The sequence below is a fragment of the Tachyglossus aculeatus genome, assembly GCF_015852505.1.
Source record: "Tachyglossus aculeatus isolate mTacAcu1 chromosome 12 unlocalized genomic scaffold, mTacAcu1.pri SUPER_6_unloc_2, whole genome shotgun sequence".
Classification (NCBI taxonomy): domain Eukaryota; kingdom Metazoa; phylum Chordata; class Mammalia; order Monotremata; family Tachyglossidae; genus Tachyglossus; species Tachyglossus aculeatus.
Genome location: NW_024044829.1, coordinates 13,052,357 through 13,123,947, shown reverse-complemented (window position 1 = coordinate 13,123,947; position 71,591 = coordinate 13,052,357). Strand labels below are relative to the sequence as shown.

The 71,591-nt window shown below is 46.9% G+C and overlaps 3 protein-coding genes across 3 annotated transcripts; all 3 read right to left on the bottom strand.

The window, feature by feature from the left end:
* Positions 1–30,657: 30,657 nt before the first annotated feature.
* On the bottom strand, positions 30,658–33,492 carry LOC119921380 (olfactory receptor 1Q1-like). Its single transcript, XM_038741634.1, has 4 exons — positions 33,465–33,492; positions 32,997–33,224; positions 31,235–31,521; positions 30,658–30,888 (listed from the first exon to the last, which is right to left on the bottom strand). The coding sequence occupies exons 1-4, from the start codon at positions 33,490–33,492 to the stop codon at positions 30,658–30,660; spliced, it is 774 nt and encodes a 257-aa protein (XP_038597562.1).
* Positions 33,493–48,589: 15,097 nt separating this feature from the next.
* LOC119921379 (olfactory receptor 1361-like) lies at positions 48,590–53,814 on the bottom strand. The gene is made up of 4 exons (XM_038741633.1): positions 53,788–53,814; positions 52,244–52,355; positions 49,521–49,575; positions 48,590–49,460 (listed from the first exon to the last, which is right to left on the bottom strand). Exons 1-4 carry the CDS (start codon positions 53,812–53,814, stop codon positions 48,590–48,592), a joined length of 1,065 nt encoding a protein of 354 aa, XP_038597561.1.
* Positions 53,815–54,273: 459 nt separating this feature from the next.
* Positions 54,274–58,270, bottom strand: LOC119921377 (olfactory receptor 1361-like). The gene is made up of 7 exons (XM_038741632.1): positions 58,262–58,270; positions 57,419–57,470; positions 57,247–57,280; positions 56,564–57,111; positions 56,285–56,433; positions 55,935–55,987; positions 54,274–54,364 (listed from the first exon to the last, which is right to left on the bottom strand). The coding sequence occupies exons 1-7, from the start codon at positions 58,268–58,270 to the stop codon at positions 54,274–54,276; spliced, it is 936 nt and encodes a 311-aa protein (XP_038597560.1).
* Positions 58,271–71,591: the final 13,321 nt, after the last annotated feature.

Below are 71,591 nucleotides of genomic sequence, written 5' to 3'. Positions count from 1 at the left end.
TTTGCAGATGAGGGAACTGAGGCCCAGGTAACAATATTGATAATGATTGTTAAACGGGAATAATATTAATAATGATGATAATGATGGTGTTTGTTAAGTGATTACTATGTGTCAGGCACTGTTCTAGGCGCTGGTATGGATCCAAGACAATCGGGTTAAACCCAGTTCCTGGCCCACGTGGGGCTCAAACTCTTCATCTCCATTTTGCAGATGAGGGAACTGAGGCCCAGGGAATAATAATAATAATAATGGTGTTAGGCGCTTACGATGTGTCAGGCACTATGCTAAGCGCTGGGGGGGGGGGATACAAGCCAATCGGCTTGAAGCCAGTCCCTGACCCACGTGGGGCTCACACTCTTCAATCTCAATTTTGCGGATGAGGGAAGTGAGGCCCAGGGAATAATAATGATAATGATTGTGTTTGTTAAACAGGAATAATAATAATAATAATGATAATGATGGTGTTTGTTAAGTGATTACTATGTGCAAGGCACTGTGCTGAGCGCTGGGTGGATCCAAGCCAATCGGGTTGGACCCAGTCCCTAACCCACGTGGGGCTCACAGTCTAAATCCATTTTGCAGATGAGGGAGCTGAGGCCCAAAGAATAATAATAATAATTATTATAAAAATGATTGTGTTTGTTAAGCGCTTACTATGTGCCGAGCATTGTTCATTCATTCAATCGTATTTATTGAATGCTTACTGTGTGCAGAGCACTGTACTAAGCGCTTACTAAGCGCTCACTGTTCTAAGCGCTTGGGGGATACAGGGTGATGAGGTTGTCCCACGTGGGGCTCACACTCTTAATCCCCATTTTGCAGATGAGGGAAGTGAGGCCCAGAGAATAATAATAATAATGATGATAATGAGTGTGTTTGTTAAATGCTTATTACTATGTGTCAGGCCCTGTGCTAAGCGCTGGGCGGGGAATCCAAGCTAATCGGGTTGGGCACAGTCTCTCACCCATGTGGGGCTCACACTCTTCCTCCCCATTTTGGAGATGAGGGAACTGAGGCTTAGAGAATAAAAATAATAATGATAATAATGATGGTTATTGTTAGGCACTTACTATGTGTCAGGCGTCGTGCTAAGCGCCGGGTGGATCCAAGCCAATCGGGTTGGTCCCAGTCCCTAACCCACGTGGGACTCACAGTCTAAACCCCCGTTCTACAGATAAGGGAGCTGAGGCCCAGAGAATAATAATAATGATATTGATTGTGTTTGTTAAGCGCTTACTATGTGCCAAGCAGTGTCCATTCATTCAATCGTATTTATTGAATGCTTACTGTGTGCAGAGCATTGTACTAAGCGCTTACTAAGCGCTCACTGTTCTAAGTGCTGGGGGGATACAAGGTGATGAGGTTGTCCCATGTGGGGCTCACAGTCTTCATACCCATTTGACAGAGGAGGGAAATGAGGGCCAGGGAATAATAATAATGATGATGATGTTAATGATTGTGCTTGTTAAGCGCTTATTATGTTCCAGGCACTGTGCTAAGCGCTAGGGCAGATACAAGCCAATCGAGTTGGACACAGTCCCTGGACCACGTGGGGCTCACGGTCTTAACCCCCGTTTTGCAGATGAGGGAACTGAGACAGAAAATAATAATAATAATGGTGTTTGTTAAGCACTTACTATGTTCTGAGCACTGTACTAAGCGCTGGGGTGGATCCAAGCCAGTCGGGTTGGACACAGTCCCTGTACCACATGGGACTACCAGTCTCAACCCCCGTTTTACAGATGAGGGAACTGAGGCATGGAGAAGGGAAGTGACTTGCCCAAAGTCACCCAGCAGACAAGTGGAGAAGGCAGGATTAGAACCCAGGTCCTTCTGGCTCCCAGGTCCGGACTCTAGACAGTACACCAAGCTGAGTCTAGCTGTGATTTATTTTACTTGTACATATTTATTCTATTTATTTTATTTGGTTTATGTTTTGTTTTGTTGTCTGTCTCCCCCTTCTACACTGTAAGCCCGCTGTTGGGTAGGGACCGTCTCTATATGTTGCCAACTTGGACTTCCCAAGCGCTTAGTACAGTGCTCTACACACAGTAAGTGCTCAATAAATACGATTGAATGAATGAATAAATATGCAAATGAACTGCTATCTCTCTGTCATTGAAATGTAAATCCTATTAATCAAATCACCTGTAAATAATGCACATAAAATAAGGAAACAGGTTGGCCTTATGAACGATATTATTATTATCATCGTCATTAATAATAAGAATAGTAATATTTACTGTTTACCAGTGCTTAGGGCAGTGGTTGACACATAGTAAGTGCTTAACAAGCACCATTAAAAATATTATCTGGCACTTACTATATGCTAAACTCTGGGGTAGATACAAGGTTATGAGATTGGACACAGTCCCTGGCTCACAAAGGATTCACAAAATCTGTTTTAACCCCATTTTGAAGATGAGGAAACTGTGGCCCAGTAAAGTAAATTGACTTGCCTAAGGTCACACAGTAGACCAGAGACTTGAACAAGGGTCTCCTGAATCTCATGGCCATTAGGCAACAGTATCAACCAAACAATGAATCAGTGGTATTTATTGAGCACTTTCTGTGTGCAAAGCACTGTAATAATTACTTGGGAAAGTCCACTGGAACAGAATTCCTATTATTCTCTGTCTTGTTTTTTTCTGCCCCTTTCACTGAGGGCCCTAGTGGGTATTTCCAGGATATTCACCTCAATAGCTACATTTTTACCAAATTATGGCATATCCGGGCATACTTACTGTAATCAATCAATGATCAGTGATATTTATTGAGCATTTACTGTGAGCCAAGCACTGTACTAAGCACTTAGGAAAGTACAACAGAGATGGTAAACATGTTCCTTGCCCACAGCGAGCTAAGAATCTTCAGAGGAAGACAGACATAAAAATAGTAGAGAATTAAGGGAAATAGTAGAGAATTAAGAATATTTACAGTAAGTACTGAGGGGCTGGGATCAGTATCAATCAGTCACATAATTGTATTTATTGAGCTTTTTCTGTGTGCAGATAACTGTACTGAACACTTGAGAGTGTACAATAAAACAGAACTGGCAGACATATTCGCTGCCCACAACGAGTTCACAGTCCAAAGGGGGAGACAGACATTAATTTATCCATCAATGTTATTTATTGAATGATTACTGCATACAAAGCAATGTACTAAGCACTTGGGAGAATACAATATAACGGACACATTTCCTGCCCACAGGGAACTTTCAGTCTAGATGGGGAATCAGGCATTAATCCTAGTGAAGGTGGGAAAGTTGATTAACACACATTCTGTAGCATAGAGTCTCTCATTAATGGATACACACATCTCTGAGTGTAATTCAGGGTACAAAGCTTAGGATTCCTTGGATGTGTGCCCCCGGGGATATTTTAGAGAAGCAGCTTGGCCTAGTGGACAGAGCATGGGCCTGTGAATCAGATGACCTGGGTTCTAATCCTGGCTCTGCCACTTACAGGCAGTGTGACCTTAGGCACCTCACTGAACTTCTCAGTGCCATATACACAAGTGCTGGAGGCGGAGAGGGGGGAAGCATGGAGATTCTTCACTTGGATCTTCTTGCAAGATCCAGAGAACAGCTGGACCACCATCTTTCTGAATTGTCCCCACCCCTTTCTCCCACCTGATCCCAATTCTTATGGTTGCAGTTTCCCTTTCCTTCCTTTGCTCTTGTCTCACCTGGAATTGGAAGAACTGTCCTGTATGTGTGGCGTTCAAGTCTCTCATTTTCCATTTATGACATTAATTTTTGTTAAGACAAAGGCCATTCTGTTCACAGACACACACTTGAGTGCTTCTGATTCTTTCTCCTGCTTCTTGTTGTTGCTCTAGGTGAAATGCGGAGAGTTCAGAGTCTCTCATTTTCTTTCATAACTTTAGTTTCTGCTGAGACTAAGGCCAGTTTATTTACAGAAAAACACTTGACTGCTTCTGATTCTTTCTCCTGCTTGTTATTATTGTTATCAAGTACTGTGTGCTCTGCACACAGTAAGCACTCAATAAATACGATTGATGATGATTGATGAAGTACTTCCTATGGGACAGATACTGTATTAAGGGCTGGGGCCAATGCAAAATAATCAGGTTGGACATAGCCCCTATCCCTCATTGGGTTCACAGTCTTAATACCCATTTTTCAGATGAGGTACCTGAGGCACAAGGAAGTGAAGTGACTTGCCCAAGGTCACACAGCAGGCAAGTGGTGGAGCCGGGATTAGAACGCAGGGCCTTCTGACACCATGCCCTGTGCACTTTCCACTCTTCACACTGCTACTCAGGCTTGTATGTTTTGCTCTAGAATTACAGGTCTGGGCTTGTCTTCCCTCCTACGTAAACTGTGAACACTATGTGGGACCGGTACTGTGTCCAAACAGATTAACTTTTATCTACCCTAGTGCTTAGAACAGTGTTTGACACATGGGGAGCGCTTAATAAATAATTAACACATAAAAATGAATTGACGAGCAGACAGTCTAGAGATGCATGGAGACTGTCTGGATCTTTTCAGGAAAAAATGTATTTTTTATGGTACGTGGTTTATTGTATATGTGCCAGGCACTATACTAAACACAGGTGTAGATTCAAGCTAATCAAGTTGGACACAGTCCCTGTCCCACCTGGGGCTTAATCTTAATTTCCATTTTACAGTTGAGGCACAGAGAAGCCAATTGACCTGTCCAAGGCACACAGCAGACAAGCATTAGAGCCGAGATTAGAACCCAGATCCTTCTGACTCCCAGGCCCGGGCTCTTTCCACTAAGCCACACTGCTTCTCGACTGTGGCCACTAAACCCCCCATTCAACACTTATCCTGACAACCTGACAACTGATAAAATAGTACATAGCATTCTCACATACCGGTCACCAACTGAGATGGTAGGGATTGAGTCGACCAATCTCGCCCATCTCCTTTTCTCCAAACTTTGGAACCCCAAGAACAAATCTCTGATTTTCACCTCCTCTGTGTATGATGAGAGGCTGGAACAAGCTTAGCCATTGAGAGGGTGAGTTGTTTTATCCCTCTCCGGTTGGGAGGTGTTGTGGGGCATCATTGTATCACTGCGTCCCCACCACCACCACTTTTCCTAGTTGGGATACTAGCCCAGGGAGAGCCAAGGAACTCAGAGACAGAGTGAAACCACCTGAGACACTGCACTTCCTGCCAGGCCCTTGCTAATCTCCTGGCGCACCTGGAGTTTTTTCGTTTGTTTGTGTTCATGACATTTATTAAGTGCTTACTATGTATCAAACGCTATTCTAAGCACTGTTTGGACAATCCACTTAACCAGTGGTCCAAGAATTCAGTGGTTCAGGTACATAGTAGAAGTCGTAATTCATTCATTCAATCGTATTTGTTGAGCGCTTACCGTGTGCAGAGCACTGTACTAAGTGCTTGGGAAGTACAAGTTGGCAAAATATAGAGACGGGCCCTACCCAAAAATAAGATCACAGTCTAGAAGGTGGAGATTGTATTGTAATTGTATTCATTAAATGCTTACTCGTGTGCACAGCACTGAACTAAGCAATTGGTGCAGTGCTCTGCACATAGTAAGAGCTCAATTAATACGACTGAATGTATAACAAATGATAGGAGAAAGTATACAGGTGGAGGATTAAACACAGTCCCGGTCCCTCATGCATATTACAATCTGGAAGTCTGCAGGAATCACATCTACCAACTCTGTTGTATCGAATGCTCCCAAGTACTTAGTACAGTGCTCTGCATCATCATCATCATCATCAATGGTATTTATTAAGTGCCTACAATGTGCAGAGCACTGTGCTAAGCACTTAGTTCCTTAGTAGATACCATTGATTGATTGATAGTTGTCCTTCATCCTCGAAGAAGATTCCACATCAATAATGAGTATAGTAAATGCTTAACAAATGTCATAATAATGATTTAGTGAGTGCTTAACAAATATCATCATAATAATATAATAATTGCTTAAGAAATGCCTTAATAATATAGTGAGTGCTTAACAAATGCCATAATAATAACATAGTGAGTGCTTAACAAGTACCATAATAATAGTATAGTAACTGCTTAACAAATGGCATAATAGTGTAGTGAGTGCTTAACAAGTACCATAATAATAATATAGTGAGTGCGTAACAAATTCCATAATAATAACATAGTAAGTACCTAACAAATCCGATAATAATAACATAATGAGTGCTTAAAAAGTGCTATAATAATAATGTAGTGAATGAATAGTGCTCCAGCACTTAGAACAGTGCCTAGTGACACGTAGTAAGCACTTAACATATACTACTATTATCATTGTTATATTAAATCCCATAATAAGAAGATAGTACTTAACAAATACCACAATAATAATAATATGGTAAGTCCTTAACAAATGCCATAATAATGATATAGTGAGTGCTTAACAAATACCATAATAATACAGTAAGTGCTTAACAAATGTTGTAGTAATGATATAGTGAGTACCTAACAAATACCATAATAAGAATTTTGTAAATGCTAACAAATGCCATAAAAATAATATAGGTATTGCTTAACACATACCATAATAAGAATATAGTAAGTGCTTAACAAATGTGATAATAATGATGTAGTGAGTGCTTAACAAATGCCATAATAATAATATAATGAGTGCTTAACAAATGTCATAATAATAATTTAGTGAGTGCATAATAAATGACATAATAACAATATAGTGAGTTGCTTAACAAATGCCATAATAGTATAGTGAGTGCTTAACAAATGCAATAGCAGTGATGATAAATTAACAATTATTATAAATCTAGGTGAACCAATCCCTCCCATGGGTTCTGCGATTTTTCTGCTTCTAGAGGTTAAACATAACGTCCCACTGGGAATCCTAGCCTCTTGGAGCAGGCAGGATCCCCAGGGGATGGGAGAAGTTGAGAGTCGTACATTTTTCAGGAGTTCGCAAACCCGGCTCCTCTGTTTTTGTGGTAGATTGTTCTGAGAGTATTCGTGACCAGTTCTGGGCTCAGATGGGAAGACTAAGCGCTTAGTACCGTGCTCTGCACACAGTAAGCGCTCAATAAAGACGATTGAATGAAAGACCATCAGAGATCTAGAGCACTTTCAGGCGATCATGTATGCAGTGGCTGAGACCCGGGTAATTGTGAGAGTTAAGGAGAGAATCCATCAATCATTGTGTGCTTACTGGGTGCAGAGCATTGCACTAAGTACTTGGGAGAGTACACTATCACGGAGTGGGTAGACAAGTTCACTGCACACTGCCTGTCTACATGTTTTGTTTTTGCCTGTCTACTTGTTTTATTTTGTTGTCTGTCTCCCCCTTCTAGACTGTGAGCCCATTGTTGGATATGGATTGTCCAATTGCCGAATTGTACTTTCCAAGCAATTAGTACAGTGCTTTGGGCACTGTAAGTGCTTAATAAATATGAATGAATGAATGAATGAATGAGCCTGCAGTCTAGAATTAGAGGCAGACGTTAGTCAAACAATCAGTGGTATTATCCAGTGCTCACTGTGTGCAGAGCACTGAATGAGCAATTGGAAGAGTACAATATAACAGAGTTGGTGGACATGATTCCTGCCCCAGTGAGCTTACACTGTACATGGGGAGGCAGAAGTTAGTCAATCAATCAGTGGTATTTATTGAGCACTTTAGTGAAGAACACTGAATTAAGCAACTGGAAGAGTACTCCATAACAGAGTCGGTAGACACGTTCCCTGTCCTCAACGAGCTGACTGTCTAGACAAAGTAAGGTAAGGTCTCTCACCAGCGCTTAGAACAGTGCTTTGCACATAGTAAGCGCTTAATAAATGCTATTATTATTATTATTATTGTTATTTCATTCCAGACCTAATTCTAAGACCAGTGAGGAAGGTGAGCCTGATTTTACTGATTTTAATAATTGGGGTATTACGGTTAAGGAAATTGAGATGCAGAGAAGAAACGTGGTTTGCCCAAGGTCAGGGCAAGTGGCAGAGAAAGGATTATGCTCTTTCTATTAGACCAAGATCAGGGTACTGTTTACAGGACAGGGGATGACGAGTCTGGGGAGAGATGTTCTGGTCTGAAGCAAGAACCGAGAATGGAGAGGCTTTTTTTAATGATGATGATGGTATTTGTTAAGCGCTTGCTATGTGCCCAGCACTATTCTAGGCCCTTGGGTAGATACAAGGTAATCAGGTTGTCCCATGTTGGGCTCACAGTCTTCATCTCCATTTTACAAGTGAGGGAACTGAGGTACAGAGAAGTGAAGTGACTTGCCCAAAGTCACACAGATGACATGTGGCAGAGCCGGGATTAGAACCCATGACTTTTGACTCCCAAGCCCGGCCTATATCCACTAAGCCATGCTTAGGACAGTGCTTGGCACGTAGTAAACCCTTAACAAATACCATCATTATTATTATAATTATTGTATGTGGTGGTATTGAAAATGAAGGAGCTTGGAATCAGCTGTAGTTGCAGCTTTCCTCGTTTTGGAGAAAAATTAAAGTTGCTGGGATTTTTCTCAAATATTTCCCTGACAGGACAGCATAGTCAATCAATCAATCAATCAATCAATCAATCAATAGAATTGACCTAATGTCTTTCATTTCTAGATACCATGCCCTGGGTAGAGGGAAGCAGAGGAGAAAATACAAATAATAATAATAATAATAGCATTTATTAAGCACTTACTATATGCAAAGCACTGTTCTAAGCGCTGGGGACGTTATAAGGTGATCTGGTTGTCCCACGCGGACCTCACAGTCTTAATCCCCATTTTACCGATGAGGTAACTGAGGCGCAGAGAAGTTAAGTGACTTGCCCGAAGTCACACAGCTGAGAAGTGACGGAGCTGGGATTTGAACCCATGACCTCTGCCTCCAAAGCCCGTGCTCTTTCCACTGAGCCACGCTGCTTCTCCAAAGGAGGAAAGAGTAGGATTTAATCCTCATTTCACAGTTGAGGTAACTGGGGACCTGATAAGTGAAGTGGCTTGCCCAAGTTCACACAGCAGACACATGGAAGAACCGGGATTAAAGCCCAGATCTTCTGACTTCCAGGCCCATGCTCCAACCAATAAGCCACACTGTTCGGATAACTAAATATTTTCACCTCCAACCATCCCACAGGACCCTATTTCCCCACAAGGAAGAAATGGCCAATCCCACAGCGGTGACAGAATTCCTCCTGCTGGATTTCTCGGAGATCTGGGAGCTGCAGCTGGTCCAGGCCACGCTGCTCCCCCTGGTCTACCTGGCAGCCCTGACGGGGAATCTCCTCATTGTCACCATCACTGCCTCGATCAGTGCCTCCACACCCCCATTTACTTCTTCCTCAGGAACGTGTCTGTCCTCGACCTGTGCTACATCTCTGTCACTGTCCTGAAATCCATCCACAACTCCCTGACTGAACACAGTGAAATCTCTGTCCCGGGTTGCGGAGGGAGGGCATTCCAGGCCAGGAGGATGACGTGGGCAGGGGGATGACAGGTGAGAACGAGGCACAGTGTGGAGGTTAGCGGCAGAGGAGCGGAGGGTGCGGGCTGTAGAAGGAAAGAAGGGAGGTGAGGTAGGAGGGGAAGAGGTGATGGAGAGCCTTGAAGCCGAGGGTGAGGAGTTTCTGCCTGATGCGTAGGTTGATTGGTAGACACTGGAGAATTTTGAGGAGGGGAGTAACATGCCCCCTGCATGTTTGTCCAGAGCGTTTCTGGACAAAGACAATCCGGGCAGCGGCGTGAAGTATGGATTGAAGAGCGAAGAGACAGGAGGATAGGAGATCGGAGAGGAGGCTGATACAGTAATCCAGGCGGGATAGGATGAGAGCTTGAACGAGCAGGGTAGCGGTTTGGATGGAGAGGAAAGGGTGGATATTGGCAATGTTGCGGAGGTGAGACTGGCAGGTTTTAGTGACAGCTTGGATGTGAGGGGTGAACGAGAGAGCGGAGTCGAGCATGACACCGAGTTTGTGGGCTTGTGAGAAGGGAAGGTTGTTTCATCTCCATCGTCATCTCGTGTGCACGCATCTTCTGGGACGTGCTGAGGATGCCGGCTGCTGAGGGCCGGGCCAAAGTCTTTTCCATCTGCCTGCCCCATCTCGTCGTCGTCATCACCGTTTTTATCTCCACTGGCGTGTTTGGCTATCTCAAGCTGCCCTCACACTCTTCCTCGGTGCTCGACCTTCTGATATCCGTGTTATACGTCCCCAGCCTTGAACCTTCTCACCTACCAGACTGAAGAACCGGAACATAAAGGCCGCCATGGGTAGGGTCCTGAGTTCGAAATTTTTCACAAGAATGGAATGTCTCTGGTCCATTCAAAAGTGGAAGATCAACATTGACTGTATCCACCAATCAGCTATATTTCCTGAATGCTTACTATATGTAGAGCACTCTACTAAGTGTAGATTCATTCATTCAATCGTATTTATTGAGCACGTACTGTGTGTAGAGCACTGTACTAAGAGCTTGAGAAGTACAAGTTGGCAACATAGATCCATTGGAGGACAGAGATATGTGCTATCTGAATATTTTGGCACCTAGATATTCAATTAATCGTATTTATTGAGGGCTTTCATTTTTTAAATTATAATTGTTAAGCATTTACTATATGCCAGGCTCTGCTCTAAGCACTAGGGTAAATTCAAGCTACTCGGGTTGGATACACTTCAGTGTCCCACATAGGGCTCATAGTCTTCATCCCCATTTGACCGATGAGGTATCTGAGGCATGGAGAAGATAAGTGGCTTGCCCAAAATCTCACAGCAGAAAAACTGCAGAGCTGGAATTAGAACCCTTGTCCTCTGCTATATTTACTGAATGCTTGCTATGTGCCAAGCACTGTACTGAAAAAAATACCCTCCTGCTAAATTAGAATAAGTAGGGGTAGACAGGGAGCATATCTATCACCTCTATTGTAATGTCTTCTACTAAGCGCCTAGTACAGTGCTCTGCACACAATAAGCACTTAATAAATGCCATTGATTGACTGATTCAAGTAGTAAAATTTGTGCCTCGATCTTGTCTATCTCACCACTAACCCCTCGTCCATATCCTGCCTCTGGCCTAGAACACCTTCCCCCTTCATATCTGACAGACCACCACCCTCTCCACCTTCAAAGCCTTATTAAAATCCCATCTCCTCATAGAGGGCTTCACCAATTAAACTCTCATTTCTCCTGCTACTTTTCTCCCTTCTTTGTCATCTATGCTCTTGGATCTGTGAACTTTGGACATTTGATATTCCTTTATTCTGAGTTGAGCACTGGACCAAAACCCAGCCTACACACTTCACTCCTCTAACACCAACCTCCTCACTGTTCCTCAATCTCGTCTATCGTGCTGACGACCTCTTGCCTACATCCTGCCTCTTACCCACATCCTGCATCTGGCCTGGAACACCCTCCCTCCTCAAATCCAACAGACAATGACCCTCCCCACTTTCAAAGCCTTATTGAAGGGACATTTCCTCCAAGAGGCCTTCCCTGACTAAAAACCTTGTTTTCCTTTTCTCCCTCTCCCTTTTGCCTTGCCCTGATTTGCTCCTTTAATTCACCTCTCCCTCAGCCCCACAGCTCTTTTGTCCATATCTGGAATATATTTATTTATATCAATGTCGGTCTCCTCCTCTAGGCTGTAAGTTCGTTGTGGACAGTGAATATGTGCATTATTCACAGAAGCAGCAGCATGGTGTAGTGGATAGAATACAGGCCTGGGAGTCAGAAGGTCATGGGTTCTAATCCCAGTGCTGCCACTTGTTTGCTGGGTGACCTTGGACAATTCTCTTATCTTCTCTGTGCCTCAGTTGCATCATCTGTAAAATGGGGATTGAGACTGTGAGTCCTATGTCAGACAAGGGACTGTGTCCAACACAATTTAGTTGTATCCACCACAGTGTCTGGAACATACTAAGCGCTTAACAAATGCCATAATTGTTACTATTATTATATTGAACTTTCCCAAGCTCTGTATATTGTAAGTTCTCCAAATACATTGACTGAATGTCAATGCTTGAGAGAGTACAGTTGAAAAAACTGAGGTACGAAGGACCTAATTAACTTGCCCAAGGTTATAGCGAGCAAGAAGCCAAACTAAGCTTCCCAATCCAGGGCCCTTTCCAGTAGACCGCCATGCCGAGATCCTCATTTCCCACCCCATAAGGTGCAGAGCCCAGAGGGGCTAATCTGAGCTGGTCACTTCCCCCTCCTCCCCTATACCAACTCTCCTCATGTATATGGAGCTCCAGGGACTCCCCACGGTAGTCACCTTGGGAAAGTCCCATCACTTTTCGGAGCCTCAGTTCCCTCATCTTTAAATGGAGATTAAAATGTGACTCCCATGTGGGACATGGACTGTGTCCAACCTGATTAGTTTGTGTCTACCCCAGCACTTAGTACAGTGACTGGCACATAGTGAGCACTTAACAAAGACCATAAAATGAAAAAGGAAAGCACAGTCACTGTCGCAACTGTTTCATCCTCCTCATGCATCTCAACCTCTGGAGAGTTTGGACCCGGGGGAGATCTGAGAGCTGATGTCACCCCTTCCCTTCCACAGTTTCCAAAGCGGCATACACTGAGGCTACATGAGTATGCATTCTGGGCTCATCCTGGGGATTCCAACCCCCTTGTCCCTGAAGGCTTCTGGGTAATAAAGCCCAAAGTTTCCCCCCTGTGCCTTGAGGCCCCCAAACCACCAGGCACATGTATGGGTTGTCCTTCTTTGACTAACTACTTATTCAAATGGAGGCTGGAGCCTTACAGAATTTACCCAGCAGAAACAGGTGAGTCCAACAAACTGCACCCACAGCCTACCATTGATCAATCGATTGATTTATGGAGCTTTGAATGTATGCAGAGCACTCTACTAAGCGTTTGGGAGAATAATAATAATAATTGTTATTACGGTATTACTACTACTACAAGTGCTATTCCAGCCACCTGTGCTTCCGACCCCATTCCCTCTTATCTTGTGAAATCTTGTGCTCCGTCCCTCCTCCCCTCCTTAACTTCCATCTTCAACCGCTCAGTCGCCACTGGTTCCTTCCCCTCTGCCTTCAAACACGCCCACGTCTCCCCATCCTAAAAAACCCTGTCTTGACCCCACTTCCCCTTCTAGTTATCACCCTATCTCACTCCTACCATTCATTTCCCAACTCCTTGAACGAGTCATCTACACCTGCTGCCTCGACTTCTTCAACGCCAGCTCTCCCCTCGACCTCCTCCAGTCTGGCTTCCGTCCCTTACATTCCACCGAAACTGCCCTCTTAAAAGTCACAAATGACCTCCTGCTTGTCAAATCCAACGGCTCCTACTCTATCCTAATCCTCCTCGACCTTTCAGCTGCCTTCGACACTGTGGACCACCCCCTTCTCCTCAACACGCTATCCAATCTTCGCTTCACAGACGCTGTCCACTCCTGGTTGTCCTCTTATCTCTCCGGCCGCTCATTCTCAGTCTCTTTTGCGGGCTCCTCCTCCCCCTCCCATCCCCTTACTTTAGGGGTTCCTCAAGGGTCAATTCTTGGTCCCCTTCTGTTCTCTATCTACACTCACTCCCTTAGTGACCTCATTCGGTCCCACGGCTTCAACTATCATCTCTACGCTGATGACACCCAAATCTACATATCTGCCCCTGCTCTCTCTCCCTCCCTTCGGGCTCGTTTCTCCTCCTGCCTTCAAGGCATCTCCATATGGATGTCTGCCCCCCATCTAAAACTCAATATGTCCAAGACTGAACTCCTTATCTTCCCTCCCAAAATCTGCCCTCTCCCTGACTTTCCCATCACTGTAGACGGCACTACCATCCTTCCCATCTCACAAACCCTCAACCTTGGTGTCATCCTCGACTCTGCTCTCTCGTTCACCCCTCACATCCAATATGTCACCAAAACCTGCCGGTCTCACCTCCGCAACATCGCCAAGATCCGCCCTTTCCTCTCCATCCAAACCACTACCTTGCTGGGTAAACCTCTCATCCTATCCCGACTGGATTACTGCATCAGCCTCCTCTTTGATCTCCCATCCTCCTGTCTCTCCCCACTTCAATCTATACTTCACGCTGCTGTGCGGATCATCTTTGTGCAGAAAAGCTCTGTGCATGATGCGCCCCTCCTCAAAAATCTCCAGTGGCTACCAATCAACCTACACATCAGGCAAAAACTCCTCACTCTCAGCTTCAAGGCTCTCCATCACCTCGTCCCCTCCTACCTCACCTACCTTCTCTCCTTCTACAGCCCAGCCCGCACCCTCCACTCCTCTGCAGCTAATCTCCTCACTGTGCCTCGTTCTCGCCTGTCCCGCCATCGACCCCCGGCCCACGTCCTCCCCCTGGCCTGGAATGTCCTCCCTCTGCACATCCGCCAAGCTAACTCTCTTCCTTCCTTCAAAGCCCTACTGAGAGCTCAATTCCTCCAGGAGGCCTTCCCAGACTGAGCCCCCTCCTTCCTCTTCCCCTTGCCCCCTCCTCATCCCCCCTGCCCTACCTCCTTCCCCTCCCCACAGCACCTGTATATATGTCTGTACAGATTTATTACTCTATTTATTTTACCCGTACATGTTTACTATTCTATTTATTTTGTTAATATGTGTTGTTTTCTAGTCTGTCTCCCCCTTGTAGACTGTGAGCCCACTATTGGGTAGGAACCGTCTCTATATGTTACCGACCTGTACGTCCCAAGCGCTTAGTACAGTGCTCTGCACGCAGTAAAAGCTCAATAAATACGATTGAATGAGTTAATGAATGAAGTAGTGTTCTACAGCATAAAAGAGTTGGCAGATGTGTTCCCTGCCCACAATGTGCTTATAGTCTAGAGCGGGGGAGACAGACATCATAAATAAATCAATTCTGGATGTAATTCATGAATTGTAATTTATTTTATAATATCACACAATATAGTGTACTACAACCTAATAAATATGTGTTATAATACACTTGGATATGCAACCTTCATTCACCCTTCCCTCAGCCCCACCTCATTTATCTACATAGATGTAATTTATATGTTTATACCAATGTCTATCTCCCCCTCTGGACTCTAACTAAACTCCTTGTGGGTAGGGAATGTGTCTACCAACTCTGTTACACTGTAGTCTCCTCAAGCGTTTAGTACAGTGCTCTGCATGCAGTAAACACTCAGTAAACATGATTGATTGATTGATTGGAATGTAAATAAGTGCCGACTCAATGGCCTTTAATAATAAATAATGATAATAATTCCACCACTAGACTGTAAGATTCTTTAGGGAAGGGATCATGTCAACCTGTTCTATTGGACTCTCCCACGGGCTTAGTACAGTTCTCTGCACACAGTAAGCACTCAAATACCATTAACTGATGTTGTTAAGCTATGCTAAGTGATTATTTACTACACTCCCAGACTGTAGCGGGGCAAGTGAGGAGATCCAGACCACCCTAATCTTAGAGTACTGTATTCCTCTATCATATCCTTGAAAATTTACCGGCCTAGATTTTTAACACTATTATTGAAATAAAAAATCTGAGACACATATCGGTAAAGCAGACCATCTGGTCTGAGACACCACTCTGGAGCATGTAGTGATACAAACAGCAACTAAATAGACCGAACGTTAACTCGTGTGTCCTCATGATACACTTATGTCACATCATATTACATAACAGGTGTTATCTAGTGAACACACAAAGACAGGGTGATCAATTAAGATGTCAGTCAAATGTGACAGTGGAAAAAGCATGAGCTTGGGAGTCAGAGGACATAGTTTCTAATCCCGGCTCGGCTACTTGTCAGCCGTGTGACTTTGGGCAAGCCACTTAACTTCTCTGTGCCTCAGTTACCTCATCTGGAAAATGGGGATTGAAACTGTGAGCCCCCCATGGCACAATCTGATTACCTTTTATCTACCCCAGCACTTAGAGCAGTACTCAGCACAAAGTAAGCACTTTAAAAATACCATTATTATTATTATTATTATTATTATTATTATTATTATTATTATATGCGTACATAATGTGTTATTATGTGTTTGGGAGAGTACAATACAACAGAGTTCGTAGACACAATCAAAGCAATCCATTGTTGTTGTTTTTTTGAGCACTTGCCATGGTTTCTTTGAACACTTGCCATATGCAGAGCACTGTACTACGTGCTTGGGAGAGTCCAGTACAAGCAAGTTGGTAGACACATTCCATGTCCAAGAGAAGCTCAAAGTCTAGAGTGATGATACAGTCATTAAAATAAATTATGTCTATGTACATAAGTGCTGTGGAGCTGAAGGTGTGGTGATGCAAATCCAAGTGCATAGGTGACACAGAAGGGGGAGAGAAAATCAGGAAAAGAGGGCTTATTTGGAGACGGCCTCTTGAAGGAGATGTGACTTTATTAATGCTTTGAAGGTGGGGAGAGTGGTAATATGGTGTATATGGAGGGGAGAGAGTTTCAGGCTAGGGAGAGGTTTTGGAAAAGGGGTCGGTGGAGAGACAAACGATATTGGGGCACAGTAAGTTGTTGCTAGAGGAGTGGAGTGGGAAGGTTGGCCTGTAATAATAATAATAATAATAATTGTTAAGCGGCTTCATTCATTCATTCAATCGTATTTATTGAGTGCTTACTGTGTGTAGAGCACTGTACTAAGCACTTGGAAAGTACAAGTTGACAACATATAGAGACGGTTCCTACCCAACAGCGGGCTCACAGTCTAGAAGGGGGAGACAGACAAAAAAAACATATTAACAAAATAAAATAAATAGAATAGTAAATATGTACAAGTAAAATAGAGTAATAAATATGTACAAACATATATACAGGTACTATGGGGAGGGGAAGGCGGTAAGGCTGGAAGGATGGAGAGGGGGAGGAGGGGGAGAGGAAGGAGGGGGCTCAGTCTGGGAAGAACACTGTTCTAAGCACTGGGAACGTTACAAGGTGATCGGGTTGTCCCACGTGGGGCTTACATTCTTAATCCCCATTTTACAGATGAGGTACCTGAGGCACAGAGAAGTTAAGTGACTTGTCCAAAGTCACACAGCTGACAATTGGCGGAGCTGGGATTTGAACCCGTGACCTCTGACTCCAAAGCCCGTGCTCTTTCCACTGAGCCATGCTGCTTCTACTATATGCCAAGCACTGTTCTAAACCCTGAGGTAGATAAAAGGTAAATGGGTTGTCCCACGTGAGGCTCACAATCTTAACCCCTATTTTACAGATGAGGGAACTGAGGCCCAGAGAAGTTAAGTAACTTGTCCAAAGTCGCACAGCTGATAGGTGGTGGGGCCGGGATTAGAACCCACTACCTCTGACTCCCAAGCCCAGGTGAGGTAATTGTCTACTACCTCAGAAGGCACTGTTACCTTCTGAAGTAAGAAGGGAAGAATAAGTAATGTGTTAGTGCCCACGAAGACCTGGATATTACTTGGAAAAGACTCCTAATTTACTTCTCATTTCCCACTGCCCCCTCATCCTACCAGGATGGATAAAACCATCTTCCAGAAGGAAATGGCCAATTTCATCAAGGTTTCAGAATTCTTCCTGCTGAGTTTCTCGGAGATCCAGGAACTGCAGCTGGTCCAGGCCATGCTATTCCTCCTGGTCTACCTGGCGGCCCTGATGGGGAATCTCCTTATCATCACCGTCACCGCCCTCGACCAGCACCTCCACACCCCCATGTACTTCTTCCTCATGAACCTGTCCGTCCTCGACCTCTGCCTCATCACCATCAACGTTCCCAAGTCCATCCACAACTCCCAGACAGACCATAGAGAAATCTCCTCCCGGGCTGTGCTTTCCAAGTGTTTGCTTTCATACCCTGTGCCTGCGCAGAGATTCCCCTTCTCACGGCAAAGTCCTTCGACTGTTAAATGGCTATCTGCCTCCCTCTGTGCTTCAGGGTCATCTTGGATGATAGGGTCTGTGGGAAAATGGCGGCTGCCTCGTGGCTCTTTGGCTCACTGAGCGTCATGATGCACACCATCGCCACCTTCTCAGTCCCTGTCTGGAGGTCCAACGTCCTCCCCCAATTCATTCATTCATTCAATCGTATTTATTGAGCGCTAACTGTGTGCAGAGCACTGTACTAAGCGCTTGGGAAATACACGTCAGCAACATATAGAGATGGTCTCTACCCAACAACAGGCTTATAGTATAGAAGGGGGAGACAGACAACAAAACAAAACATATAGACAGGTGTCGAAACCGTCAGAATCAATAGAATTATAGCTACATGCACATCATTAACAAACTAAATAGAATATCAGCTCATCAGTCTCGCAGGGCCCGGTAGAAATCTCCAGGAATTTGTGACAAAAGCCATCTCAGTCGGCCTCATCTTCGGTTATTTCTTCATCATTGATATCTCGTACACGCACATCTTCTGAACCATGCTGGGGATGCTGGCTGCCAAGGTCTAGGCCAAAGCCTCCTCCACCTGCCTGCCTCATCTCACCATCGTCACTGTCTTCCATTGCCTACCTCAAACCCGTGTCAGACCCCACCACGATCCTGGACCTGGTGGTGTCCGTGTTCTGCATTGTGATGCTCCCACACACACCGAACTGCCTCATCTACAGCCTGAGGAATCGGGACATGAAGGCAGCCCTGGGTAGGGTCCTGCGGCGGCACCCATTCCTCCAGAGTAAAGATCCCCTCTATTTGACCTGATATTTGCCCCGAGAATGTTTCCAAATCCCCTGGCTGTGAACTGCGTTAAGTACTGTTGCTTCTCCTTCCCTGGTGATCAATCAATTGGTGGTATTTATTGAATGCACTGCACAGAGTAAGCGTTTGGGAGAGTCCAGCACAACAGATTTGGCATAGACGTTCCCCTCCCACAAGGAGCTTACATTCTTGACCAATCTTGGCTACCCTATCTCCCTTCCCTTGACTTCCCAGATTCCAAATCCTTCCCTGACTAAATTGCTATTTATCCAGAATCATGAGACATTCTGTTTTCAGCAGATCTATCTCTTGTCCACTACATATCACTCTCCCCACCTTCACAGTCTTATTGACAGCAGATCTCCTCTCTGACCAAACCCTCATTTCCTCTTCTCCCACTCCGTTCTGTGTCACCCTTGCACTTGGATTTGCTCCCTTTATTTACCCCTCCCTCAGTCCCATAGCACTTATGCCCATATCCATAATTTATTTCTTTATATTCATTTCAGTATCTCCCACTAGTCCATAAGCTCACTGTGGGCAGGGAACGGGTCTACCTACTCCATTATATTGTACTCTCCAAAGCACCTGGTACAGTGTTCTGCCCACGTTAAGTATGCAATAAATACCACTGATTGATTGATTGGCTAATATGGTCCTGGATGACTTTCCATGTAATATTTTAAAGTTAAGTGGCTAGCCTCCTTCTCTCTAGAATCCAGCTGCTCTCCCAGAACCGATTCCCAATGCTTGGGAATATTGTAATGTAGTACTTGGGGTGGTTGGGGTATGTGGGTTTTCCCCACCTCCACCCACTCTATTTATTCACTGCCCCTTTTGGGTTTCCTGGACCCTTAGGCCTTTACCCCCAAGTACTTGGATACTTATCCTACCATATCCCCTTAGGGATTATGTCCAAATCCTTACACTTGGTTGCTTCCCTTCTGTAATTCACTACAATGTCTGCCTCCCCCATAAGATTGCGAGCCCCTTGAGATAGGGATCCTGTTTAATAAGCTTAGTGTTTTCTCCAAGGGCTTAGAACAGTGTTCTAGTAGTGCTCACCAAATGGAGAAGCAGAATAGCCTAGTGGAAAGACCCCGAGCCAGGGAGTCAGAGGACCTGAGTTCTAATCCCCTCTCCACCACTTACCTGCTCTGTGACCTTGGTCAAATCACTTCTCTGTGGTTCAGGTTCCTCATCTGTAAAATGGGGATGAAGGCTGTGTCCAACCTGATTAGCTTATATCTACCCCCAGTGCCTAAACAGTGCTTGGCACGTAGTAAATGCTTAACAAATGCCACAATTACTATTAATATTATTTTCAATGAATAAGAGGACAAAAACACAGAAAAACAGAGAGAAGAGGGAATCCCAGATCACAAAGAGGGAATCACACAGAGACATTTGATCAGAAAAATGATTCCAGATGACAAAAAAGTAGCCTCTGAGAAGACATCTTAGAATCTATGACGAGATGGTACTGGTAAATAGAAGTCATACCAGCCTCCTCCACTTGAGACCATCAATCATCAATCATCACCATCATTGGTGTTTATTGAGTGATTACTGTGTGCAGGGCACTGGACCAAGTTCTCGGGAGAGTACAATGTAACAGAGAAGCAGCATGGCATAGTGGATACAGCATAGGCCTGAGGTCATGGGTACTAATCCTAGCTCTGCCACCTGTCTGCTGTGTAATCTTGGGCAAGTCACTTCACTTCTCTATGCTTCAGTTACCTCCTCTGTAAAATGGAGATCGAGACTGTGAGTCACACTGGGACAGGGACTGTGTCCAATTCAATATGCTTGTACCCCCCAAAGGGCTTAGTACAGTACTTGGCACATAGTAAGTGCTTAACAAATGCCATTATTATTGTAATTATTATTGTTATTTTCTTTATTTTCATTGCAGTATAACAGAGTGGGTAGATAACTTCCTAACCCACAAGAAGCGAAAAGTCTAGAGAGGGAGACAGGCATTAATCTAAATAAATAATTTATGATATACAATTCATAATTTATAAATATGTAGTGCTGTGGGGTTGAGAGTAACTACATTATCCTTATGGGGAAGCCAGGATGATTCATTCATTCAATTGTATTTGACAGCACAGTATATTCTGGGGCCTTTCAGTCATGATATCCCTCAGAACAAAAGAGGAATCCTGCTTTCTCCAAAGGGAACAGAGGGGCCACGTGGGAAGGATTATAAATTGCTGCTTCAGGGGGATGCAGAATGTGAAAGACACCATCTTTCGGGAACTCCTCGACAACAGAATGATATCTCCTCCCAGGTGCAACCAGAGGCCAATCAATGGTATTTATTGAGCACTTACTGTGTACAGGGCATTGGACTAAGCACTGAAGAGAATACCATATAACAGAGTTGGGAGATATGTTCCCTGGCCACAATGAGCTTACAGTCCAGAGGGGGAGACAGAATTTAATTAATCCATCAGTGGTATTTATTGAATGCTTCCTGTTTGCAGAGCTCTGTACTAAGCGCTCCGGAGAGTGTAATATAGCAAAGTTGGGAGACAAGTTCCCTGACCACCACGAGCTTGACGTCTAGAGACAGAGGGGCTGAACAGCAAAAAGGGGGGACTTTAAAGTCTGGGAGAAATGTGATGAGAAATGCCCCGTTTCCACCCATTGGTAAGTGCCAATGTGCATCAGGAAATCCATTTCAGTGACCTTCAGCTGTTTCATTGTCCATGTGAGTTCCTGTCTGATCCTTGTCTTCCTCTAGCCTGATTAGTACTTACTATATTCCAAGCACTGGGCTAGGCTCTGGGGTAGATATAAGACTGGACAGAGTTCATGTCCCACAAGGAGCTCAGAGTCAAAATTGGAGGGAGAACAGGTATTTTTATAGGTGCTGTTAAGCACTTAGTGAGTGTCCTGTAATAATAACAAAATAATAAATGTGGTATTGGTTATGTGCTTACTATGTGCCAGGCACTGTACTAAGTGCTGGAACTGTTCTAAGTGATTAACTGATACAAGATTGGACATAGCCCATGTCCCACATGGAGCTCACAGTCTAAATAGAATGGAGAACTGCTTTTTTTTTAATTGATACTTGTTAAGTACTTAGTACATGCATAGGATTGTTCTAAACGTTGGGAGAGATACAAGATAATAGTAATAATAATGGTACTTTTTAAGCACTTACTATATGTCAATCACTGTTCTAAGCATTGAGGTAGATACAAGGTAATCAGGTTATCCCACGTCGGGCTCACAGTCTTAATCCCCATTTTACAGATAAGGTAAATGAGGCACAGAGAAGTTAAGTAATTTGCCCAAGGTCCCACAGCAGAAAAGTAGTGGAGGCAGGATTAAAACCCTCGCCTTCTGACTCCCAAGCCCGTGCTCTTCTCACTAAGCCATGCTGCTTCTCTAATAATCAGATTGGACATAGACCCTCTCCCACATGGGGCTTGCAGTTTACGTAGCAGGGAGAAAAGGTAATAAGTCACTATTTGCAAATGGAGGAACTGAGGCCAGAGAAGTTATGTGACTGGCCCAAAGCCTCACAGCAGCTCACATTGCAAGATAGTGGCAGAGCTAAAATTAAAACTCTGTTTCTTGATCTAGGTATCTCCTTGAATTTTGTTGGGTCTTTGTGCTTCTGTCTCCTTATCTTTGTTTCTCTGTACCTGCCTGTCTTTAAGTCACCCTGCCACTTTGTGTTTATCTTTGTGTTTATTTGGGAAAGGAGAGTGGTGGTCTGGGTGATATGAAGGGACAGGGTGTTCCAGAGCAGATAGGCTAGTGTGAATAGATAAATAAGAAGAGTTGCAGTATCTCAATCCTCACAAACATTTAAGAACAGGGAAAGTTCCCGGGAGAATAAATTGGTTTGAGTGCTTGCCTTCATTCCAGGCCAGAGGCAGAAGAAAGAAATCTGAGAGGTCCAATGCAAACTAACAATTTCACTTTTCCTATGTTTTTCTTGGAGTGATACTCAATTGTTTTCTTGGTACCCTCAGGCAGTCCTCAGACCACATGGCCAATCACACAGTTGTGACAGAATTCCTCCTGCTGTGTTTCTCGAAGGTGCGGAAGCTGTAGCTGGTCCATGCCATGCTGTTCTCCCTGGGTTACCTGGCAGCCCTTACGGGGAATCTCCTCATCGTCGCCATCACTGCCCTGGACCAGTGCCTCCACATCCCATTTACTTCTTCATCATGAACCTGTTCAGCCTCGACCTCTGCTACATCTCCGTCACCATCCCCAAGTCCACCCACAACTCCCTGACCAACAACAGATCCATCTATTTTGGAAGCTGTGTGACCCAGGTCTTTTCGGTGGTTCTATTTGCTGCTTCAGAGCTATTCACCTTCACTGCAATGTTCTACAGTTGCTATGCCACCATCTATTGCCCACTGTGCTACGATGTCATCCTGGACTGAGAGGCCTGTGTAAAGATAGCTGCCATCTCGTGGCTCAGCAGGTTTTTTTCTGGTGATCTACTCAGCCAGGACGTTCATATTAAGCTTCTGTGAGTCCAACGTGCTCCAGCAGTTCTTCTGCGATGTCCCCTCCTTACTGAAGATCTCCTGTTCATAAACGCACATTGTCATTGATGTCAGCGTGGCTATGGATATAGGCTTTGGTTTCATCTCCTTCATCTCCAACGTAGTCTCCTACATCATCAATTGGAAGCTTCGTCTACCTCGAACCCATGTCAGACTCCCCCTCGACGCTGGACCTGCTGGTGTCCTTGTTCTACACCTTGGGGGCCCCCACCCTGAACCCCCTCATCTACAGCCTGAGGAATAGGGACATGAAGGCAGCCTTGGGGAATGTTTATGGCTGAAACCCATTTCTTTTGTCTGCTCTCCCCTCTGCGTCGAATTTGAAACTCGCTGTGTACCCCTTAAGCACTTTGGTACTCACCCCGGCCCCACAATACTCATATAAATAGTCTGATGCTCTACTACTTCCCCCAACTCTAATCAACTTTAATGTCTGTCTCCCCCTGTAGACTTTAAGCTTCTTGAGGGCAAGTATCATGTCTACCAAGTATTTTGCGTTGTACTCTCTCAAGTGCTTAGCATAGTGTTCTGCAAACAGTAAGTGCTCGATAAAAATCTATTGTTTGTTTGATTGACTGCCGTCCCAATCCACAACATGGGGACAGGAAGCCACAAAACTCAGAGGGTAAGATGGGAGAGACAAAGAAGTCAGAGAAGGACGACGAGCAGAGAGAAATTGGGCAGATTCTGGAAACCAAGGCCGGAGTGGTCAGAAGATGGTGAGAGGCTGTTGTGGGGCTGGTGGTGGTCCCAGAAAGACAGAGCTTCCAGGACCAAAGGGGTAGGTTGTAGAGGAGGAGGATTATCCATAAATCACTACTACAGAAAAAAAGTAAAATGACTTACCCAAGGTCACACAGCAGACAATTGGCAGAGCCAGGATTAGAACCCAGGTCTTCTGACTCCCAGGCCTGTGCCCTTCCCACAAGACCACACTGCTTCTTTTTTGCCTCTCTTTCTGTCTCTCTACCTCTATCTCCCTTTCTTTACCCCCTGTCCCATTCCATTTGTTTTCTTTCTTCTGTCTCCCTATTCCTCTTTCTCCCTCTCCTATTCTACCTCTCTTTTAACTCTCCACCTATCTCTGTATTCGCCTTTCTGATGACCATCAACATATTTTAGTGTTTCTGCCTTTGGTTTGTCTCAAACTTCACTCTACTCCTCTATTTGTCTTAATGCCTCTAAACCTCAGTTCTTCTGGATTTCTATAGCTTTGAATTTATATTTCTTTGACTTTCTTTTCTTGTTTTGGGCCTTCTATTTTTATCTCTCTGAAGGTCCTTAGTCATAGTAGTAGTATAGTAGTAGTAGCAGCAGCAACAACAGCAGTAGTAGTAGTAACAGTCGTAGTAGTGATAGTGCTAGTACTTATATTAACATCTGCCTCCCTACTAGAATGTAAGCTGATTATGGGCAGGGAACATATCTGCTAATTTTCTTATAGTGTACTTTCCCAGGCACTAAGAACAGTGCTCTGCACATAATAAGTGTTCAGTAAGAACCACTGATTGATTGATTGATTGATAATAGTAGAAGTAGTAATAACAATTATGGCATTTGTTAAGCGCTTATTATGTGCCAAGCACTATTCTAAAACCTGGGGTGGATTCAGGGTAATCAGGTTGTCCCACTTGGAACTCACAGTTTTAATCCCCATTTTACAGATGAGGTAACTGAGGCACAGATAAGTTAAGTGGCTTGCCCAAGGTCACACAGCAGACAAGTGGCAGAGCCAGGATTAGTACCCATATCCTCTGACTTCCAAGCCCGTGTTTTTTCCACTCTTCTACTAAGCCAAAATGCTTCTCACTACTAGTTCCCACTATATTAGTACTATATAGTAATAGTGATAGTAGTAATATAGTACTCTTTATAGGCAGGAACCATGTGCTAATTCTGTTGTACTCTCTCAAGCACTTAGAATAGTGCTCTGTACATAGTAAACGCTCTATAAATACCACTAATTGATTTATTCATTGATAGTAATGTTAGTATAGTAATAGCAGTAGTAGTACTAAAAGAAGCAGTGTAGTAGTACTAGTACACTAGACTGTGTACTAAATTAGTACTTCAAGGCTGTGAGCCCGTTGTTGGGTAGGGATTGTCTCTGTCTGTTGCCAAATTGTACTTTCCAAGCACTTTTTACAGTGCTTTGCACACAGTAAGTGCTCAATAAATATGATTGAATGAATGATTGAATGAATTAGTAATGTGTTCCATGTCCACAAGGAGATTTCAGTCAGTCAGACAATCATATTTATTGAGTGCTTCCTGTGTGCAGAGCATTTTACTTAGCGCTTGGGAGAGTGCAATACAACAATAAACAGACACATTATCTGCCCACAGTGAGCTTGCAGTCTAGGCAGGGAGGCAAACATAAAAAATATTTACAACAGAAGTGGTCAAAATAAATCAAACAGACAACTACACTTACATGTGAAGGAGTGTATCAATCACTCCTAAATAATAGAATTGGAGGAAGTGATGATATGGCTCAAGGTGCTGGTAAATCAATCCGGGAAACCCTGTTGGAAGAGGATGGATTTTAGGAGAAATTTGAATGTAATAATAATAATAATAATAATAATAATAATAATAATAATAATAATAATAATAATAATAGTTAAGCACTAACTATATGCCAAATACTGTTCTAAGAGCTTAGGTAGATACAAGTTACATTGGAAACAGTCCTTGTCCCACATGGGGCCCACACTTTTAATCCCCATTTTACAAAATCCCTATTTTACAGTTTTCAATTTACATCAAATTGTCATTGATGTATCTGAGGTTCAGAGGTGAAGTGGGTTGCTGAAAGTCACAAAGAGGACAAGTGACAAAGCCAGGATTAGAACTCTGGTAAATCTGACTGCCAGGCCCAGGGTTTTTTCCACTAGGCCACACTGCTTCTTACATCTGTGCTTTTCTCTGGATTATCCTCCTTCCCTCAGACCAATCTCAAACAACATAACCAATGCTACCAAGGTGACGCGATTCCTCCTGCTGGATTCTCTGAGATCTGGGAGCTGCAGCTGGTCCATGCCGTGCTATTCCTCCTGGTCTACCTGGTGGCTCTGACGGGGAATCTCCTCATCGTCACCATCACCACCCTTGACGGCCACCTCCATAGCCCCGTGTACTTCTTCCTCAAGCATCTGTCCTTCTTTGATTTCTGCCTCATTTCTGTCACCGTCGCCAAGTCCATACTCAACTTCCTGACCGACGGTGGAGAAATCTGTTTTGGGGGCTGTATAGCCCAGGTCTTTTGGATGATTCTCTTCATTGCTTCAGAGCTGTCAATCCTCCTGGTGATGTCCTATGGCCGCTACACCACCACCTGCCGCCCCCTGAACTATGGGGACATCATGGACCGAGGGGCCTGTGGGAAGATGGTTGCCGCCTCCTTGTTCAACATGAGGCTGTTTGGGGCAATATACTCAGCAGGGTCGTTCACAGTAAGCTTCTGTGAGTCCACCCTGATCCAGCAGTTCTTCTGTGACGTCCCCTCCTTACTGAAAATGTCCTGCTCTGAAACGCATGTCCCTATCCCACATGGGGCTCACAGTCTTAGTTTCCATTTTAGAGATGAAGGAACTGAGGCCCAGAGAAGTGAAGTAATTTGCCCAAGGTCAAGCAGCAGAAAAGTGGCAGAGGCAGGATTAGAACCTAGGTCCTTCTGATTCCAAAACCCATTCTCTATCCATTAGGCCAGACTGCTTCTCCTCAGCTCCCTCCTGAAATAAAAATATTTTTGAGTGCGTATTGCATTATGTGTTCATGTATCCTCTTGAGTGTAAGCTCATTGTGGGTAGGGAGCATGTTTACTAAAGCAAATTTATTATCCGCTCCCAAGATTTTACTGTGTGTTGTGCACACAGTAAGAGCTCAATAAATACCTTTGATTGATTGACTCCTTTAAGCCATAAGTTCCTTGTGGCCAGGGAATGTTTCTACCAAGTCTGCCATATGGTAGTTTTCCAAGCAGTTCATACAGTGCTCCGCATACAGTAGGCACTCAATAAATACCATTGATTTACTAATCTAAATGAACTGATTGATTAAGAGAAGCAGCATAGGTTTCTGCCCCACAATCTTTAACTGTTTTAGGTTCTCTGCTCTTCTTGCTCAAAACTTACTCTCTCAGGGAGCTCATTCATTCAAGGCTTCAGGTACCACCTCTATGTGGATAATTCCCAAACCTGCCTTTCTGGTCATAATGAAAAAGCACTCCATCACCTTGCCCCCTCCTACCTAACCTTGTTTCTCTCCTTCTACAACCCTGCCTGCAGACTTCACTCCTCTGCTGCTAACCTCACTGTGCCTCGATCTCACCTGTCTCACCTCCGACTCCTGACCCACATCCTACCTCTGGCCTGAATCACCCTCCCCACTCCAATCTGCCAGACAATTACTCTTCTCACTTTCAAAGCCTTACTGAAGGCACATCACCTCCAAGGGGCCTTCTTAGACTTAGCCCCACTTTTCCTCATCTCCCACTCTCTTTTGCATCGCCCTGATTTGCTCCCTTTGCTCTTCCCCATCCCCCCACCCTTGTGTATATATCTGTAATTTTATTTATTCATATTGATGTCTGATTATTTGTATTGATGTTTGTCTCCACTCATCTAGACTGTGAACTCATTGCAGGCAGGGATTGTTGCTCTTTATTGCTCTATTGTACTTTCCCAAGCGCTTATTACGGTGGTCTGCACACAGTAAGAACTTAATAAATATGATTGAATGAATGAAAGAATGAACCATAGATCGATTATTGTATTAGCCTCCTCACTGGTCTCCCAGTCACCAGCCCCTCCCCACTCCAATATATTCTGCTGCTTAGATCCTCTTCCTTAGACTTTGAGTTCTGTGGGAGATAGGGAATTTGTCTGATTTGTTCAACTTGTATCTTCCCCAGGGCTTAGAATAGTGTTTGACACATAGCATGGGCTATGAAAAGTGGCAGGGCCTAGTGGATAGAGCACAAGCCTGAGAGTCAGAATGTTTATGGGTTCTAATCCCAGCTGCACCACCTATCTGTTGAGTGACCTTGGGTATGTCACTTCACTTCTCTGTGCCTCAGCTACCTCATTTGTAAAATGGGCATTACGACTGTGAACTCCATGCGAGATATGGACTGTGGACTATTTCCCTTCAGTGCTTTATACAGTGCCTGGCACATAGTAAGCACTTAACAAATACCTCAGTACCACATATTAAGTGTTTAACAAATATTATCACTATTATCTTCTTGAGATTTCACCCAGAGCTCACTTCTTCACTCTTCAAAACCTTCCTCTGTCTTCCTGTGACCCTCCACATCAAGCAAAAGTGATTCACAATTGTGTCCAAGGCTATGTGCCATCTCAGCCCATTCATCTGTTTGCTCTCTTTATCTTCCACTCCCTGGTCCACTCTATTCGTTTGTCTTAAACTTACCTTCTAATTCTACTTCACTCTCTATTCTCCCTGTTCTATCCTTTTGTTCACACCGTTCCCCTGACTTGGAACTCTCTCTCTGTGAATCCTACAGAACACAGCTCTCCCACATTCAAAGCGTCCTGAAATGCTTTCTCTTCCATAATGTTATCCCCAGTGAATTTCCAGTGTTGTAAGACATATGAACGTACCAACCATCAGTAGTACTTATGTAGCTATTTAAACCTAGCCTCAGCTCTTGTGTATACACGCTGATGCAACTGTACATTCAATGACCAGATTTGGTTACTGTTGTAAATAATTTTGTGTCTGCCTCCACAGTTAGAGTGTAAGGATCATCCCACTTGCTTGGTTTGTACTTTCTAAGAGCTTAGTTCAGTGCACTGCACCCAAAGGGCATTCTATAAATGCTAATACTACTACTAGATAGGGGCGGGGGACCATAAGGCATGTTGGAGGGCAGACACTGATGCCAACAGATAAGGATAGATGTTGAGGGGTAGGGTAGACACCAGGGGAAGAGGACTGTTGCTAGAAAATTAGGACGGATGCTGAGGGATGGGGATAGATGGTGAGAGATCAGGATGGATGTTGAGGGATGGGGACAGATGCAGGGGGATGGGAATGAATGCTGAGGTATGAGGATGGATGCAGAGAAATGGGGATGGATGCTGAGGCATGGGGATAGATGAAGGGTATGGTGGTGGCTGCTGAGGGATGGGACAGATTTTGGAGAATAGACGCTGGAGAATAAGGTCGGTGCCTGGGATGGGCCATAATGGAGAGGGTGATAGATATCCATACTATGCCACACCGTTCTGGTCTGGGAGACATTATTCTCAGTAGCTGAGGGCCACGTAGTCGGAATAAGAGTTGATTTTACTGAGCAGAAGGGATTCAGCAGCATCTTGGGGACAAGAACAGGTCAATGGTCTTTAGCACTTATTACATGTGAAGCACTGTGCTAGGTGCAGGGCAAATACGAGGTAAAAGAATTATCCAGGGTCCTAGCTCCATATGGGGCTCCCAATCCAGGCCCAGAACAATGCCTCTAGACTGTAAGTTCGTTGAGAGAAGAGAATGTGTTTTTTATTGTATTGTACTCTCCCAGGCACTTAGTACAGTGTTCTGTGCACAATAAGTGCTCAATAAATACAATTGAATGAATGAATGAAAGCAACATCAACTATGATGGCTAAGGTAACAATGCAAGATAGTAGGAATGTGACACAGAGTAGCTTAACAGACTGTGGAGGAGTGCTCAAACTCCCCTCTGCACAACTCATCGTCTTGAGTCCATGTTCAGGTGTGGCTTCAGTTGCTGCGGTGCTGGGAGACCACAGTCAGTGCCTTACAGGGCAGAGGAAGAGATGCTCCAGGGAGTGGATGTCGAAGATGGTCAGGATGAATACAGCCGGACTGTCTACAACAGTTATCCAGACCACTGAGAAATAGAGTGAAGGTCGACCCCTGGGGGCTGCCATAATTTGTGCTGGAGAGATACATCCTTCCCTCTTCCTGCAGGGTGGAGAGGGTGGGGAAGACCATATTCGTGGGCTGCAGGCTTCCAAACCCTGTGGCTATCAGCTGTAGCAACGCCACCCAACTTCCCATTCGGGACTACAATTCCTGTCCTGTGCCCACCGCTGTCCCACCATCCAGGATATTTCCTGGTCAGTGATGACCTGTCAGAATGTGGGCGCAAGGGCTGGGAGGAGCATGTTTGTCAATACAAATGTCAGAGACAAATCAGGTAGCTTTCCTGGGGGGGATCATGATCCAAGCTCCTGGTCTTCGATTGGGGCTCCCTGATCAATGACCCGGCAGCCAAGATCAGGGACTACAGGGTCCAGGGATGCAGAGTTGGGGCACAAGGTTTGGTGTGCAAAGCAGGGGACACAGAGCTAGAGTCACAGGGTCTGAGGGCACAAGGTTGAGGGCGCAGGATTGGATATGTAGGGTCGAGGGCACAGACTGGGGGTGAAGGACTGGGTTTGGAGGCACTGGGCCCATGTCGCCTGGTCCGGTAACATAGGGCTGGGGTCTCAGGATGCTGGGGACCAAGGCCAGGGATTCAGGATCTGAAGGCACAGGGCCAAGACCTCAAGGCCTGGTGTAGGTCTCTGTTACGCAGGCTGTAGATTAAGGGGTTCAGGAGCGGGGTGATCATTGTGTAAATGACTGTGGCAATGGTGTCCGGCTCAGAGGAGAAGCTGGATGACGGCTGGAAGTAGACCCAAATGACGGTGCCACAGAAGATCCAGACTGCAGCCAGGTGAGAACTGCAGGTGGAGAAGGCCTTGCACTTCCCATGGGCCGAGGGCAGCCGCAGAACAGCGGGGATAATGTGGGCGTAGGAGGTCAGGACGATCAGAGGGGCACTGTTGACTATTCATTCATTCATTCATTCATTCAATCGTATTTATTGAGCGCTTACTGTGTGCAGAACACTGTACTAAGCGCTTGGGAAGGACAGGTTGGCAACAATTAGAGACAGTCCCTACCCAAGAGTGGGCTCAAAGTCTAGAAGGGGTAGACAGACAACAAAACAAAACATATTAACAAATAAAATAAATAGACTAAATATGTACAAATAAAATAAATAAATAAATAAATAGAGTAATAAATACGTACAAACATATATACAGGACTATGGCGGCCGCTTCTGTGTACACCACAAGGAGGTTGATGTGGGAATCGGAGCAGGAGATCTTCAGAAGGGGGAAGACTTCAAAGAAGAAGAGAGGAATTTCAGAGAAGGGACAGAAGGTCATCTGGGTCATCAGGAGGGAGTGAAGCAGGGAGTGGAGGTGAGAGACCAGCCAGCAGACAACCACCAGCAAGACACAACGGTGAGGGCTCATGACCACCGAATAACGCAGCAAACTGTAGATGGCCAAGTAGTGATCATAGGCCATCACTGCCAGGAGGAAGTTCTCTGTGACCCCAAAGGCAATGGAGAAATACAGCTGGGCCAGGCAGCCACTGTAAGAAACATCCTGGTGTCCAGTGAAAAGCATTCCCAGCAGTCTGGGCACAGTGGTAGAGGAGAAGACGATGTCCATCAGGGACAGGTTGGCGAGGAAGAAGTACGTGGGGGAGTCTCTTTTGCAGGTTCCTCCTCCCCATGCCATCCCCTTACTGTGGGGGTTCCCCAAGGTTCAGTGTTTTGTCCCCTTCTGTTCACGATCTACACGCACTCCCTTGGTGACCTCATTCGCTCCCACGGCTTCAACTATCATCTCTATGCTGATGACACCCAGATCTACATCTCTGCCCCTGCTCTCTCCCCCTCTCTCCAGGCTCGCATCTCCTCCTGACTTCAGGACATCTCCATCTGGATGTCTGCCCACCACCTAAAACTCAACATATCCAAGAATGAACTCCTTGTCTTCCCTCCCAAACCCTGCCCTCTCCCTGACATTCCCATCTCTGTTGACGGCACTACCATCCTTCCCGTCTCACAAGCCCGCAACCTTGGTGTCATCCTCGACTTCGCTCTCTCATTCACCCCTCAAATCCAAGCCGTCAACAAAACCTGCGGGTTTCAGCTCCACAACATTGCCAAGATCCGCCCTTTTCTCTCCATCCATACCGCTACCCTGCTCGTTCAAGCTCTTATCCTATCCCGTCTGGACTACTGCATCAGCCTTTTCTCTGATCTCCCATCCTCTTGTCTCTCCCCACTTCAATCCATACTTCATGCTGCTGCCCGGATTGTCTTTGTCCAGAAACGCTCTGGGCATGTTACTCCCCTCCTCAAAAATCTCCAGTGGCTACCAATCAATCTGCGCATCAGGCAGAAACTCCTCACCCTGGGCTTCAAGGCTCTCCATCACCTCGCCCCTTCCTACCTCACCTCCCTTCTCTCCTTCTACAGCCCACCCCGCACCCTCCGCTCCTCTGTCGCTAATCTCCTCACCGTACCTCGTTCCCTCCTGTCCCGCCATCGACCCTCGTCCCACGTCCTCCACCGCGCCCGGAATGCCCTCCCTCTGCCCATCTGCCAAGCTAGCTCTCTTCCTCCCTTCAAGGCCCTACTGAGAGCTCACCTCCTCCAGGAGGCCTTCCCAGACTGAGCCCTTTCCTTCCTCTCCCCCTCATCCCCCTCTCCATCCCCCTCATCTTACCTCCTTCTCTTCCCCACAGCACCTGTATATTTGTATATATGTTTGTACGTATTTATTACTCTATTTATTTATTTATTTTACTTGTACATATCTATTCTATTTATTTTATTTTGTTAGTATGTATGGTTTTGTTCTCTGTCTCCCCCTTTTAGACTGTGAGCCCACTGTTGGGTAGGGACTGTCTCTATATGTTGCCAACTTGTACTTCCCAAGCGCTTAGTACAGTGCTTTGCACACAGTAAACGCTCAATAAATACGATTGATTGGTTGATTGATTGGAGGCGGTAGTCTGTCCGGATGAACAGGACACTGAGCAGGTTCCCCACCACGGTGATCAGGTACAGACCCAGGAAGAGCACAAAGAGGAGCTGCTGCTGCCCAGCGTTGGCGATATTTTGGAACGTGAATGTAGAGCCACTGGTCTGGTTTCTTGTCCCTATGGGGAAATGATAGAGCTGGAGGGCAAGCAGCACGAGAAACAGATCTAGAGAGGCATGGTCACAGTAAACAGCTGGAGGGGCAGGGGCACCAGAAACAACTAAGGCTAATGGGCACTGGAAAAAACTAGAGGAAAGAGGTACAGGAAACAATTGGAGAGAAGGGGCATGGGAAACAGATTTTGCCCCAAGGGTGAAGAAATCCTGATGGTGGGCAGGCGGCAAAGAGGGGAAGTGCACCACGCCCCTCACCAACACACACACACACACACACACACACACACACACACACACACACACACACACACACACACCTTCATCCTTTAGGAACTTCACATCCATTTAGCTATACAAACTTCCTGGGACCACGTGGTCATTTCACTGCACAGGTAGTTGGGTGAGTCAGAAGTGCTGGATGGTCCTTACTGGGTCACTGGAGGAGTCTCAGAGGTGGAGTGAGAGAGATAAGGGGTTTGTATGGATTGTGTTGAATCACTGGAAGGAGAGTCAGGGATGGAGATGGGACGGAGAGGGTACTGGGGTGGTCCACCCCTAAGTTTGAAGGCTGGTGTCCAGGAAGACAGCAGCACATGGTACCTCCCAGCATCCTGGCAGTCCTGTCAGAGACAACATCCTGAGCTGGCTAAGCCGTGGTCTGGGGGACTCAGGTCATTCAAAGATCCCTTTAAAAGATTAGCTCCTCCAGAAAACGTTCCCTAATTGATTTCCACCTGCCCCATTCTGTCAACTCATCATGGGACTCTCTCTAAGGTCACCAATGACCTTCTTCTTGCCAAATCCTGAGGCGTCTATTCCTTCCGAATCTTCCACGACCTTTCTGCTACCTTCAACACTGTCCTTCACCCAGTATTCCAGAAACATCCAACCTTGGCTTCACTGACAAGGTCCTTTCCAGGTTCTCCTCCTATCTCTCTGGTAGCTCCTTCTTAGTCTCTTTCACAGGCTTCTCCTCTGCCTCCCACTCTTTAACTGTGAGGGTGCTTCAAGGATCAGTCTTGGATTCCCTTCTCTTCTTCAGCTACTCACATTCTCTTGGAGAACTCATTCACTCTCACAGCTTCAATTCCATCCCTATGTGGATGATTCCCAAATCTACATCTCCAGTCCTGATCTCTATCCTTCTTGGTATTCTCACATTTCCTCCTGTCTTCAGGATAACTCAGATTTAATGTGTGCAAAACAATGCTCCTTGTCTTCCAACTCCAACTGTAGACAGTACCACCACCCTCCCTGTCCCATACCTTTGGTATTACCCTTGACTTAACTGTCTGATTTTCTTTTACAACCCAATCCACACTCTCTGCTCCTCTAACACCAACAAACTTCCTGTACCTCGGTCTCAGGTATCCCACCACCGACCATTGTCCATATTCTCCTTCTTCTGACTGGGAACACCCTCTCACTTTATATTAGACAGTCCACCACTTTCTCCAATTTTCAAAACCCTCCTAAAATCACATCTCCTCCAGAAGGTCGTCCCTGACCAAGCCCTCATTTCTGCTATCTGCCCTCTCTTCTTTGTCATCTAGGCACTTTGCTGTGTACACCTTAATCAATCAATCAAAAAATCGTAGTTATTGAGTGCTTACTGTGTGCAGAGCACTGTACTAAGAGCTTGGGAAGTACAAGTTGGCAACATATGGAGACGGTCCCTACCCAACAGTGGGTTCACAGTCTAGAAGGGGGAGACAGAGAACAAAACAAAACATATTAACAAAATAAAATAAATAGAATAGACACGTACAAGTAAAATAAATAAATAAATAGAGTAATAAATACGTACAAACATATATACATATAGACAGGTGCTGTGGGGAAGGGAAAGCGGTAAGGTGGGGGGATGGAGGGGGGGAAGAGGGGGAGAGGAAGGAGGGGGCTCAGTATGGGAAGGCCTCCTGGAGGAGGTGAGCTCTCAGTAGGGCCTTGAAGGGAGGAAGAGAGCTAGATTGGCGGATGTGGGGAGGGAGGGCATTCCAGGCCAGGGGGATGATGTGGGCCGGGGGTTGACGGTGGGACAGGTGAGAACGAGGCGCGGTGAGGACGTTAGTGGCAGAGGAGTGGAGGGTGCGGGGTGGGCTGTAGAAGGAGAGAAGGGAGGTGAGGTAGGAGGGGGCGAGGTGATAGAGAGCCTTGAAGCCGAGGGTGAGGAGTTTCTGCCTGATAAGCACCTTAAGCACTGTGATACTCACCCTAGTCCCACAGCACGTATGTGAATATCATTATACTTTACTAGTAATTTCCCCTATCTTTAATTTATTATAATGTCTGCCTCCTTCTATAGATGGAAAGTTAATTGTGGCCAAGGAACAGGTCTACCAACTCAGTTTTAGTCTCCCAGGTCCTTAGTACACTGCTCTATATGGAGTAACTGCTCAATAAATAATATGGAATGATTGACTGATTGTTGATTGATTGGGAGTTAATGGAGCCTTCTCTGAGGAGTTGGGTTTCCTGAAGGGGAACCAGGGATTTGTAGGCCTCATGTCTCATCCCCTGCTCCTTCTGCTCCCCATGGACCCTCTTGATCAGATTTTCCCAGCAGCCAGCAGAGCATGGCAGCACATGGGCACAAGAATTCAGCCTTCAAACTAGGACTTGGGGCCAAGTGGATGGGAAGCTGCAAATGTTCTGTCCATTCATGGGGCAGCAATTCTTCCCTCCCAGCTGCCCCTGGAGCTTTTTAGAGGGTGGCTAGTCTAAGTGGTTCCAGACACTGGGCAGTGCCATCTGTCCTCAGCCCCGTGGTAGTGCCAGCCCAACCATGTCCAACGGGGATGGGGACTGAGCGCCCAGGGTAACCACATGACATGGACAACGGCGAACTTGGCTCCCCCCCAGTCCCTCTTCTGTCACGTTCTCTGCTCCACTCTGCTGGGACGATTTCCCCAGTCTCCCCAAATCTCCCTAGTATCTCCCGTTTTTCCCAATTTGCCCAGGTCTCCGTAGTCCCACAGTTTCCCAGGTATTCCTAATCTTCACGATTTTCCCAGATCTCCCATTTCTCTTCAGATCCCTCCAAGTCTTCCCAATCTCCTCGCTCACCCAAGCTGAGGTGAACTAGATACTTCCAGAATGAGTACTTTGAACTCCTTCTTTAGATACTTCCCTCCTCCCCTCCTTAGCTTCCATCTTCAACTACTCACTCTCCACTGGTTCCTTTCCCTCTGCCTTCAAACATGCCCATTCATCCCCCATCCTAGGAAAAGGCCTCTCTTGATGCCACCTCAAGTTATCGCCCTATCTCACTCCTACCCTTCCTTTCCAAACGAGTCGTCTACACTCGCTGCTTCACATTCCTCAACGCCAACTCTCTCCTTGACCCCCTACAGTCTGGCTTACATCCCATCCACTCTACCGAAGCTACCCTTTCAAAGGTCACCAATGACCTTCTTGCCAGCTCCAATGGCTTCTACTCTATCCTAATCCTCCTCGACCTCTCAGCTGCTTTCGACATTGTGGATCACCCCCTTCTCCTTAACACGCTATCCAACCTTGGCTTTACAGACTCCGTCCTCTCCTCGTTCTTCTCTTAACTCTCCGGCCGTTCATTCTCAGTCTCCTTTGCAGGCTCCTCTTCCCCCTCCCATCCCCTTACCGTAGGCATTCCTAGAGGGTCAGTTCTTGGTCCCCTTCTGTTATCTATCTACATTCACTCCCTTGGTGAACTCATTCGCCCCCACGGCTTCAACTATCATCTCTAAGCTGACGACACCCAAATCTACATCTCTGACCCTGCTCTCTCCCTCTCCCTTCAGGCTCGTGTCTCCTCCTGCGTTCAAAACATCTCCATCTGGATGTCTGCCCGCCATCTAAAACTCAATATGTCCAAGACTGAACTCCCAAACCCTGCTCTCTCCCTGACTTTCCCATCACTGTAGACGGCACTACCATCCTTCCCTTCTCACAAGCCCGCAACCTTGGTGTCATCCTCAACCCTGCTCGCTCCTTCACCCCACATATCCAGTCCATCACCAAAACCTGCCAGTCTCACTTCCACAACATCGCCAAGATCCGCCCTTTCCTCTCCATCCAAACCGCTACCTTGCTGATTCAATTTCTCATCTTATCTCGAAAGGATTACTGCATCAGCCTCCTCTCTGATCTCCCATCCTCCTGTCTCTCCTCGCTTCAGTCTATACTTCACTCTGCTGTCAGGATTATCTTTGTACAGAAATGCTCTGTGCATCTTACTCCCCTCCTTAAAAATATCCCACTCCCATCCATACTCCTCTCTGCAACCCAGATCATTTTTTCAAGAAAAACGTTCAGGACATGTCACCCCGCTCCTCAAAATACTCCAATGTTTGCTCTTCCACCTACACATCAAACAAAAACTCCTCACCATTGGCTTTAAAGAATTCAGTCACGTCGCCCCTTCTCCATCACCTCACTACTTTCCTACTACAACCCAATCTGTACACTTGGTTCCTCTAATGCTAGCCTTCTCACTCTATCATGATCTTTTTCTCACTGCTGACCTCTCACCACATCCTGCTCTGGCCTGGGGTCGGCCTCCCTCTTCAAATCAGATGGATAACTGCTCTTCCCCACTTCAAAATATAATTGAAGGAACATCTCCTCCAAGAAGATCTCCCTGACTAAGCCCTCCTCTCCCATTCCCTTCTGCATCACCCTGACTTGCTCTCTTCATTCATCTTACCTCGCAGTCCCAGAGCACATATGTATATATATAATTTATGTATGTATTCATTTCTTTATTTATGTATATTAATGTCTGTCTCACCCTGTAGGCTGTGAGCTCACTGTGGACAGAGAAAATGTCTATTCGTCGTTGTATTGTATTCTTCAAAGGGCTTAGTACAGTGCTTTTAAATATGATTGAATGAAAGCATTGAATCAATGAATGAAAGTTTATTCCTCCAACTCCAGATTCCGGGAGTCTAGAGTTTCTCAAGTGGGGAAACTGAGGCAGAGGGAAGGAAGAAGAAGAGACATAAGGCCCCTAAAACACCACTCTATGCTTCTAGGCTGTGCCAACTGCTGCTTATGAGAAACAGCATTCCCTAGAGAATGGAGCATGGGCCTGGGAATCAGAAGGAGCTGGATGCTAAACCCAATTCTGCTACCTATCTGTTGTGTGATCTTGGGCAAATCACTTAACTTCTCTGTGCCTCCCGTACCTCATTTGTAAAATGGGGATTAAGACTGTGAGCCTCATCTGGGCCAGGGACTATGTCCAATCTGATTAGCTTGTGTCTACCCCAGCATTTAGTACAGTGCCTGGAACATTCTTCTAGACTGTGAGCCCACTGTTCGGTAGGGACCGTCTCTATATGTTGCCAACTTGTACTTCCCAAGCGCTTAGTACAGTGCTCTGCACACAGTAAGCACTCAATAAATATGGTTGAATGAATAGCAATCGCTTAACAAATACCATTATTATTTTTAACTGAGCTGGATGGACCGAGGCTCACCAGGTCTCTGAACCAGCCCCACCACCTCTGGCAGGCTGGCTACGTTATGCCACCCACACCTGGTGTCCTGATGCTCCTGGGATCCTGTGTGGTTTTAGCACATTTGCTTGGAGTGGGCAAGAGCCAGAGTAGCAGCCCCTGCTAGGTTTGCTAAGCTCTTCACTGCAGTAACCTTCCTTGATTTTCAAATTTGCTCTTGCTGTTGTATCTCCTTGTTGTTCACATTTTCTCTTACTGTTCCATGGGGTTTTTGCTTCCCTTCATATGGGGTGAGTCCCGTTGGGGCAGAGGCCATGGCAACGCAGGCTAATTGTCACTCGCCACAGCACTTAACATAATGCCTGGCACCGAGTTAGAACTCACAAATACCACTACCGACCGACTCAAGTGACCCAGTGTGAGTATGCTGAGCTGCTGTTGGATAGTGTTCATAGGGGTAATGGAAAGATCCAGTCCACCCATTGCCCCCAAACTTCGGTTGGATACATGTGTGTGCATGCATATACAATGTGCAAATGTGTATGCATGTGTGTGTTTTGTCTATGTGTGGGTTTTGGGGAGGGGAGATGCGTGTGCCCAAGTGTCTGAGAGAGTCCCTTCCACCTGCCACCCCAGCATTACTAACCTGTCCAGTCGGATCAACAATCACCACCGCTGCCATTGCAGGCTAGAATCTACTGTCTTCCCCGGAGCGTCACCTTCCTGGATAGCGGGAAGATTTAGAGCGCGGTTCAATCCCTGGGATTATTTACCATGGTGCAGGGCCACTGGGATATGCAGCTAGGCGTGCCCTCCATCCTCCCCGGGGTACACCCTGAGTCATGGTCCTCCAAAGCCCGTCTCCTAGGGAGGGACAGAAGCAGCTCGGGATCTTCCTTCCAACAAAAAGCCCTCCTGGACTACCTGCCTCCCTGCCTCTCCAGCTTTCTGGCCTGGGACCTTAGCCGACAAGGAGCTGTGCTCCCGAGGGAAGCGTCCACACCAGTATGTATGGCACCGTACAAGTGCTGAGCTTAAAAGGAGGCAAGGATTCTAGTGGGGGACATGGAGGGACAGAATTAACCAACCGGAAATCCCTGCTTTGAGTGTTTTCAGTGCTGATTGATTCAGCTGATTCAGTGCTGATCTCTCTAAGACACATGGGGTGAGCGGGTCTAGGACTCCAGGTGACCCTGACTTGGGGTCTATTGGCCTTGGTCTCTTTTTCACATCCTCACCCTGGCCCTTGCCTTGCCTCCTTTAGGTATGGCCCAGCCTGGGGTATTTTGCCAGGGAGGACACCCTTTCTTTCTGAAGGATGCCTGCAAGGAGGAAGAGAGTGGGGAGGGCTCATCACATCCAGATCCACTACTCAGGAGCAAAGGTGCTCGGAGCATCAGAGAAAGGCCTGAGGTATAGGACACCTGTGCTGTACTGATAATAACTATTATTATGGTACTTGTTAAATGCTTATTATGTGCCAAGCACTGTTCTAAGCACTGGGGTAGCTATGAAGCAAACAGGTTGGACACAGTGTGATAGCAGGTTCCCCCTGCCCTCCTACAGCAACCAGCTACAGAACCAGGAGCAGCAAATAAAGGAGCCACTGCTGCCCTTTACCTGAGTAAGCTGGATTTGAGAGAAAACAGGAAAATTGATGCTGAACAGATTAGGCTGTCTGTTACATTACAGGAGACTGAACTCTGTAATGAGGCTCTATATCTACGTTTCTTGGACCTGGGGGATTTGGGAGACAACCCCAAATCCCTAGTTATACGGAACACCTGAAAACATAAACTACTTCTCAGTGATTGCCATTTTTCAGCGTTCAACCAGATGCACATATCGATGTCTGGGCAAGGGCTAGGGTGGAAGGTCAATATCTGTTCGCCTTATCCACCATTCACCATCACTCTTTCGCCCAAACTTGCCCATTTCCCTCGACCTCACCTCTGATCGAGGGACCTTCTTCTGGGGGCCAACTCTCAGCTGTGCTGTGATACTGGGGTCTCAGCTGTCCAAAGTGGTCAAGGGGCCCAGATAGTTCTCTCTGTCACCCTGTCTGGTCTAGTCCCCGTTAGGCTGGAAGCTTACAAAAGCAAGGATCTTGTCCTTCTCTAAATTTCACAGAGTAGGTATCTGACTCCCACCATTCTTCCTGTAGCTGGGCCTGGCCGTGGGCAGTCCTGTCCACGAACCCAGGACCTTTTCATTCTTTCTCCCTTGGAGGAAACAGCAGGGATGGGTCTGCATAGTGGAGGGACTCCATGATAAACAGAACCCCTAGAGGCTGTGCTGGTTGGGCAAATCTAGAATCCCTGGATTCTGCCCCTCTGGTCTCTGAGACCGTCACTGGCCTTGTCACTTCCAGGAGGGTTTGGGGCAGGTCTCTTGGGAGATGCTGTCCACATGGCCCCAGAGCTGATCTGGGAGAGTGTGTGAGTTTGCGTGTGTACATGTGTGTGTACATGTTCCTAGGTGTGTATCTGGATATATGTGTGTTCACTGTGTGAGCGAGACTTACCTGTCTGCCTCTCCAGAGTTACTGACCTATTCCGTCGGTACGGCACACAGTCACCGCATCCAATGGACCTTATATCGCTTATATCGCCCTTATATCGCCACTCTCTGCCTTTCTGAGTGGACTGGCAACACGAAGATGGCTGAGCCTCCAGGGTTCTGCCTCCCAGATGTGGAGCACGGCCACAGCCATGGGCCAGTATGCTCCAAATCCATTCGTGCACCTGAGACCAGGTTCTGAGTTGTGGGACCAGGCCAATCTGAGAGAATCTGAGCCCTCACAATGGAGATTTCAGCTTTCCATAGGTCCACTCCACCAAGGCCCCTCTTCTTTCCTTTCTGTGTGGCTTCCACTAGGTGTACCCACATTAAATCTCCATCGCCCCCTCTGTGTCTTTGCCTCACCAGTGCTCCTGTGTCTCTGGCCATGGTACCCACCAGTCAGTGAGTGGTCTGAGGGTGGTTTAGCAGGAGCTGCCCTTGGGGCCATTGGTCCTGCTTGTGGGAAGGGCCAGGGTCATTCTGGGGGAAACCAGTCCTATGTATAGGTGGCTGTCCACAGGCTGTAGTCTCTCAATCTCTGGTTCGACATTATGGGTGGGGTCAGAAGAGGAATAAATTCCGGAGAGGATGATAAAGAGGGTAGGTGAAATCCTGGAGGGCTTTTGGGGGTGATGGGCCTGGAGCCTGGGAGGTAGGGTTGGGGAAGGGCCTGGGGCCTGGGAGCAAGGGCACTGGGGGATTTGGAGTTGGTATGGGTCAGGTAAGATGCACTTTCTCTCTCATTCCATCCTGAAACTGAGGGAACAAAATAAAATCTACTGCTCAGAGTGCTGTACTTGGTGCCTTCTGTGTGTGGAGCACTGTATAAGGCACCTACTGTGAGCACAGTGCTGTATAGGTGTCTCCTGAATATAGACCATTGTACTGGAAGCCTGTTGGCACAGGGTCCTCAACGGATGCAGTGCACTGTCCTAGTGATTACAGTGTGCAAAGCGCTGTCTTGGATGTTTGTTGTGAGGAGCTTTTCATAAAAGTAATTTTATCATTATCAGTGGTATTTATCGAGCTCTTGCTATGTGCAGAGGACTTTACTAAATGCGTGGGAGAGTACAATACAACAAAGTTGGTAGACACGTTCCCTGTCCCCAAAGAGCTTACAGTCTGCCCTTACCTAGGTCCTGCCTGCTCCAGCCAGGCCCTCTCAGATGCTAGAGAGCCGAGAGGATCGTGGAAGACTGGCAGTTTGGCTTCTTGCCTTGTCCTGTCAGGCTACCTGTCTTTTCAGACAGGGTCTGTCTGCTTCCTGATAATTGAGCATCCACAAGGCTCTACGGTGGCAGCGATGCCATCGAGAGGCAAGAGGAAATGATACTGCAGGGGCTCTGGGAGATGGCCCCATGAAGTCCCAGGAAGATGGCATGCCAGAGGTTGGGAAGTTGGCATCCTGGAGGACTCAGGAAGATAGCATGCCAGAGGCTCAGAGAGATAGCACCCTCGGGGCTCATAAGGATGGTATTCTAGGGGCTCAGGAAAATGGCATCCTTTGGGGAGATGGCTTGACTGGGACACTGGGAGATGGTTCTCACATCATTGTTCATTCATCTCTACTGCTGTACTTATCCTACTGTTTCTTTCCCAGGGGGATTGCCCCGACTTAGATCTGGAACCCCTATGGGCCAGGAGCTAGGCCTCAGTGATCATCTTGGAGCCTTTACCCAGTGCCCAGGGCTTGGTCCACAGAAAGGCTCAATAAATGAAATAAGTAATAACAAACAGTCAATGCCTGACTAATCAGAGATATTCCAAGGCTGAATACTAGGAGGAGGGGCAAGGAGGAGAGGGAGTGAAATGGGACTAGGTCAAATGCTTGCACTGTTTACCTGGTCCACAGCCAAGGGTCACACAGTTTACCACTTAATGTCGTGGCGGTGGCAGTGGTGGTGGTGGTAATAGTGACGTTTCTTGAGCTGCCACTAGGTGCCATGCCATTCCCTTCATATCTATTCCAGCCTCCTGTCCATTTGCCCTTGACAATTCCCAGGGAATGTTCATTGCTCATCGTTGTCTTGGGTGGGCTCTTGGGAATTCGTCTTCTTTCACAGGGAAATGACTTCCTGCAGGAGCAAAAAGGACCTGAAATCCTTGCAATTTTCCTCAGGGGATAGGCTCCCTGCCCTGGTGGGTGAAAGTCACAGCTGGATATTATCAGGTCAATTGAAGGCCGAGACGTGGTTAGCATAGATCATGAATTCCTCATCCTTTCAGTAGTCTGAAATATTGTATTTCTGAAACTGGAGTGTATAAAATATTGTATTTCTGAAACTTGAGTGTATACACGTACACCCACGCACATGCACACACTCTTGTGATTGTGCAGTATTTCCCAGTCAGCAATGGATGTAGCAGGTTTCAGTGGGCCCTGAGAGAAGGTGAGTCTCCCTGTGGGCTCTTGCAATGCACCCACTAATTTGGGGAGCTCATCTGCTCCCATGGCTTCCATTGCCATCTCCACCCTACTGACTGCCAAATCTACCTTAGTAATAATAATAATGGTAACGATAATACTGGTGCTTGTTAAAGACTTACTATGTGCCAAGCACTGTTATAAGCACTGGAGTAAATACAAGTTAATCAGGTAGGATACAGTTCCATTCCCACAAGGGGCTCACACTCTTTATCTCCATTTTACAGGTGAGGTAACTGAGGCACAGAGAAGAGAAGTGACTTGTCCAAGGTCACACAACAGACAAGTGGCAGAGCAGGTATTAGATCCCAGGTCCTTCTGACTCCCAGGCCCAAGGTCTATCCACTAAGCCGTGCTGCTGGAAAAGAAGTGTGGCTTCTCTAGCTCTAACATCTCAACTATCCTGCAATCCCAAATCTCTGGCCTCCGGGTCATCTCCCCATGAATGTCCACCTTAATATGCTATAAACAGAATGACTTATTTTATCTCCTAAATCTCCTTATCTTTCATAACAACTCATCTTCCTTACTTTCCAATCTCAGACATTAAAATACGTGATGCTCTCTGTCCCAGAAATCCATAACCTTGGAACTCTCCTGGATTCCTTGCTGTCTTCCAACTCACACAATCAGTCTATAGCCCAAACCTGCCAGTCTTCCTCCCAGATTTGTCTCTTCCTCTCTACCCAAACGTTTGCCATCCTGGTGGAACTCTGGTTATGTCACCCCTAGACTATTGCATCAACCACCTTGCTGATTTTCCCGCCTCCAGCCTCTCCCCTCTTCAAAATATAGCTCAAGCTGCTGCAAAGACCTTCTTCCTAAGAGTCCCTTGGCACATCCCCCCTCTCCTCAAACCATCCATTGGCTTCATGAGCCCTACTGTATCAAACAATTCAATTTCAAAGCTCTCCATCAATCCATCCCATTTTACATAACTTCCTTCATCAACCCCTACTCCTCAACCCACTCTCTTCATTTTCCTAAGCTAACTTTCTAAGTGTTCCTCACACTTGATTCCCCTGCCCCCATCCTTGTGCTTATGCTTGTTTTCCCTACTCAACCCCAACCCCAAATCCAACAGACCACAGTTTTCCCCATATTCAAAGTCCTCCTCTTCCAACAAGGCTTCCCCAATTAATTTCCAGCATCCCAAGTCATATAAATTCATCAGACATGTCTAACATTTATATACTTACTTATGCCCTTCCTCAGGCATTCAATCATTTATTTTGATTACTTCATAAATGCTTATATAATAAATAATAATAATAATGGCATTTATTAAGCGCTTACTATGTGCAAAGCACTGTTCTAAGCGCTGGGGAGGTTACAAGGTGATCAGGTTGTGCCACGGGGGCCTCACAATATTAATCCCCATTTTACACATGAAGGAACTGAGGCACAGAGACGTTAAGTGACTTGCACAAAGTCACACAGCTGACAATTGTCAGATCCAAGATTTGAACCCATGAACTCTGACTCCAAAGCCCGTGCTCTTTCCACTGAGCCATGTTGCTTATACGTTTGCTTACCCAAAGAGAACGTACGTTCTATGTGGGCAAGGAGCGTGACACTTTGTTTTGAACTCCCCAAGCTTTTAATAAGATATATTGCACATAGTGGCTATTACTGCTATTACCACTCCATCAGTTGATGTTCTACCCATTTCTCTGAGCCCCTCCACATGGCACTAAGTATCAGCTGTGTCTGTCTGAGAGCACCAAGAGACTGTTTGGGTCTGGCTGAGGGGTGGTTTCTGTATTTGTGGATTTGATGCTGGTAGGGGTTAAGGAGACTCCATAAGCTGAGGGAGGCTACCGGCAATGGTGGGGCGACTTCCCTTTGGGGGATGGGGCAGGCCCAGCAATACTAATTGACCTGCTAGGGCCGCAGGAAACATGTTGAGGGAAGGGCCGGGTTAGGGGATGGCCCTGTCGGTTCAATAGAGGTTTCCAGGGTGGAGAGTCTTTTATCTTTGTCTTTTCCATAAAGGGTTGGTCTCCTCCTCCCGGCTGGTTTCCACGTCCTCGTTGCCTCTGAATAGAATGCCTGGGGTTGGTGTGCATCTTCACTGCATCATCAACTCTGAAAGATCCGCCATGAGTTCAGACTTTAGATGGGATGAAAGGAGTTTCAACAATTAAACTTTTAACAGTATCAGGTGAAGGAAGCTGAATTTGTGGAATGAGAAAGCCCATTTGTCCTTCTTTTGCCCAGAGTCAGGGAGGGAACAAGGCGAGGGAGGGAGCCAGACGACAGGGGGAGTATGGGCAGGGGAATGGGGGCTGCGCGGGACCGTGGGAAGGGAAAAAGCATGGCCAAAGACAGAGCATGACCAGGGAGAGAACAAGGTTAAGGAGGGAGCATGTGCAGGGAGGGACCCTGGGCAAGGAAGGAGCGTAGGCAGGAGAGAGCATGGGTGGTTTGAGAGCATGGGCAGGAATATGGGGAATAGCGATGGGAAACATGGCCAGAGTGGAAGCATGGCCAGTGACAGGCCTTGGCCTCTGATACTTCCCTACTGTAGTCTTGGAAAGTCTGTCCCTTCCATTTCCTGACCAGTGTGACAGAGACGTTTTATGAGGGTAGGTGGATGGTCAATTGGACAGGATAAATCTGACCGCAGCCCTTTGGCAATCCAGCATGATGAAGAAATCATATTCTCACTGCAGCGTAGTCTCACTGCAGCGTGGCCTCCTGAAAAGAGCACAAGCCTGCGAGTCAGAAGACCTGAGTTCTAACCCTGAGTCAGCCACTTCTCTGCTGGGTGATCTTGGGGAAATCACTTAACCTATCTGTGTCTCAGTTTCTTCAGCTGTAAAATGTGGTTTAAATCCCACTCCTTCATAAGGAGATTCCCTCCCACATAGTCCAATCGAATTATTTTGTATCTACCTTAGTGCTTAATTCAGTGCATGGCACATAGTAAGTGCTTACCAAATTCCATTACTATTATAAATTATTAGAGGGAACAACCTGATGAAAGCAGAATGCCTGCTGCCATTGCAATGACTGTTTGCTGGTCTCTGCTGCTGCATCAACCACATTGATTAGTTAGTTCGGTATTGGATGCATACTGAGGTAGCTACGGTTTACAGTAACCTAGGCTGTTACAATGTGTGAATGACTACCCAAGGTGGTTATGGTATCTGGACTGGTAACAACAGTGGCTAAGGTGTCTTGACACCATAGCCACAGTCCGAGGATTCTCTCCTTGTCATCTACCCCATTATTGGTGATCTCTGCGGGGCTGCCTTCCTCAATATCCAGCCTGGAATACTGCAGGACCTCTCTTCTCGATGTCCACCCTAGGTTGATGATCGCTGCAGAGCCTATATACTTGATGTCCACCCTGAGTTAATGATAAATGCAGATCCACTCTCCTCGACGTCCACCCTGGACTGGTGATGACTGCAGAGATGCTACTCTTAATGTCCACCCTGGGTTGGTGATTACTTCAAGGCCACTCTCCTGGTTGTCTGGTATGACTGCCTCCCCCGCCCCCTAAAGGCTGGGTGACTGGGTGAGTGCAAGGGCTGGCCGGTGGGGATTGAGCTTGTGTCGGGTCTGGTCACTAACTTGTCCAAGGAGCCGGGTGAGGGCATATTTTCAATGGCACTAAACCGGGCAGATGGAGAATAGTTATTTGTGGGCAGGGTTTTGCTTATAGTTTGGTTTCCTCAAGAGTGGTCTATCTGGACTGGAAATTGACCCTTACCAAACTAAGATGGAATCTAACAGGTACATCTTAAAGATTGTGCACCAGGGAAGAAATGTCCAGCCCACAAGCCTGCTGAGATGCTGAAACACAGTCTCAGAACTAAACAATCTGGGGTTTCAACTTGATGACAAGCTGAATTTTCTGGGTTGGTATGCCCAATCGAGTCTGGCACTACTTCAGGCTGGTGTGAAAGTTTTACAATGATGCACCCATGCTATTCTGGAAGGGGATGCAGGAGAGAGTGGTATGGACTGGTCTCTGAAGACCAGAGAACAAATTCTCTGCCAGGATTGGATAGCCTTTCACTGGTAAAGTACTAGTGCACTGGGAGTGTGTCACTTACTTTCTTTGAGCTTCCCAAACACATAGTACAGTGCACCACACTCAGTGGGTACTCAGTACAGTGCTTCCCCTCACACAGAGTAGGAGGGCACTACATGCTATTGTTTGGTGTGAGGGTGATTTTGGGACTTGTCCAGATGTGAACAGATGATTCTACTCTGAGGACTCTAGGTAGAAGCCCTGCAATCCAGTTAAAGAGCACTGGATCCTTCCCCTCCCCCACAACCACTCATTTCCTTCTGATTATCTCACTCCCTATCTTCTGAAGGACTAGAGTTGTGCCTTTTACTATTATCTAACTCCCTCATGTGCTCAGCAAAATGTTCTGAATGAAGTAGGCACTTACCACAGCACTCTGCACACAGCAGGGGTCCAATTCAGTGTTCTTCAGACAGAAGACAGACGGTACAGTGCTCTGCGAAGAATAGGTACCAGTTTAGACAGTGTCCAAACTGAGTAACTTATATCTACCCCAATGTTTACTTAGTATGGTGCTTGGCACATAATAAGCATTTGGCAAATACCACAATTATTATTATTAGTTTTTTAGGTGCACAGTGCAACACTCTAGTACTGTGAGTACCCAATGCAGTATTATGTCCACAGCAACAGCCTAGTGCAGTGTTCTGAAAACACTATGTGCCTAGTAAAATGGACTGGACACAGTAGATGCCCTGTACAGTACTCTACGCACAGTAAGAGATCAGTACAGCATTCAACACACATCATGAGCCTAATCCAACAGTCTACACACAGTGCTCAGAGTACCATGTCCCATACACAGCAAGAACCTATTACAGCATTCTATACATATTTGGTGGCCAGTACAATAATCTGCAGAGTAGACTCACAGCACAGGACTCTGCATGCAGTAGAACGCTAGAACAGCCCTCCACACCTTGTAGACATCCAATGTAATGCTCTCCACACGGTAAGCACACAGAATGGCTCTCAGCACACATAATTTCCCAAATAAAAATTATCAGTGATACTGTGTTCTCTGGTGGCTTCTCTGTCCGGGAAGCGGGTGAGGGAAACAAGCCTCTTGATGCTGGCAGCTGCCCTCTTGGAGGTCAGCCTCCTTAGGGCGCCCTGGAACTCGTGGTTCCTCAGGCTGTAGATGAGAGGGTTGAGCATGGGCGTGACCAGGGTGTAGAAGATGGCCACCTGGCGCTTCCGGCCCTCAGAGGCACTCCCTGCCGGGCGCATGTACATGTGCATGCCTGGGCCATAGAACAGTGTTACCACCAGCACATGAGAGCCGAAGGTGGACGTGGCCTTGCACAGCCCCGCGGCGGAGCACAGGCATAGCACAGCGGCCCCGATGCGGGCGCAGGACGCCAGGATGAAATGGAAAGGCCCCAGGATGATGTCCGTGCCCTCGGTGAAGATGAGCATCTCATTGAGGAAGGGGCGGCTGCAGGAGAGCTGGAGCATGGGCGTGATGTTGCAGAAGAATTGCAGGATGCGGCAGGAGCAGAAGGTGAGGTGCGCCATGAGCACAGTGTTGAGCAAGGCGCTCCAGAGCACCACGAGTCCCAACCCCACGATGATGCGCAGGCAGAGGCCGCGGATCACTAGGGTGACGTAGTGCAGTGGGTCGCGGACGGCCACGTAGCGGTCATAGGCCATGGCGGCCAGCAGGTAGCCCTCCATGGGGTCGACGAGCAGGATGAAGAAGAGCTGGGTCAGACAGTTGGTGAAGGATATGGCCGTGCTGGTGGAGAAGAGGTGAGCCAGCATCTGCAGAACCGTGATGGAGGCGAAGGCCATGTCCACGAAGGACAACTGGCCGAGCAGGAAGTACACGGGGGTCTGCAGGCTGGGGTCAATCAGGGTGACTACAATGATAAGGGTGTTGCTGGTGACCGTGAGCAGTTACATGGCCAGGATCAGCCCTAAGATGGCCAGCTGCCACTCCGGGCGCTCAGACAGACCTAGAAGGATGAATTCACTGACCGGGGTCTGGTTCCCAGGGACAATGGGGCTCAGTCCCAGACTCGTGTCGGCTTCAGCAGAGAGAGGGGGAGGGATGGGGATGGGGAATAAGGGGACCAGAAAGTGGAGGGGGGAAGGGAAGGGCACAGAAGGAAGGGAGGGGAAAGAAGGATAGAGAAAAGATAGGAGAGGGAAGAACAGAAAAAGCAGAGGTGAGAGAAGAGCAGAGAAAGAATAGGGGAAAAAATCCCGAAGAAATGGGGGAAGGGAGAGAAGGGAGAGAAAGGCTGGAGGAGCGATGGTCAAAGAAAGAAGAGGGGAGAAAGGATCGAAAAAGGGGGCGGTGAGAGAGAAGAACAGAAAAAGGGGAAAGGGAAGGAAAGGCAGAGAAAGACAGTATGGAGGAAGGAGAGGGAAGGGGAAAGAAGGGCAGAGGAGAGGAAAGGGGAAGAAGGGTGGAGAGAGTAAGAGAAAGGCATAGACAGAGGAAAGCAGAGGTGAGGATAAGTGAGTGGCCAGGCACCATCAAGGACACTGGCCGGCCAGCCATGAGCACCCCGTAACCCTCATATCTCCTGCTGTTCTGGGTGACATTGCCTCAGTTTCTTCTTATGACTTCCCTTGGCAGACTTGCCTAGCAACCTGAATAAATGGAAAGGCATTCCCATTGTCCTTTGCCTGAATAACTACCTGAACAGCTTCCAGGCAGGATGGATCCCATTCCCCCATGCCTGGACTCCTTTAGCACGGGAATGGAGCAGGGGGAAGCTTATCTGGGATTCCCATTCCAACGGAAAATGGAAGAAAACCCTGCTACCACCCATGGGTAACATGCCCAGGTTCGCATACCACCCCCCATCTCCAGCCCGTCTTGGCTATGGGGCCCAGTACAGCCCGGTAGTACAGATCTGGGGCTTGTGGCCAGCCAAGGACAGGGTCTGGGTTCTCTGAGGTCGTGGTCCAGCTGTGCTCCTTGATGCTGACCCTAGCCCTATAGCTACCCACCTTCCAGGCCTGGGCTGAGCTACGTCTCAACCGACACTGCCCACCCCTTCCCTGTTGGAGCTTCTTGTTTGGAGTGAATTTGCAATAGCCCTGGCTCTGAGCCACAGCCCAGTATGGGCAGAACCAGACTGAACCTGCTAGGGGCTGAAGTGAGTGTGTCGTACCCCCCACACTGGGGGTATTTCTTTTGTCCAGAGCCCCTAGACCCCAGCCCTATCTCACCCCCAACCCTCCCCCCCAACACACACTCTCTCATAGTATGCTGTATGAGCACAGCTCCTACAGACACTGTCCTGCCCGCTCCAGATCCACATTTATCCACCTGCACTGGGCCCTGCAGTTTGGAGCTCTCTCCCTGCATAGCATGCCCAATACTCTCTCCCCAAGACATGGCCCTTCCCTCTAGCCTTAAGCATTTCACCGCCCTGGGTGGGTACTGTCTGAACCCGACCCTGAGGAGTGAAGACCCTCTCTTCCGGGCCCTACTGCATCCACCCACAGTGTTAGCTAGAAAATGGGCAAGGGCCATGGCAAGCCCCACACAGCGAAATCCACTGGCTGCTAGCTTTGGGGGTCACAGAGGATTCTGGCTTGAGTTCTGGGAGTTCGGGTTTCCTTATGGGTGGGACAGAGGGAGCACCAGGGTCACCCAGCCTTATCTGGGCCAGGCTGTCCATACTTCTATCCTCCCTCCCTCTCTGCCTATGCCCATCATCTTGCTGCCCACTCCACTCCCCTCTCTGAGAGAAGATGCTCTTGCATTATTCCTTGGCTGCACTGGAGAGTAGATTCACAGCACTGTCACCTGCCACCCACAGCTAGGTGCCTAACCCTCCAGATATCCATGCCTGCCCAGGAGGTGGGTAATGGTTGTTCAACCTCCCCATTGGTGGCCATTATTGACCACACAGGACCGCAGGCCACGGCAGACATGCAGAAGTGTTCATGAGTTGGGTGTTTATGAGTGGTGTGTTCAAGAATGGCATGGAAGGGAGAATTGCCAGTACCTGGAAAAAAGGAAAATTGCTAAGCCCAGCCTTCTGTTTTCTTTCCCAAACTACCTAGCATCAGGGATCCTTAGAACAGTGCTCAGTGCTTAGAACAGTGCTTTGGACATAGTAAGCGCTTAAAAATGCCATCATTATTTATTTATTTAATTAACATGGAGTGCTCTTTTCATTTCACAGAGGAATGTGAGACTCAGAGAGGTTAGTGACTTGTCGACATCACACAGCACATCAGTGCAGTGCTGGGACTAGAATAGGTGTATGTCCCCAAACTCTGAGAACTCAGAGAAGCCAGGAATGTTACCCAGCTGAGCTTCCTGACCCTGACCCTGGTCCTCCATTCCCCTTTGCTTCCCTGCCTCAGGCTCTGTCCTTACTCAGAGGGGCCACTAGATTGACCAAGGCTCTCCAAAACTGGCACCACCCATTCAGAAGGGAGGTCATCTCCCTATGGTCCCCAGATGGCATGGATGAGGCCGGTGATTCAGCCCCTTATTAGCCAGCCCTCAGAGGGGCTGATAGAAGGGGTAACTGTCATGGGTGGGCATTGCACCACCTGATGCAACCAGTAGCCCAAGTGGTGCCAGGAATTTCCAGGGCTAATTACCTCCAGGGTCTGATCTTTGCACCAAGGTTCAGTTGGGCCGAGCCGTACCAGCCCAACTATGCCAGTCCCCGAGAAGCCTGAGAGGCGACTCCAGGTTGATTGGGTCCCGGAGATCGTAGTGACCATGACTTGGAGGAGTCTGACCAGCCAGCGGGCGAAGCTGCCACAGAAAAGACTGCTCAGGAGTAAATTCTACTGTCGCAGTGGTGGTGTGTTCATGAGTGGCATGGAAGGAAGAATTGTCAGCACCTGGAAAAAAGGAAAATTGATAGGCCCAGCCTTCTGTGTTTTTTTTTTCCCTCAAACTGCCCCCGATCAGTGATCTCTTGTCCTCCTCTCAGCAGCGGGGACTGTTCTCTTCATTTCACAGAGGGAAGTGAGATCCTGCCCCAGGTGGAATTTGCTGAGGAGACTGAGGGAGACCGCAGAAATCCCAAATTCCCTGAGGGCAGGGATAGTAATAATAATAATAATAATAATAATAATAATAATAATAATAATAATAATAATAGCATTTGTTAAGCACTTACTATGTGCCAAACATTGTTCTAAGCGCGGGAGGGGGGGCGGATACAAGGTGATGAGGTTGTCCGAAGTGGGGCTCACAGTCTTAATCCCCATTTTACAGATGAGGTAACTGAGGCACAGAGAAGTTAAGTGACTTGCCCAAAGTCACACAGCTGACAAATGGCAGAGCTGGGGTTAGAACCCATGACGGGGTTTTTCCACTGAGCCACGCTTCTCTGATATGTTCCCAAGTGCCCAATACAGTACTCTGCATAGCATAGGTGCCTAATACAGCAGTCTGCTCCCAATAGTTGCCCAGTCTATATTATGTCCACAATAGGCACCCAGTATAGCACTCCATGCACATTAGGGGCCTGGTACACCACCCTGCATCTAGGAATGCATCAAGGCATAGTGGATAGAGCCCAGTCCTGAGAGTCAGAAGGTCATGGATTCTATCCTGTTCTGCCACTTTGCTGCTGTGTGACCTTGGACAAGTCACTTCACTTCTCTGTGCCTCAGTTACCTCATCTGTAAAATGGGGTTTGCAATTACGAGCCCCTCAAGGACCAGGATTGTGTCAACCCAATTTGCTTGTATCCACCCCAGTGCTTAGTACAGTGCCTGGCACATAGTAGATGCTTAACAAATACCAGAACTAGTAGGGTCGCAGTACAGAATCAATCTCTCAATCAGTGGTCCTAATTGAGTGGTTACTGTGTGCAAAGCCTTGTACTTGGAAGAATGTAATTCAACATAGTTGAAAGACGGTAGTTCTGGAACTGTAATCATTATAGTAGTTGAGCACATCGGGTGCCCAGTAAATATTCACAATGGTGAGGAAGATAGTGATGTTGGTAGGGCAATTGTCACAGGTTGACCAAGAGGCCATATTCTGTGCACGTCTCCCCACTCCACAGAATCCTCTAATGCCTACCCCTCCCTCTCCACAACAAGCAAAAATTCCTGACCATTGGGTTTAAAGTCGCTCAATTGGTTCTCTCCCTACTTTTTATCTTCACTCCTCTCTCACTCCAACACAGATCTCATGCTTCACTCCTTTCAAGCCAACCTATTCACTGTACCTCATTCTTGTTTCTGTCACTGCCCATCTCTTGCTCGTGCCCTCCCTTCTGAATGGAGCTCACTCCTTCTTCACACCCAAGACATCACTGCTCTCTTCAGCCTCAAAGCCCTTCTGAAATCACTTTTCCTCGAGGAAGTCTTTCCTGTTTGATTCCTAATGTCTCTGTCCTGTATTTCCCCTTCTGGCACTTAAGCACTTCAGCATCACCTAAGCACCTAACTATTGACAATCGCCTGTAACACTTAAATGTATATCTTCCTACTCTATTAGAATTAACTTTACTGTCTCCCCTGCTAGACTGTAAGGTCCTCGAAGTCGGGAGTCATGACTATAGTCTATTGTACTTCCCATGCTTTGAAAACAGCAATATTGATGATGCCATATATACTAAATCAATAGGTCAGCTTTCCCTTGGGCTGAAGCAGTGATTCCCGAAAGCAGGGTCATGGTGGGAGCAGGGTTTGTGGGTTCCTAAATGGCAGCGTCAACTAGGGCCCTCCTGGGTCACTGATGGACCTCTCTGGGTCACGGCCTCCTGTGCCTGAGGGCTGGAAGAAACCACGAGTTTCTGCGGACTGCCAGGCAGCAGCCACCCAAAGAGCAGGGTGGCACCGGCTGTATTAACAGTCATAATATTTATTGAAGTTCAGTGCAATATACTAACTGCTTGGAAACTACAAAACAAGCAACACGTTCCCTTCCCATAAAGAGCTTGCACTCTAATGTTAGAGCAGACATTCAAGTATTTATAACTACTCTATGAAAGTAATTGAATGTACGACTGAATGACTGTATATGCAAAGTAAAAGAATGAAACACAAGTGCTATAAATGACTATTGAGTTTATAAGACCTGGGATGCAGGAATAAATCAGGGAAGTCTTGTTGAATGAGGTAGGTCTTCACGAGGATTTGACTGTGGAGAGGACTGTGATCTGCTGAACCTGGGGAAGAAGGGTGCTCCAAAATGGGGGAACAGCGTAGGTGAGGGAACGGAGTTGAAAGGCCAGAGTAAGATTCAGCTAAGAGGTTAGTTGAGGTGTGTGTGGTGGGGTAGGTTTTGGAGACACTACACCCTCCATAGCTACTCAGTAGGGAGGAGAGAGCAGTGCATGTTGGGAGATGTGACCCGACACTTAGGGGCCCATCTATGTTCTCACCCAGAGTGGGGAGCTCCTTATAGACAGCAACAGGCCAGACTGGGGAGTGGTTGGTTTTAGTGGAGAATCCGCGAACCACCAATTTCCTCAGGTTCCCTGCCTTCGTTCTTGATTAAATAATGGTAGGCGATGAGCGCACTGTATTAAGTGCTCTTTCTCAGTAGACCACTCTGAGCCCTTAAAAGAACCCACTGAAGCAAGCTGTCATCTATAATTCTATTTATTCTGGTGGTATTGACACCTGTCTACTTGTTTTGTTTTGTTGTCTGTCTCTCCCTTCTAGATTGTGACCCCATTGCTGAGTAGGGACCGTCTCTATATGTTGCCGATTTATACTTCCCAAGCGCTTAGTACAGTAAGCGCTCAATAAATACGATTGAATGAATGAATGAATGAACCAGCTTCTGCATGTTCCCTTCCTTCGTTCTTGATCAAATAATGGTAGGCGATGAGCGCCTCCAGAGCACCGAGTACTGTATTAAGTGCTCGTTCTCAGCAAGCCACTGTGAGCCCTTGGAAAAAACCCCTGAAGCCAGCCATCATCCAGGCCGGGCAAGTCAAAGCTGGGAGATGGGACCTGGAATGGACAGGGAAATAGCTCCGGGGCTAGGAGGTCCGGGTGGCTTCCTTCTCCTGACCTTCCACACCCCAATGTAAGACTTGGGTCAGGTTGTAGAATTTCAAACTGCTCCTCCTGGCTCTCATTCCTCTCCCCTCCCACCATGCCCGCCCCTTCTAGACCTCAACACAGCTGATTCCCGTTGTTGTTCTGCCTGTGGATAAAAGACCTTGGCCTCCTTCTCCAGCTACATTTCTGGTGTCCAGCTGTGGCCTCCGATAAGAGAACCTGGCAGTGACCACTTCAGCTGACACTTCTTGGGTTTACTTCCTGCCCCTAGACTCAGTTTAGGTGCTCGCACCCTTCCCAACTGTCCTTGCCAAGGCAATTTGTGGAAGTCGGATCCCAGTGGAGAAAGGGCCCAGACCCGCGAAGAATGGCCAGAAATTCGTCATGTTCCCTCCAAACTGTGGATTCCATCTATTCGAGGATCGAGATTAGCCAAAGAGGGTCAGACCATTGTGTCTGACCAACCCGGGGCTCTATACCAACTCTGGTGTTCTGCCTTGCCATGAACAGTGGGCTCAAGCGGTCGGAGGACATGCAGGCCTCAGGAAAAGGGGAAGTGGGACTGATCAGGGTTTGGTCCATTAGCTGGGCCCCCGAAGGTCCTTCCTCAGAAACCTCGGCATAGCCCCCTGGATATCATGATTCTGCAGGCTATAGATGAGCGAGTTCAGCATGGGCAATGCCACCGTGTACAAGCTGGCAACGTGCCGGTTGTTCCAGGCTGGAGTGGCCGGGGGGCTGGAAACACAGGTATATCACCGTGCCATAGAACAGTGTCACCACTAGCAAGTGATAGCCACAGGTGGACACGGCCTTGCGTAGCCCGGAAGCTGAGCTCAGGCTTAGCACGGCAGCCCCTATACGGGCATAAGAGGCCAAGATGAAGGGGTAAGGGTAGATGACCACTCCGATGCCCTCGGTGAAAAGCACCGAGGTCGTTAAGAAAGGGCTTGGGGCAGGCAAGTGACACCAGGAAGGTGATGTCACCGAAGAAGTGCAGGATCGGGTTGTTGCAGTAGGACCCCAGGGACAACCGGATGCCATGCAGGGCACCGAGGAGGGTCACCAGAACCCAGGACCCAGTCACCAAGCACACGCAGAGCCCGTGGGTCATGGCTGCCGCACAGTGCAGATGCCTGCAGATGGCCACATAGTGGGCATAGGCCATGGTAACCAGTAGGTAGCCTTCCATGTTGCCCGCAGACAGGGAAAAGGTCATCTGTACAAAGCAGCTGCCATAAGGGATGGCTTTACGCTTGGAGAAAGTGTGAACCAGGAACTGTGGGACAGTGATGGAGGCAAAGGCCACGTCCACGCAGGAGAGCTGGCTGAGCAGGAAATACATGGGGGTCTGCTGCTTGGGGTCAGTCCAGGCAACTGTGATGATCAAACTGTTTCCGGCCAGGTTGACAAGGTACATGGTGAGGATCAGGGCAAAGATGACAGGCTGCAACTCTGGGTGGCTGGACAGACCCAGGAGGCTGAACTCTGTCACGGTGGATTTGTTCTGCTGATCTATGATGGGGTTGGGTCTCCTGCAGGCAAGGGGAAGGGAGGAGTCAAGGGTAAGCCGGAGCATGGATTCATCCCTCTGTGGATCTTCTTGCCAAAGCCCACCCCACTTCACCCTACATAGAACTCCTGGACTGGGATGCCAATCCCCACCCCACCTATGCCCTGGCCTGGATGGTGTGGGTCCATGTCCTGAAAGCACACCAAGTGCAACGAGTGCCCGAGGGGTTGTTCTATCCCCTCCTTTTTCCAGCCTCCTGTTCACAGATCCCTTCAGACTCTCCCCTCCCACTCTCCCCCACTATATTCACCAACTCCTACAGGCCTCACCCCCCAGGGGCAGGTTGCTCCCAGGTTGCTCCCATGTGTTACACTGAGGACCCTGCCGTTAGAAATTGCCAGATGTTGTGTCACCCCTTACCAAAAACACACACTCATACACATACACACATGCAAATATGTCCTGTCTTTTCTCTCAGGACGTCTTCTCTCAGGGCCCTGGCACAATACTGCCGGTGTCATGTCCAGGCAATTCATTCATTCATTCAATCGTATTTACTGAGCGCTTACTGTGTGCAGAGCACTGTACTAAGCGCTTGGGAAGTGCAGGTTGGCAACATATACAAGTTGGCAATGTTATAGGGCCTGCTCCCATCGACCCCGCAACACCGTACAACTATATACACATCAACACATGAAAACACACACTCATGCACATTAACAAACATAAATGTGCACATCCAAATACACCTGAAAACATAAAAACATGCAACTACGCACGTAAACACAAGCTCCTTGAACCTTCTGAACCCAGCTCGCCCCAGCCACCACTGTGGGAATGGAGGCCTCACAGCATGGAATCACACATTAATTTGGTCAGTGTTTTGGACGGTGACTATGTGTTGCAGAAGCAAGGCCACATTAAGAGAGGTGAGAACCTTGGGTTGAACGGTTAATGGGCGCCTATCGCTCCTGACCCTCAGTGATGTCATTTTGATGCCTCCAGCCAGAGTGGTGACAGAGATGGAGGACGGTTCATTAGTGGTCCCAGAAATGGGGACAGAGATACCTTTATTTGGGAGAGGGAGGAAGGAAAGAGCAGAATTCCGGAGTCATGTAGAACCCCACCCCGTGTCTGAGTGGTGTTTCCGTACTCTCTTATCTTCCACTCACCCTCTCCATGCTTCTCCCTGTTGTTTGCTCTTCCAAAAGTGAAGATGGAAATGGGACAGCCTTTTGATCATATTTATTGAGTGCTTACTATGTGCAGAGCACTGTACTAAGCCCTTGGAAAGTACAATTCTGCAACAGAGACAATCCGTAACTAACAAAGGGCTCACAGTCTAGAAGGGGGAGACAGACAACAAAAGAAAACAAATAGCCATCAATAGCATCAAAATAGATAAATAGAATTATAGATATATTCACATCAGTGTATAAGTCAAGATGCCCAAGGACACAGAGCAAGCAACTAGTAGACCTGAGATTGGACCTGGAGGAGAGGGTTGGCATGGAGCTCCCCTCTTTCCCCAGTTATATTCAGCCCGGGCCACAGGGCGGCACCCCGGTGGATAAACACACAAAGGGCCCACCAGCAAGAGTCATCTCTATGTCACTTACACAACTCACTCACACCTTCCCGTCTCTATGCATTACCACCTAGGAACTTCTCCTAGCCCTGGAATCACCAGACTCCCTCCTGGAGATGAACAACCAGGGTCCGGCATGATCAGCATTGGTGAAAGCATCCATTTGTTTTCCTCATTCCATTCACAACCCCTTGGGCGGGCTACCTGAAAAGAAGGGAGAGGAGGTGAAGAGGGCACAGGTTTTAAAGGTGCTCCTGGACATGCAAGCTCCCCTCTTGTGCTGCCCATACCCTGCTTTGCATGGGGTAATGACCCCTTTGAGCTAGATGTGGTGGGAAGAGCTGTCTTGTGGCTGCTGTTTTAAACAGGACATGAACTTCATCCTCGCCTGAGCTGCAACTTCGTTGGTCACGTTGCGAGGAGATGCAGTTTTAGGAATCAGCCAAGACCCCTGTATACATGGCTCCGGGGTCTGAGCTCTTTTGAGCCCTTGAACTAATCTGTTCCCGTGCAGCCAAGGAAATGGAGCCAGGAGTCCCCTCCTCCATAGCACCATGAAGCCCCCAGCTTCTAAGTTGAGCTACAGCCTCTAAGAGGGGTATATTTCCCTCCCTGCTTCCCACAACAGGATGTCAGATATCCTCCCCAGCCCCTGAAGAGTTCACCACTACCCTCACTCTGCCATAGCCCAGGATCTCCAGCTTCCTTCTCCTTCTGATCCCGAACCCCCATATGCTCCATAAAGACGGGTCGAGGGCTTCAGTAGAGACAACTGCCTGCCCCGCCTCTCACCACCATGCCAGCTCTGTTCCATGCCACTTTCAGAGCCGCTTCATCCCCTCCGCCGGCTCCCGAGTCCTAATGGGGCTGTTGGTGGCCAGGATCCACAGGGAAAAGTCCTGCAGCCCCAAATCCTCTCTGTGCCTCCAACGGATATTCCTCCCGGGGGCTGGATGCCAAACTGATTGTGCCCTGGAAGATCCTTCCCAGGCTCCCCAAACATCCCGTTCACAACTCTGGGGCCCACCTAGCACCACAGGCCCACCCACACTCTTGGGGCCCATCTCCTCTCTGGGACCTAGTCGTGCTGAAGCAGATGCAGAGCCCCGAAGCACATATTCCTATACTCTTCCATACCTCCATCAATAATTTATTTTAATTTCTGCCTTCCCCTCTATATTGTGAGCTCCGTGGGAGGAGCGAACATGTTTACCGGCTCTCTTGCACTGTACTCTCCCAAGAGCTTAGTGCAGTCCTCTGCACACAGTAAGCGCTCAATAGATACAATTAATTGATGAAGTGAGAGAATTACGGAAGGAAAAGTGTGAGACTCTTCCATTTGCCCTGCTTGGGAGCCACTTTTAGTTAGCTAGTAGTCCCTGCTCCACCTGGGCAGGGTCCCTTCTGTCAATTTGTGCCCGCTGCTTCCCCTGGTATACTGGAAGAGGTTCGTGGATGGAGGCAGTGCCCTTAACGTCTGTCTATTCTGCAAGTACTAGGAACAGCACTCTGCACTCAGAATAATGTTCTGTATGCAGTAGACACTGCATGCATTAGACACTTCAAACAGATCTCTGCAGACACAATCAGTTTTTAGCATTGTGTGCCGAGCACTGTATGAGGGACTTGAGAAAGATCGGTACAGTAGAGTTGGAAGAAGCGTTCTCTTCCTACAAGGAATTCATAGTCTCAGAGAGCATATTTAAATATTCTAATCATGGGGGAATGGAAGAGTGTAGATATATATACTTAAGTGTTCTGGGACTAGGGTGGGGGTAAAAAGTGAGCTCTTAAGGGGTACAGCTTCAAGTACATAGGCAAAATAGAAAGGAGGGCAAATAGGATAAATTGGTTCCTAATCAGGATAGAGGTCTTGAAGGAGATGTGATTTTAGTAGGACTTTAAAGGTAGGGAGAGAGGTGATGGGGAAAGTAGTAGGCAGTAAATTCCATGCAAGAGAAAGGATGTAGACAAGGAATCAGGAGAGAAACAGGTGAGATCCAGGTGCCATGTGTAGGTTATACTTATATTATTGGTAATATTATTATACTATTGTAATATTATTATAATATGATTACTATGATAATATAATAATTACAATAGCATATCATATAATAACATTAAAATAATTGTAAATATTATAAAGGCGTATTCTTACAGTCATAATTTTTATTAGTAGTAGTAGTATTGTTATATTTGCTAAGGATTTACTATGTATCATGCACTGTTCTAAGCACTGGAATAGATTCAAGTTAATATGTTGGACAGAATTCCTATTGCACAAGGGTCTCACAGTCTAGGTAGGAGAGAATAGGATTGAATATCCATTGTAAAACTGAGAAAACTGAGGCATAGAGAATTTAGGTGACTTGCCCAACATCACACAGTAGACATGAGGCAGAGCTGGGATTAGAACCAACGTCTTCTGACTCGTAGGTCCATGTTCCTTCCACTAGGGTATGCTGCTAGGTTAGCACTGAAGAAGAGAAATGTATAGGTTGGGTTGGATTGGGAGATCCGTGGGGTAAAATAGGAGGAGTAAAATTGGATTGAGTGCCTTACAGCCATTAGTGAGGATTACACATTTGCTGTGGAGGTGGATGGGAAATGGTTAGAGGTTTTTGAGGAGTGGAGAGATGTGGGCTGAATATTTTTATAGGATAATGATCCAAGCAGCTGAGCTACGTTTGATCAGGACATGTGAGACAGGAATCAGGGAGGTCAGTGATGAGGTTGAGGAGTTAAGGTGGGATTGATAAAAGATTTAATCAGTGTGATAGCATTTCAGATGGAGAGGAAGGGATAGATTCTAGAACTGCTATGAAGATAGAACTGATGGGATTAGGTGACAAATCAAATATGCCTATTGAATGAATTTGATAAGCAGAGGATAATGCCAAGGTTGTCAACATGTGAGATTGGAAGGATAGTGGTGTTGTAAACAGTATCAATCAATCAATCAATCAATCGTATTTATTGAGCACTTACTGTGTGCAGAGCACTGTACTAAGCGCTTAGGACGTACAAGTTGGCAACATATAGCGGCAGTTCCTACCCAACAGTGGGATCACAGTCTAGAAGGGGGAGACAGAGAACAAAACCAAACATATTAACAAAATAAAATAAATAGAATAGATATGTACAAGTAAAATAAATAAATAAATAGAGTAATAAATATGTAGAAACATATATACATATACGCAGGTGCTGTGGGGAAGGGAAGGAGGTACGATAGGGGGATGTAGAGGGGGATGAGGGGGAGATGAAGGACGGGGCTCCATCTGGGAAGGCCTCCTGGAGGAGGTGAGCTCTCAGTAGGGCCTTGAAAGGAGGAAGAGAGCTAGCCTGATGGATGTTGGGAGGGAGGGCATTCCAGGCCAGGGGGATGACGTGGGCCGGGGGTCGATAGCGGGACAGGCGAGAACGAGGCACAGTGAGGAGATTAGCGGCACAGGAGCGGCAGCATGGCCTAGTGGATATTACATGAGCCTGAGAGTAGGAAAAACCTGGATTCTAATCCTGGCCCTGCCACTTATCCGCTGTGAAATCTTGGGCAAGTCACTTAAATTCTCTGTGGCTCAGTTACCTCATTGAAAAGTGGGAATTAAGACCGAGAGCCCCATATGCCCCATAGACTGTGTCTGACCTGATTTGCTTGTATCTACTCCAGTGCTTGGTTCAGTGAAGCAGCATGGTGTAGTGGATAGAACACGGGCCTGGGAGTCTAAAGGCGGTGGGTTCTTAACCTGACTCCGCCACGTGTCTGCTGTGTGACCTTGGGTAAGTCACTTCACTGCTCTGTGTCTCAGTTACCTCATCTGTAAAATGGGGATTAAGATTGTGAGCCCCATGTGTCCAACCCAATTTGCTTGTATCCATGCTTAGTAAAGTGAAGCAGTATGGCATAGTCGATAGAGCACAGGGATGAGAATCAGAAAGTCATGGGCTCTTATCCTGGCTCCTCTACTTGTCTGCTGTGTGACTTTGGGCAAGTCACTTCACTTCTCTATGTCTCAGGTACCTCATCTGTAAAATGGGGATTAAGATTGTGAGCCCCATGGGGGACAGGGATTGTGTCCAACCCGATTTGCCTGTATCCACCCCAGTATGTAGTACAGTGCCTGATGCACGCAGTAAGTGCTTAACAAATACCGCAATCATTATTATTATTATTATCATTAAAGTGCCTGGAACATAGTAAGTGCTTAACAAATACCAAAAAAGTAGTTATGTTGCCTTTGAAACAAGCTCTCAGACTCATTTATATTTTATTCCTCAGCATTCCACCGTAACCATAACAGTAATGGGAAAATCCGAAGGAGGTTAGAATTCTCAGTCTTTTTCATGGACTCCTCCTGTGCCTCCCACTGCCTAAGTGTGGGTATCCCTCAAGGTTCAGTTCTGGGTCCCCTTCTATTCCCCATCTACACCCACTCCCTTGGAGAACTCATTTGCTCCCATGGCTTCAACTACCACCTCACTGCAGATGATTTCCCAATCTACAACTCCAGCCCTGATCTCACTCTCTCACTGCAGTCTCACATTTCCTCCTGCCTTCAAGATAACTCTACTTGGATGATCTGCCATCATCTCAAACTTAGTATGTCCAGAACAGAACTCCTTGTCTTCCCACCCAAAACGTGTCCTTCCCCTGACTTTCCCATCACTGTAGACAGCACCATAATCCTTCCTGTCTCAAAAGCTCATAACCTGGACATTATCCTCGATTCAACACTCTCATTCAACCCATATATTCAATCTGTCACCAAATCCTGTCAGTTCAACCTCCACAACATTGCTAAAATCTGCACTTTGCTCTCCTTCCAAACTGCTACCATGTAAATCCACGCAAATATCCTATCCTGCCTTGATTACTCTATAGAGCTCCTGCATTCTCTTTCTCCCCACTCCAGTCCATACTTCACTCTGATACCTGGATCATTTTTCTACAAAAACATTCAGTCTATGCTTCCCCATTCTTCATGAATATCCAGTGGTTGCCCATCTACCTCCACATCAAACAAAAATTCCTTACAATCACCTTAAAAGCACTCAGTCACCTTTCCGCCTCCTACCTCTTCTCGCTACTCTCTTACTACACCTAGCACACACACGTTGCTTCTATGATTCTAAGCTTTTCACTGTACTTTGATCTCGTCTATCTCACCACTGACCTCTCTCCCAAATCTTGCATTTGGTCTGGAACGTCCTCTCTCTTCATGTCTTACAGACAATTGCTCTCCCCACCTTCAGTGTCTGACTGAAAGCGTATCTCCTCCAAGAGGCCTTCCCTGATTGAACCCTCACTTTTCTACTCCCACTCCCTTCTTCATCTCCCTGACTTGTTCCCTTCTTGCTCTGTCCCACACCATAATACTTAAGTACATACAAATACATAAATACATAATAAATAAACGAATAATTTATTTATTTTTATTAATATCTGTCTTCCCCTCTAGACTGTAAATTCGTTGTGTGCAGAGAATGTAGTTATTTATTGTTCTATTGTACACTTCCAAGCTCTTAGTACAGTGCTCTGCACATGATGTGCTCAGTAAATGTGATTGATTGGTCGGGGTTTGCGTGGGAAAATGACGAGTTCTGTGGGCACCTAGGAAAGCACTCTGCAGACCGGAGCTACCCGGGACAGTGCTCTGCATATAATAGACTCCCAGGACAGCACCCGGTCCTTAGTAGGAACCTAGGACAGTGCCCTCCATACAATAGGAACCCAGGATAGCACTCTGCTCACAGGAGGCATCCATACACTGACTGTTTCAGGCACCCCTTAAGGAACCGGATCTCCTTCAATGACCATCTCACCTCCTTCCAGCCTTCTCCCCTAGCAAGTCCCCCAATGGCTCTTAGCCTGCTTTTATGACCAGCTGTGTATGCTACTCTTACAACCGTCCAATTTCAGTTTTCCACTCGCGACTCTGATGTGCACTGTCATGAGTCAACTCTAGCCAGTGATTTAGTTTCAGTTGACTATGGTCTGTGCAACACTTTTCCTATTTTTTCGTCACCTCCCCCTGAGCCCTCTGCACAGATACTTCGTACTGATGAACTCCAGAGCTGATTGACTCCTTTCCAGCCCCAGCTTCTGGACTTTATTGCTTTTTATTTTTGCTTATTATTGGTATTAAGCACTTACTATTTGTCAGGCACTATGATAAATGCCGGGGAAGATACAAGATAAACGGGTGGAAAAAGTCCCTGTCCTACTAGGAGCTCACAGAAGACTTAACTGAGGCACACCATGAAGTGATTTGCTCAAGGTCACACAATAGGAAAGTGGTGGAGCCAGGATTGCTCGTTTGATTCTCCCAGCTACATGACCAGTTTTTAGGGGTCCATGATCTCTATCTTGTTACTCAGTTACAACATCAGGTATGCTACATTTTCCCCACATTAAAACCTAAAAATGGGTTCTTACAGGATCCTTCTTATGCAGATCGTCTTTACCTAAAGCAGGGCCCTGAAGCCCCCAGATTCCATGAAGCCATCCAAGATCCTGATACTGAACTTAGATGCAGCCTGTAATCCTCCCTCAATTTACAGCCCATTTATTCTAATAACATTTTTTGCTGATTTATTTGTGTTTTCCTGAGGCTACCCTGTTCTGTCTCTCCATCTCACAATTAAAAGCCTTCAGTGTCACGCAGAAGCCTGGTTTACCCCTTTCTTCCTCCCCCTGCTGCTGCCCCCAGTGGGCCCATGTTACTCTTCGGGGTAGCCCTTATGAACTTATTTACACCATCATCACTGTTCATACTCAGTTTATATATTATTATAGATTTGTAAACATTTCTTTGTTTGACTCCCTCATTGGGAGTAAGTTCTATGTAGGCAGGGAATGTGTCACTTCATCTATTCTGTATATTCCAAATACATAAATCAAGTACTGGGCACTGTATCAGATTCAGTAACAAGCACTTCAAATATTTCCTCTACTACCACTACTACTACTGCGCTTTGCACAGAGTGATAGTACAGTACAGAGCACAACACATAGCAGTCACACAATATAGTGCTTTGTACAGATAGGTGTCTGCACAGTATTCAGAACCTTTAAGAGCCCAGTATAACTCCCCGCCATAGTAGGAAAGCATTCTACTCTCAGCACACTGCCAACAAACAATCTATCATTGGTATTTATTGAGGGCTTATTTTGTGCAGAGCACTGTGCTAAATTCCTGGGAGAGTAGAATACAACAGAGTTGGTAGATATGTTCCCTGCCCTTATGGAGCTTATAGCCCAGAAGGAGAAGCAGAAATTAGGTAAATAAGTAAATTACAGCCATGCACATAAGTGCTGTGGGGATGATGGAGAGGTAAATAAAAGGTGTGAAACTAAGTATAAGGGTGGTGAGGAAGAAAGTGGGACAAAAGGAATGATGGCCTACTCATGGAACACCTCTCAAAGGGGTGTGCCTTCAATAAGGCTTTGAAGGTGAAGAGAGATTTCTTCTGTCAAATGTCAAGGGAGAAGGTGTTCCAAGCCAGGGTGGGGATATGGGTGAGGGGGCAGCAGTATGATAGTGTGATAGACAGTGGGTAGGTTGGCATTAGAGAAGTGAGGTATATGGATTGGGTTGTAGTAGGAAATCGGGGAGCTAAGGTAGGAGGGGCAAGGTGATAGAGTAGTTTAAAGCTAATGGTAAAGAGTTTCTGTTTGATGCAACCACTAGACATCCTTTTCATGAATGAAATGTAAAAATTGATTCTCTTCACCAGCCATCTACTGTCATTTTAAGGCACTTTATCTTCCCATTCCCTCTGCCTGCCTCATATGCCTGGCTGCCAGGCCCCATCTCCAGCCTTAGGGAGTGCTGTCCACCCTGGCTGGGGGCTCACAGGTTGGTTATAACTTTGCCTTCCCATCCAATGGATAATCCATGCTGGCCACCTCCCGCCTTCTGACACCCTCCCCTTCCCTGTGCTGCCATCCAGGAATTGGGCCTCCCCCATTCCGAAGCCTGGTGGCAGTTTCTGTGGGTTTGATGCTAGGAGATGTTGGGGGTCCCTGAACCAGCGACCTAGGCTTTGGGTGATGGAGATGTGGGTTTAGCCAGTGGGGACAGGACACAGTCTCCTATGGTAGCCTGGTGTGCCAGACTGAAGTCTCTGGCTAACATCAACCAATCAATCAATCGTATTTATTGAGCACTTACTGTGTGCAGAGCACTGTACTAAGCGCTTGGGAAGTACAAGTTGGCAACATATAGAGACAGTCCCTACCCAACAGTGGGCTTACAGTCTAGAAGGGGGAGACAGAGAACAAAACCAAACATATTAACAAAATAAAATAAATTGAATAGATATGTACAAGTAAAATAAATAAATAAATAAATAAATAGAGTAATAAATACGTACAAACATATATACATATATACAGGTGCTGTGGGGAAGAGAAGGAGGTAAGATGGGGGGATGGAGAGAGGGACGAGGGGGAGACGAAGGAGGGGGCTCAGTCTGGGAAGGCATCCTGAAGGAGGTGAGCTCTCAGTAGGGCCTTCAAGGGAGGAAGAGAGCTAGCTTGGCAGATGTGGGGAGGGAGGGCATTCCAGGTCAGTGGGATGACGTGGGCCGGGGGTCGACGGCGGGACAGGCGAGAACGAGGCACGGTGAGGAGATTAGCGGCAGAGGAGTGGAGGGTGCGGGCTGGGCTGTAGAAGGAGAGAAGGGAGGTGAGGTAGGAGGGGGCCAGGTGATGGAGAGCCTTGAAGCCGAGGGTGAGGAGAGTCCACATAGTTAGTGGACTCCAAACCTGGCCTGGAACAGGGATCTGGCACCCCCATTTCGTGCTTAAGGGGAATGATACACCGAGTGTGTGTTTCTCTCTCTGGTCCAGTCCCAGAAATCCACCCTTCCAGGGATCAGTTCAGGAATCCTTGTCCAGGACTGTCATGCGGAACTAGATTCCCTGGAGCTCAAGTGTTCTGGAGCAGGGTCTGGACGCAGAGCTTAAAACGAGACAGGGACAGACATGGTAAGGCATAGCGAGGGAAACATGGAAAAAAGGAAAAAAAGACAGAGGTGAGTGAAGGGACAACCTACTCCTCTCCCAGCCCCTAACACAGGTCTCAGCACAGACCTGCCACCTCCTGGAGCTGGGCTGAGGTCCTCACTCTCTCCGTTCCAAGTTCTGGGTTGATCCTGCCTCTCCTTTTCATTGTTTTCTAAAACCAGCCAGGTCCTTTCTTGAGTGTTTGGGGAAAAACTTTCTCTCCCTCTAACCCGGAGAATAGGGCAGGATTTGCTGGTGGCTTCTCAGTAGAATGTGATGGAATTAATGTTCCAACTTCTCAGTCCTTCCATCAAAGATCTGCTTGAGGATTGTCATCCCCAGGAACCATCCATCAGAGCTTTCCTTCCCATGATGTTTGGATGTCTGACTCAGAGTGTGCTCCACCTCCCTAAGCTGCGATTCTTGCAAGTTGTCCAAAATGCAGTCCCCATCTTCTCAGGCCACAGCTACACCCTTGATGATCTAACATAGGTATGGAAACATGGTCCTTCTTCCTCCAACTGTGTCTATCTAAGTGGGTGAAGAAGCTCGTGTAGTATCCAGAAGGAGCGGAGGCTTCAGTACTGCTCTTCTGGGCAGAGCAGCAGGGGTAATTTTGTGGTATAGAGCTTTGACTCCTAAGAAGCCCGGCCAGATGGAAAATTTCTGTTTCCTTTCTGAGTCTGATGCACAAAAAATTATCCAGTTCAGTGTCCCACCCAAGTTTAAACTTCTGTTTTCCCAACTCCTGCCTCCAAAAGCCAGGCCTAACCAAGTAAGTGGGACAGTTCCTCTTCTGCCTCACAGATGTAAGAGTTTGTGACAAGGATATGTGGTCTTCTCTGCCCAAGAGACCCTGCACTTCGGAACATCCCAACAGGAGGTGTTTACCTGACATCATTCCCTTCTATTGGGGAAGATTCTGGATGGTACCCGCCAGCCCATTAGGAAATGGGGTAAGGAGGAGTGGAAGACAAGGGAAGGGAGCTCGGAGCCAGGCTCACACTGGCCCTTCCTCTCTGACCCTGAGTCCCAACATTGAGAGCTTGAGGGCCCCAGTGAGAGATGGTCTCATCCATCTCATGCTGGGTCATAAGCAGGTCAGAACAGGAGATAGAAATAGCAAATGGAATTTGGCTGCCGGGTGATTTTTTTCACCCCCACTTAAACTGTCTACCTGTGGGAAGAATTAGTAAGGTCTCAGTCTGACTCGGTTAGATTCCCCCTCCAAGAGTCATTTGGAATATTCTGGGAGGTCACTGGCTTTCAGCCAATAGATTGGACTGATCCCAGCCCTGGCAGGATTAGTGGTGGAGATGAGCTCTAATAGGGGCTGAGCTGGAGAAGGTTAAGTTTGCCTCTGGTCCTTGGGATCGAGCAGAAATAATCACCATTTGCTGATGCCCTACTGAAATTTCTCCTCCCCCAGGAGGCATTCACAGACTGGGCCTCCCTTTCCCTCTGCTCATCCTTCCCTCCCCATCGCCCCTACTCCCTCCCCATGCTCTACCCCTCCCATCCCACAGCACTTGTGTATATATGTACATATGTATTATTCTATTTATTTTGTTAATGATGTGCATATATAATTCTATTTATTAGTATTGATGTTATTGATGCCTGTCCACTTGCTTTGTTTTGTTATGTTGTCTGTCTGCCCCCTTCTAGACTGTGAGCCCATTGGGTAGGGATCATTTATGTTTATTGCCAAATTGTACTTTCTAAACACTTAGTACAGTGCTCTGCGCACAGTAAGGCCTCAGTAAATGCGACTGAATGAATGGTGTATTTCTCTTTCTTCAAACTATGTATGAGGTAAAAAAAAAAAAGAAACTTAGTCTTGATGCATGTAGTCCTGAGCATAATCTCTGGTGATTTTAGTCTTAAACATTGTTTCTCAGTTTTCCCCAAGCAGGGTACTCAGCCTGCAAAGGCCATAATCCCATGATCTGGTAATTTAATCTCCAATTTCATTGACTGTCATATACTATTAAAGGTTGTTAAAGTTACCTCACCAACTTCTCCTCTAGAACTCTCTTTTGCAATCTTTCCATTTGTGATATTAATTAAATCCTAATTTTGATTTTGCTTGGCTTGGGACTTTATCTTTACCATGTACTTGGGGCAAATATAAGCACTATCCACTGTGTCCGGGCAGGGATTGTTTCACTTTATTGCTGAATTGTACTTTCTGAGTGCTTAGTACAGTGCTCTGCACGCAGTACATGTTCAGTAAATACGATTGAATGAATGAATAAATGAATGAAGAGTTTGTGATGCCATATCTGCCTCAGGGGATGTTGACTATAGAGTGGTCACTAGCCTTAGCCCCACATCAATGAATATCACTGAAGCCTGACCTAAATTTGATACAAAGAGGGAAAACCTTTCTTAGCTACAGTAAAAAGGAACTGCCTTGTTAGGACAGTATCTAGGTTTCTGTTGGAGGTGTAACGTGAAATTACAGACGGGAAAGGAGAAAACTCAATCTACTAACATGAGTTGCCTGGAAAAGATGTTTTTCCCCGAGCCAAAGTCTTCATTTTTCCAGAGATTTTCCTCTAGACAGTAATTCCATCGTGAGTAAGGAATTTGTCTACCAACACTATTATATTGAGGTGTTGCAAACACTTAATGTTGTGCTCTCCTTATACTCACCTGGTATTTATTGAGCACTAACTGGGTGCAGAGCGCTGTATTAAGCACTTGGGAGAATACAATACAACAGAGTTTTAGGCACATTTCCTGCCCACAGTGAGCTTACAGACTGGAGGGGATCAATATCACTGAATGATTGACTGATTACCATCAATGGATCACTTTCAGCCTTTCACCCGTCAGGGAGTGGAAAAACACAACTGCTGTCCTTGCAAAATACCAGAAGATCCATCTTAGAGCTGGGCTGATCTTATGCCTGAGGTGTGAGATCAATGTCTCACTCTCCACACCTCACAGGCTAGGTAATCACCTTTTGTAGATGGGGGAGGCCACACCAGACCTCCGATCTTCCCTAAGGAAGGGAGAGATAAACTGAAACCCTCATCTTAAATCAGCCACTGTCCCATCCCTAAGCAAAGAGAAATTTGGACCCCCACAAAAATGAAGCTGATCCCTGCTGATAAAGAAGATAAGGGTGATGGGAAAAGCTCCCCAGTGCTTTTAATTTTAAAGTCATACACTTTTAAAAGATTCATTTATTTCTGAGAAAGGGGAAGGAGAGGAATAAACGAGAAACTAAAACTAAATATAGTTGCTCCAGAGATGGGGGCAGTGTAGCCTGTGTATGTGCCCATCTTTATATGGAAGTCTGATAAGGGCACCATCTTGTCTGTACCAGGCATCAGCTGTTTTGGGAGGGTCAGGGACATGAGGCTATTTCAGCTGAGTGTCACCTCAACCTGATCACTTCCCATCTCATCTGAAGCTGACCTGAGGCAGAGGACTGGTCACTAGCTGTGCTGTGGGGCTTCTCTGAACCAGGTGGGAAGGGAATGGATCTCCCTGATGTCCTCTGGTGGGAACCAAAAGCATATCATAGCCTGCAATATAACCAATGAGACTGGATATGTTTGTCACACACACTTTCTACTGAGAATGTGACATCATCAACTCTGCATCTCTGTACACACCTGGAGGAGTGACTAAAAATGCCTGTGAGTACCTTGATAGTCCGTACCACACCATAGACCCTTGCCCAGACAGAAAAAAATCATTCTGGGCATGATGGGGTGGAACGTGAGTTAGGGTTTGTGTAGGGGAGAAACTAAAGGCAGTGAGCCAACACCAGGGGTACAGGGACCTCTTAGTCTCCATTCCTGCTTCAGCCCCCAATCCCTTCCTCCTAGAATCCTGAGCTTCCACAGTGACTTTCGGTGCAAAGACACACATCATGTGAGACAAATGG

Excerpts from the sequence above, each read along its gene's own strand:
- LOC119921380 (XM_038741634.1), bottom strand. The coding sequence starts at position 33,492 with ATGGATGTGAAGTTCCTAAAGGATGAAG. Across the intron at positions 33,225-33,464 it reads GAAGTTCCTAAAGGATGAAG|CTGTTTACTGTGACCATGCC; the intron begins GTGTGTGTGTGT and ends CTGCCCCTCCAG. Across the intron at positions 31,522-32,996 it reads GTTCATCCGGACAGACTACC|AGAACTTCCTCCTGGCAGTG; the intron begins GCCTCCAATCAA and ends TTGGGGTCACAG.
- LOC119921379 (XM_038741633.1), bottom strand. The coding sequence starts at position 53,814 with ATGGGCAGTGACAGAAACAAGAATGAG. Across the intron at positions 52,356-53,787 it reads GTGACAGAAACAAGAATGAG|CTTCGCCCGCTGGCTGGTCA; the intron begins GTACAGTGAATA and ends TTTCTGTGGCAG. Across the intron at positions 49,461-49,520 it reads TTAGGGCTGATCCTGGCCAT|CCTGCAGACCCCCGTGTACT; the intron begins GTAACTGCTCAC and ends GATTGACCCCAG.
- LOC119921377 (XM_038741632.1), bottom strand. Across the intron at positions 57,112-57,246 it reads CCATCCAGGCCAGGGCATAG|GAGACCCAACCCCATCATAG; the intron begins GTGGGGTGGGGA and ends CCTTGCCTGCAG. Across the intron at positions 54,365-55,934 it reads TTTCTGGCCATTCTTCGCGG|TCCGCAGAAACTCGTGGTTT; the intron begins GTCTGGGCCCTT and ends GCTGCCTGGCAG.